This window comes from Typopeltis vanoorti, chromosome 24, assembly GCF_054136105.1.
Source record: "Typopeltis vanoorti isolate ZY-2024b chromosome 24, IOZ_Tvanoo_1.0, whole genome shotgun sequence".
Lineage (NCBI taxonomy): Eukaryota > Metazoa > Arthropoda > Arachnida > Uropygi > Thelyphonidae > Typopeltis > Typopeltis vanoorti.
This window is the reverse complement of record NC_143572.1, coordinates 65,453,773-65,504,555: the sequence shown is the minus strand read 5'-3', so window position 1 is coordinate 65,504,555 and position 50,783 is coordinate 65,453,773. Positions and strand designations below refer to the sequence as shown.

At 36.4% G+C, this 50,783-nt stretch overlaps 1 protein-coding gene and 1 pseudogene across 1 annotated transcript; both read left to right on the top strand.

Annotated features, from left to right (window-relative positions):
- Window positions 1-17,310: 17,310 nt before the first annotated feature.
- On the top strand, window positions 17,311-17,862 carry LOC150093349 (large ribosomal subunit protein uL11 pseudogene; annotated as a pseudogene).
- Window positions 17,863-19,012: 1,150 nt separating this feature from the next.
- Window positions 19,013-41,042, top strand: LOC150093348 (acetylcholinesterase-like). The gene is made up of 4 exons (XM_090413950.1): window positions 19,013-19,081; window positions 25,013-26,606; window positions 32,876-33,051; window positions 40,931-41,042. Exons 2-4 carry the CDS (start codon window positions 25,063-25,065, stop codon window positions 41,032-41,034), a joined length of 1,824 nt encoding a protein of 607 aa, XP_090270076.1. The 5' UTR covers window positions 19,013-19,081; window positions 25,013-25,062; the 3' UTR covers window positions 41,035-41,042.
- Window positions 41,043-50,783: the final 9,741 nt, after the last annotated feature.

Genomic DNA, 50,783 nt, shown 5'->3' with positions numbered 1-50,783 from the left:
GCATACAGTGGCATCTGTACTGCATACAGTGGCATCTGTACGCAGATGACACATTACTCATATCAAAGCACAAAGACCCATCAGTAGGCTTGCAACATTTATAGATTTCATCATCATCACTGATTGGCTCACGCGTAATTCTATCAAATAAATAGCAATAAATCTCAAATTATAATATTTAGGAACCCTCGGATGACTACAAATTTCTCACACCTATTACTTCACGTGTCATACTTCACTTGCACAAAAAAAAAAAAAAAAAAAAAAAAAAAAAAAAAAAAAAAAAAAAAACTGTTCTTGCTCAACAATCCAGGAAGTTACAAACCTCAAATACTTAGACCTGCACTTTGACTACAATATTCGATGGAACACATATACAAAAAAAAAAAAAAACCGCGAATATTACTCTTAATTGTAATAAAACTATAATATTACTCTTTAAAACTTACAAGACATATTCCCTTTAAATATCAGGAGAATCATCTATAAATCGCTTGGGGGTACGGTATGGCTTTCTATGATTTTACACCGCAATGCTTAATGAAAAAAAACAAACGCATTATAACACAGGTTGATGGCAACAACAACAGCTCTTGAGTGCCAAAATAGTACCACTCTTTTTCATCCATCAACATATACGAACAATCGACTTCTGACTGTGACAAATCTTAGACATTACACTATCATGATAAGACACTACTTTTACAGAAAACATCGAACAACAGTAACAATTCCAAATCAACATATAACATACAAGTAATTATAATAATGTACATAGAAAAGCAATTCATCATTTCAAACATACCAAACCTGTTAAACAAGCTTCCGTACAGTATGAAGTATGAAGAATTAACAATGCTAATAATAAAATAGTCACACGCCAAAACAAAAAATATAGTTAGGTATTTATTCTTCTTCATATCTTCACATCGGCTTTGAAAGATCCGAACAAAATAAACAGTTTGTAATAAGTGTATCAAAAAGGTAATAATTACAATACGTTAATTGTACATACTCGTATATCAGAACTCTGTACACATTATAGCAATAATTAATAATAACATAGAACATATAAAAATGAAAGTGTATTTACTCTAAAACTATCACTTGTCTAAGACACCTAAAATATCTTCATAAAAGCGAAACATCGGCATCGAAAGATGTGAATAAATGCTAAATGCGCCACTATGATTATGGCATCTACTACACATAGATATGTTAATTTTATAATTTTGTTTTATTAATTATAATTAATAAAATAATTTAATTTTATGCTAATTAAATTAACTAATTGATTAATGTCAGTTAATTTTATGCAGTCATGATTTAATACTGCATCTTTAAGTTTGTTTACATTTCTCTCGACTGCGAATGGCCAAGGACGATCTAAGTGATCGTGTGTGTAAGTTTTAATAAATTTTAACTTTTTTTTTATAATAGATTTAACTTTTTTTTTATAATAGATAAACAGTCTCCAAAATACTTAGGCCTAACCCTCGATATTTACAACTCATATTACAAATATATCCAATAAAGTTCTTAGAAAGCGTAATATTATCAAAAGGCTTTGTGGAACAAAGTAGGGTGCACAACCGAAGACACTCAAAACTACATATACGGCACTCATACGACCCACTATGGAATATACCTCATCCATCTGGGCTCCAGCTTCTACTTGCTCAAAAGAAACACTTGACAGAGTAAAATCAAGAGCAGCAAAAATTATCATAGGTGCAGTCTCATCCACAAATATTTTAAAAGCTCAACAAGAGTGTGGGCTTCACATACCAGAAGACAAAATAAAACTCTCCACAATTAAATTCACTAACAGAATCAGGAGCCACTAACAGGATCATATCCCACTCAGGATGCCTGGACAAGAAAATCTAGACTAAAGAGTTAATCTACGTTACAATATAATCAGGAAATTCGAAAACAGATTGACTTAGAGCCCCTGTCCATTGAAATAAGCAAAGAGCCATTCTTTTCCACTATTCTATCAAACACACAATGACAAACTTAAATCTCCTCGAACCTTGATCAAAAAAGGATTCACAGGAAGAAAATAAAAGAAAAGGGCTTGACACTATACATCACTTAAACAATCCAAACCATGTCATTCCCTACACTGATAGATCATCTGATGAGACTCTCAACCAAGAAGGTTCAGAGATTTTTCTAACGCTACCTGGAGGCGAGGAAATGCAAACCAAAACAACAGCTAGCAAAATAGCTTCAAACTTCACTTGTGAATTAACAGCCATACAAATAGCTCTCAAATTCTATCTCTCAAATCCAGTAATAAACATTACAGAAGGAAGAACCATCTACAGCGACTACAAATCTTCACTAGAGGCATTGAAAATGGAAATACAAAACTAACACAGGAAATTCATGAGCTACTAAACTGCAACTGTAAATTACACTTACAGTTATATATTGGTTTTTTACCGGCCTGTGAACACATGCATCTACGGACATAGGACACACCGGGAGGAATAGGGCTAACGACCTTATCCTCGATACAGTATCGGTAAAATATAGAAAAATCCTCGACACCGCAAGGTAAAAGAGGAGGGGAGGAATAAGAAGAAACAAAATATTAGTTTTTCATTATATAAAAATCCTGTGTAATATTAGTTGTTAATATTAACAAAATATCTTGGTAAATACCTAATATATGAGTAAAAAATTTTGAAAAGCTTTTATTTAAATCTAATGTACAAAATGAACCATATATCCAGCACTAAGTGCTGAACTTTGTAAAATAATATGTTGGAATGTCATTCAAAATGATTATAGTATATATATATGTAAATATCGTAGCGATCAATAAATGTATCATTATTATTATTATTAAAAATATTTGATTAGCAGACTTCACAGTCAAAGAACAGCAAGAAACATGAAACAGCATAGTGAAATCTTGAACTTGCAAATGGGCCTTATCCGTAGGCCTAGGAATCGACTAGATATCGTCGTACAATTTCAAGTCCCTAAACCTTCCGTTTCCTGGAGTTAAGATAGTGTTATATCAGGGGAGCGCTCAATTTTTCCAGAGGTTTCATGTCTTGGTATTGCTTCAAGCACTGCTATGACAAATAGAACTGTCGTTGCTTTCTTATTCTCAAAAAAGTCAATCTCCAGACTTGATCAGTTTTTCATACACTTTTTTCTTCTACTTTTTCCACTACAATTCTCAGATATTGCCACATCGGTAAACCACACAGGTTGTTCGACTACATTGATGCCTGGCATATTATGTTCAAGATGTCTATCTGTTTGAATTTTAAAGTTTAAAATGAAAATGTTTTCATTTTCATTTTCAATATTTTTTCGACTCTGTATTCCCAAGGGATTTTGCAAGTTGGGAAACCATATATGCTGCACAAACTCCAATGTACGGCTTTTGTTACCATCATGCCTTTGTTTATAGTCTGTACGGCAATCTTGCTTCTAGAACTAATTGGATGGTCCACTGTCTATTGTTTGTCTCTGCGCATTCGACATTTGCTATCGTTACAGATCTTTTCAATTTTCGCCTTTATTGCTTTCGTTTGTAGTGCTTGTTCTGGAGCAACAAGTATTAGACCTTCTTGCCTTGTTGAAGCCGTTGCCAAGTTAAGCGACTGTCAACTTTCCCATCAACTTCCTTTAAATATTCACTATGGAGTGTTTTAATTTTCCAGAACTTTTTGATATTTCTTTCTCCTACCAACGTATGAAGATACTACATTCAAGTTTTTGAATCTAGTATCTTCATACGTTTTCTTTGTAAGCCTCAATGAACATCTTTCCTCTGCTTTCCTTGATGTAACCATTCAATGACTTTTTTTATTTCTGCTCGCTTTTTTTTGTTTCTACTGTTTGATTCACTTGTAAAAGACTTCAAATCAAGCAGGCAAAATATCGTATCTTTTGTATATGGACGATCTTAAGCTATAAGAAAAATTATCCAGAGAAGACATCAAAGACTTTTAAAGATGGTAAAGACCACGTCTTCCACTTTTCCTGGCTATGAAAAACAGATCCACATGATTACATGGATGCAAGCCATGCTTCGCTGTGATTAATTTTCGTATTTTACGAAAATTTCGTATTTTACGATCAAATGCATCCAATAATTGTCCAGTAACTATGGAGAATGTCATTTTTCAAGTCCAAGATTTGTTCACATTTAGTATTGCAATTATGTGCTTAGTACCATGTGAGCAGTCATGTGGTTAAGCGGTAGTGATATTCAAAGAGATTTAAATGAAATCACCGCTAAGTAGCAAACTTGCTTACCATATATTGTTATCCTCAGGAAATAACATAGCGATGTTGAATGTACATTATCTGTGTGTGTTTGTGTTACAGTAGTGTTTGCATGTCACTATAGCTGTATACATATAGCACTAGCCTTTGTATATGAAAATAATTTGTACTATATGTGTCAAAGAGCAAGATCGAATCTGCGGTATAAAGTACCTGTATTGGAAATGCATTTGGAACTGTTCAATTTATGTATTCTTGTTGTTTGGGCGATTATTATTCATGCCTACTTGAGAAGGTTTGAAGGATAGATGCATTAAGAAAACTGGAAGACATATTTATGTATATTGTTCACGTAAGATTTACGTATTCTATTTAAGAAATCTAAGAGATAGACTCAGTGAGTGAGTAAAAAATTAAATAAAAGAGGATATTTTGAACAGTGATAAAACAGATGCTATACAAGAAATTTCTGTAGGGCCAAGTGAGACTACAGAACTTTAGATGAATGCTATTTTTCAGTTTGTTTTGTAAAATATTTGCGTGTTATCTCTCAGTATTAAATTAACTGTAAAAGTCAGAGTCTGAGAGAATATTATTGTGATGGTCGTGTGTTCCTCTCGGGTTTCTGCAAAATCTCTTTTGTTCAATGGGAACGAGTTGGTGTCGTGATATTCCTGATTAATCAAAGTGGCAAAAAGTCCAGTGAGTAACTTAAATGTTGTTGGCAGGCAAATTATGGCAGTAATACTTGGAAGACCTTCTTTTTCTTTGTTTTCCAAATCAGAGCTGTCCTTTCTGTTGTCATCCATTCTTCAGTTGAGCCAGTTGGTTGTTAAATTGTTGAGCCATGCGCACTGGACAAATATTTGAGACCAAATCCATGCACTTCATCTTTGCCTGGTGCATTACAGTTCTTCGCTTTGGATCATTTCTCTGGTAATGACAAGCTTTCTGAGTGTTCAATTGGTTTTCAATATCTTTTATCCAGTTAGCATTTTAATTATGTTCTTTGGGTTTATCCCAGAAATGTTTCTAGAACTTGAGTGTTTTATCTACGTTCAGGTTTTCAACATTGTGTGGGCATTTTGCCTCAATATTTTGGTGAAAGTTATTTAGTCTCGAACTGAAGGTTTGCCTGCATTGACTTATTTTGCTTTCATAGCAATGTTTTTTCCTGTGGGTAAAAATATTTGTTTAATTCTTTTGTTAGTTCAGCGATCAATTATGTTTCAAAGTTGTATCGATTTACTAGACTGCTCTTGATCTTTTTCTGTTTAAATTTTCCTTGTTTTAAATTTGTTTCAATTTCCATTTCGGATTGGCTCTTTTTGGTTTGTTCAACGGTTTTATTGTACAGCTAATTTCTTTTTTAATTAAAACTGCAGCAATGTACATCAGATGATTTGTTTCTCCAAATGTTTTTGTAGGAAATGTTTCTATTACCAAGTTAGTAATCCTCAATATTGCAGCTAAATGATGTCCTCGACTTTGTTTCAGTGTCGGTAGCCGCTGTCTTTCTCTGGTGCTCTGCATTTGTTCTGTAAGCATACGTCTCACTGCTTGATGTCTAGAATTGAAGTGATTCCCGTTCTTATCATTTGGATTATCCGTAATTTATTTGTAGTGTTTCTTCCATGAGCTTTGCAGCAGTCTTAAGTTCTTGCTGGGATTTCGTAACAATGCCTCTGCAATTCTTGAAGTTTTATATCACTGAGAATGTTGTTTCTCACAGTAAACCTTCCTAGGTTAATCAATCGTTGCTCCCTGACTATAGAATCTGGGATTTTCTGTTTCCAAATTCCTATACATTCGATTTTTGATATCCTTTTAATGCTGGATTTGATTCATAATAAGCTGACACAATCGCCTTGTTTTTAACAAAGCCCATTTCCTTTTTGATTATTCCTCTTTCAGTCGAATTTCAATTCTTTACCCTAGTTGCCCAGTAAAAGAGTCTAAGCTCTATAGTCCATTTATCGCCTGATGCTTAGGAGCTATAGAACCAAGTGCGGTCTTTGTTGATTCTGGAAACAACCGATCTAGTATGTATGGCTTCTTTTTTCTATTCACCATCTAAAATGTAAGGGAGGAGATTCACACAGTCTGATTCCTCTGCTAAGGCCCTGAGTGGTCCTGCTGGTATCCTACGCTACTGCCAGAATAGTCCTTATCATCCTCAGAGCGCGGAAGTCTTTCCACTACGACAAGCTGGTGTCCTATGGAGTGGGATTATTATTATTACTTCTCCAGGGACTCAAGGACTCCTCAAATGAGGACATACATCGCGCACCAGCAGAGTCATGCCTTCATATTCACAACTCATTCACACTGGATGCACTCACTAATTCAACAGAAAAACGTTCCACTCACGCACGGTTCAATCAGTGAAAAATATGGTTTTCGTCCCTTTCGAAATCACAAAGAAATTTAACTTCCATTGATATCCCTTTGATCTCTCCCCCTCTTCTTCCATGTAACTAAACATTTCATCAGTCGATATTTATAACACCCTTCCAGAAGTTTGTAGACTTCTAACATATCACCCCTCCCCTCTTTCTCCTGTTTACAAGTGTCTGCAGTTCACATACTCTCTGTCTGTCCTCGTAATCTACATTCCATAATACCAATATCACTTTGTAACTCTTCTTTGTAGCTTACTTACCCCACTCGGAACACAGAAGGCCAAATCTGTGCAGTAAACTAGGTGGGATTGTATCAAGGTCTAAACTGGCAAATGACTTCCATTTGGTGTCAATGTTCGTTACAACATCACAATTATCCTCTCAACTCTATTTGCAATTTCTGGTGTGACGTTGTAACTTCAAATTTATATCCAAAACAACTGCAAGATCTTTAGTCTCATCAGTTACCCCAATCATAATCCCACCAATATAATAGAATATCAAGGTCTAAACTGGCAAATGACTTCCACTTGGTGTCAATGTTCGTTATAACATCACAATTATCCTCTCTGCTCTATTTGCAATTTCTAGAGTGACTTTTATTATTATTATTATTATTATTATTATTTCGGGCGACTCCAGGAGTCCTTAGACTCATCGAGGGAGGCCCTAAACATCATGTCCACACAACTATGCGATTATATTCTCACAGTATCTATCATACCTTGTCTTGAACTCATTCACCGTCATAGCACCCACAACAGACTCTGGCAGCTTATTCCAATCATTTACCACTCTAAAAGTAAAGAGCCCAGCTCTAACACCCCTGCTAACCACACTCTTGCCCAGCTTCCATAGGTGTCCTCTAGTTCTCCCACCACCAGTCCTGATCTCAAAAATATCCTCTGAATTAATCCTATAGAATCCCTTTAGTAATTTGAATGTCTCGATCATATCTCCCCTCCTCCGCCTATCAACTAGTTTCTGCAACCCACAAATCTTCAACCTGTTCTCATGTGGTTCATTCCATAGACCTGTTATCATCTTAGTCACTCGCCTCTGAATCCTCTCCACCTCCTCCCCATCAAGAAGGAACCGAGGTGACCAAATCTGGGCACAGTAGTCGAGATGAGGTCTTATCAAGGCTCGGTACAGAGGTAAAATAACTTGCTTGTCTCTGCTCGTCAAGGTATTTTTCAATAACCAAGTGAGTTGATGAGCTGATTTAGCTACTTTTGCAGTGTGCCCACTAAACTTCATCTCCCTATCCATCAACACTCCCAAGTCCCTGGACTCATCAATCTCTTGGAGTGCAGTTCCACCAATGTGGTATACTGCTGCTAATCTTTTCACCCCAAAATGCATAACCTTACATTTTGTCACATTAAATTGACATCCATTCTCCTTAGCACAGAACTCCAATCTATCTAAGTCATCCTGCAAGTCATCCTGCATTCACTATTGCCCTACCCAACTTTGCATCATCAGCGAACAAATGAATTGTTCCACTTAGATCCTTCCCTCTATCGTTAATGAACAGATTAAACAGCAGTGGTCCAAGAAAAGAACCCTGCGGCACACCACTACTCACAGGCCGTCTTTTGGACTCTACTCCTGAATAAACTACTCTTTGATATCTCTCCATCAACCAACCACATATCCACCTCACCAACCCTATATCCATTCCCATATGTTGTAGTTTACGGATTAGTATTCCATGTAGTATCCTGTCAAACGCCTTTGCCAAGTCCAGCAGTATCACTGTAAACCCATTTCCCTTATCCAGTTCAGCTGTCACCTTGTTATAAAACTTGAGCAAGTTACTGAAGCATGATCTACCCTTCACAAAGCCATGCTGTCCCCTGTACAGTATCTCGTTTTCATCAATCCATTCCTGTATTTTCCCCTTGACTACTTTCTCTAAGACCTTGACAACGACTCCTGATATGCTGATCGGTCGGTAATTTGCAACCGTAGTCTTGGATCCTCCTTTATGCAGTGAAACTATTTTCCCCACTTTCCACACCTTCGGGACTAAGCCAGACCTGAGACTCAGATTAAACAACATGGTCAATGGCACTGATAATTCTTTAGCCGCTTCACGCAAGACCCGTGCCGGTATACTATCCAATCCCACAGATGTGTTCACATTAAGGTTCTGTAATAGAGTAGTCACCTCCACTTCATTCATCACTATTCCCGTATAAACTAATGGTTCCTTCATTTTTTCAATGTCACCACCTGGATGATATGCTTTTGCAAAGTGCGCGCTCAGTAACTCCACTATATCGACTGATTCAGTGACCTCCTTACCATCGTCATTCCTTAAAATCATTTTACCGTGTACAATTTTTTTTTTGCTTGCAGCATATTGAAAGAACTGTTTTGGATTCTCTTTTGCTTGCAAAGCTAGTTTCCTTTCATAATCCGCTTTTGCTTTTTTTACCACACTCGTTACCTTTCTGGCCTGCACTTTATACTGTTCGTGTGCCTGCAGGTCACCCCTTTCTTTAAATTCCCACCACAGTTGTTTCTTTTTTTGCAGCTCAAGCTTAATGGTGTTATTCATGCATTTAACCCTACCTGTTTTACTATTCGGACCCTAGGTATACAATCAGCCATTACCTCCTGTAAATGCTCCTTGACCACTTCCCATGCTCTATCGACGTCCAGCCCTTGCAGTTGTACATGCCATGGCACTGCTCCAAGCAATCTCCTAAGCTTGTCATACTTGCCAGCACGGTAATTCCACATATACCCTGTCTTAATCGAAAATTCCACACCTTTAGCCACCTCCCAGGTCAAGACCTTATGATCACTCTCACCAATAGGTGGCAACATGGTTATATTCATTACAGTCAAATTCTCAGATGCTATTACCAGGTCAAGCACTCTCACACCCCTAGTATTTTCAATTACATGCTGTCTCAGATAGTTATCCCTTAATAATTGAATAAAATCCATTTTCTTCCTCACATGTGTCCTCTCCTCCTTCCAATCAATATTACCATAGTTGAAATCCCCCCATAATAATTACCCTCCTTCCACTCATTTTATCAATTTCCCTATGCATACTATCTCCACCATCTATTCCATCACCTGGTCTATAGCAGCACCCAACTGTATATTTTATTCTGCCAAATGAGCTCCCCCCCACTATCCTGCGATACAATTTCAATTCTCCTTGGCTGCAGTTCATCAGCTATCATCAATAATACCCCTCCCCCCATTTTATTCTCTCTGTCCCTCCTAAACACACTATAACCTACACATTCTATCCCACTAACTATATATTCTTCCGTCAGCCATGTTTCACTAATGCCAATAACCTGTGGCCAGGAAGAGCCAATCAAGGCCAAAAATTCTTCCTTCTTGTTCCTAATACTCCTGGCATTAGTATACATGAAATGCAGCGATCCCTTAGTCCCACCCCTATATTGATACGTTATTCTAAATGACCCATTCCCATTTTTTGTCCTTAGTGCTGGCTCAGGTACATTATATACATTCTTACACTCATCTGTCTCACTGATGTCTGCATATCCATTCCCCCCCCCCGCTCCTTCTAGTTTCCCTGGTTTTGCACATCCATTTTCACTTCATTCAGCAACACTCTTTCCAGTCTCCGCACACCAAGTCCATTCAAATGCAGGCCATCCATCTTGTATAAGTCCTTTCGCCCTTCAAACTCATTCCACACGTCCACGAATTCCACACCATACCGTCTGCATAACCTACGTATAATGTCATTTGCGATTATGGCCCTCCTCCTAAACTCCTCTCTGTCATACCGCGGAAACAGACTAACCATTCTAACTCTGTCACTCTTTTCTTTCGCTACCTTTAACAATACTTTCAAGTCCTCTCTCATAAAAAATTTATCACCTTTCAATTCATTCGTACCCGCCACAATTATTAATTCTTTCGCCCTCTGTTTTTGCACTCTAATACTCTCACTTACATCCTTAAATTTCGCACCCGGTAAGTACGATTTAGTTAAACTGCCATCTATCATTCTTCTTAATAACGAGTCACCATACAACATTCTTTCCTTCATTTCAGAAACTCTCTCATTCTTGCACTATTTTTTTACGTTATCCGAATCACTCTGGAAAGAGTTTTGCAGGTGCTCTAATTGCCGCTGCGCATTTTGTATCACTGCGCGCAACCTAGCGATCTCACTTCCTACAAATAATTCCTCATTATTTTTATCATTTAAACCATTTTCTCTCTCAGTATGGTTGCTTTCACTCTTTCTTAGATCACCGCTCTCATTGCCATCTTGTACATCGCAATTCTCTATCAAGCCACTATTTTCACTCACATTCTGGCAATTCTGGCTTTCTTCAACCATAACTATCTCACTACCTGACACATACTTCGACTCCTCACTTTGCTTACACTTTCTGCACATTCTCCCGCCACTATCATTTTGAATCCAAATTCCAGCCTCATTCGGGAATGCATACATTCCACACACATCACATTGGACAAACTCTCTCACATTATAGTTTATGTACAATGGCGTCGTATTTTTGAACGCCATTATCTTACGTCCCATTGGCGCCATATTCAAATCTATGAAACGTAACATTATATACTAAATTAATTAACGTAATTCACACCAAAATCCCACAGACACAACAAGCTACCAAACTTAGGCAACATTACGTTATGATTTTAACCTATATTCTTATTTTTACTCAAAATTGTACTTAGCTTTCGGGAGCTCTCTGAAAACACAACCATCCGTCTGGAACTTCAAATTTATATCCAAAACAACTGCAAGATCTTTAGTCTCATCAGTTACCCCAATCATAATCCCACCACTATAATATGCCGTAGGATATTCCATCACACCAAACTGCATAAATTTACACTTACTAACATTGAATTTGAAAGCCATTATCATTTGACCACACTGCCAGTCTATTGAAATCATCTGTAAATGTTGTATGTCAGTAGCAACTCTGGTTGCCCTGCCTATTTTTGCATCATCAGCATCTCCTGTCCGGTCCTCCTGAAGATCTCCTGTCAAATCCTTTCCAATATCATTGATATATAGACTAAACAAGAGCAGTTCAAGAGCTGACCCCTGGGAACATCAGTGGTCACCTTAAATCTTGACGAATAATAGCGACCGTGTACCAGTTTCTGAAAACTGTCTGTCAGCCACCCACTTAACCAATAGTTTATATTCTAATCCAATATTCTCTAGTTCGTGCAACAGTCTTAAATGTGGTATAATATCCGATTCCTCAGCTAAGATCAACATTCTATCTATAGACATCGGAGCATGCCACGTGAATATCTCACCAATCGCAATTGCTCCCACAAAAGTAACAGTGTCAAATGTTCCACCGGAAATAAGCCATCAAATGCTTCGCGGATTACTATCAAAATACGGCGCAGTGACAGGTAAAATCCGAACGCTACGCGCCTCTACAACTAGGCCTGAATTCGCTCACATCAAGAGCTTTAGAAGACAGGCTCTAATGCACTTTGGCGACAATACAATCGGCTCCATACCCAAAATAATCAACACAGAAATAGATGGAGTACCCTACACCTTTTATATTACTGTTGCTGCTCAGTGCTTTTACTGCCACGAAGAAGGCCATGTAAGGAAGTTATGCCCGTATATACCCAGAAATGAGAAACCGGTTAACAACACTACTAACCCTAGCGAATCAGAGAATCAGAAGCAGCAAGCAGCCAACCCCAAAAAACAGAGCATCCCTAACAAACAACAAAGATCTCAAGGAAACAGCTCTCAGCCCAGTACCGAGGAGACAAAATCAAGTGGTAGCACTAAAGAAACCCAACTTTCGAAAGAACCTCCACCAACATCGATTAAAAGCAATCCTAGAGAAAAGGAAACGGAACACAGACAACTAACTAACTCTGATAAAGATACAAATAACGAAGAGGAGCAAGAAACAAAAACGGAAAAAAAGCCAAAGACAAACCAGCGCAGCTGCAGCAGGGAACCTTTGCCTCCAAGCACTCTGGAACCCTCCCAGCAGCCTGTAGAGGGGGATGAAGAGATCGAGCTTCTTGAGTCCTCAGATGATGAAGAGGAAACTGGAAATGCAAGTCTTCCTCACACTGAAGGCCCACTCACAAGTGAGCAGCTTCAGAGCTTTCTTAAAAAAGTTCGAGGCTCTTCACAAAAACTGCTGACAGCCTATGACTACACTGCTGACATCAGTGGTCTTATCACCCAGCTGGAAGAGTTAAGAACTATTCTGGCAGGAAAAAGAGGGAGAAAAACCACCAATCTCAGGAAAAGGATATACTACCTGATAAACGGGCTTGAATCCCAGCGGCAGCGTAACTATCCATAAAGGAAGTGAGGATTACCGCACCAAATAAAACTAAACCATAAAAATAATGAGCACCTCAATAAACCTTCTCTCACTAAACGCTAGAGGATGTGCCACACCACTGCGAAACAGGCTGGTCCTGCAGCATATCCTTGCCCAACGGCCAGAAATAGTTATGCTGCAGGAAACAAACTTCCATTGCAATAGCAAAGCTTCATATCAACACTGGAAGAACTGGCCTTATACCATGCACCACTGTCCTGCCATACAACTTCATGGATCGGGAGTCAGCATTGGAATTCACCAAAACAGCGCTCTAAAAGTAGAAATAATCGATACCTTTCCTGGGTGTGCAATATATGCACTCATTACAACTCAGACAGGAAAGAAAATATATATCATTAACATATACATCCCACAAAATGACCAGCTTGCAGTGCAGGTACTGGAGTTTGTGCGAAACCACCTCAGCAAGGTCAATGACCACATCATACTGGCAGGGGATTTCAACTGCACTCTGGATCCTGCAATGGACAGACAGCAATGCCAAGAACATCGACACTCACTAGTTCAGCTTCTCCAGGATGTAATAAATGACTTCGAGCTGACTGACACCTTCAGACACTTGCACCCACATGAGAAAATGTTCTCCTGGAGAGCCAAAGGTGGTCCTACCAGTGTCTTATACCAGGCACGGCTCGACAGATACTACACATCGATGCACACAATACCCTACATCAGGAGAGTCACATACCATCCATCTCATGCATCAGACCATGATTCCATCCTTCTTAACATTTGCTTTCCTGGACACACCAGATACAAAGGAGGAGCATACTGGATATTTAACAACAGCCTACTAAAGGATACAGAATATCTCAGAACCTCTAAAATCTATATCGAAACTCTCATCAGAGATATACCTACTTCACAATCAATTTCCGAGTGGTGGTCACTTTTTAAATCCAAAGTTAAGGTATTCACCCAAAAATATAGTCACCGAAGAAATTTGAACAAGCATTCAGCCCTTAAAAATTTGCAACAACAACAGCAATTGCATCATCCAGAATCTGAGGAATACCAGTCCCTAGAAGCCACCATACGCTCACACCTAGAGCACTCTGCAAGAGGAGCACTAATAAGAGAACGACGCAAACATATTAACTTCGCAGATGCCCCTACAAAGTATTTCTTTTCACTAGAAAAACGCCAACAAGAGTGCACCACTATATCTGCTATTAAAACAGATAATGGAAACATCATAGAAAATAATGACGAAATCCTCTTATATACCTTGCAGTACTACAAAAATTTGTACCAAGCCAACCCAACATCTATGGAGGCCACGAATAAAATTCTCTCCGATGTGAAAAGACTCTCACCAACAACAAGGAGTAACACAGAACTCCCTATCACGTTACACGATCTGAAAACTGCCTGCACCTCCTTACCTAAAGATAAATCTCCTGGCATAGACGGGCTCACCACTGAATTTTATCAGTCCTTCTGGGAACAGCTTGGACCTATCCTCTACAGAGTATTTGTCGAAGCGAATACCAATGGCTTTCCACTCAATATGACAACATCAGTTATCAAACTCATTCCAAAGAAAGGAGACGCGACGAAACTAGGAAACTGGAGACCCATCTCTATCACAAACACCGACTGCAAAATTATATCCAAAGCCATTGCCAACAAACTCAAACCCGCTCTGAGCGAAATAATAAATAGGCATCAGAGCTATTCCATCCCTGGAAGATCTATCCACGAAAACTTACATCTCATAAGGGATCTCATAAGCATAGCGAACAACAACAGTGAAACAATGGGTCTTGTAACACTAGACCAAGAAAAAGCTTTCGACCGCGTTGAACACCTTTACCTCTTCAACTGCTTGAAAGCATTTGGCTTTGGCTCAGGCATCATTCACTCTATTAAAATGTTGTATGCCAAGGCACAGTTTTGCATGAAAATAAACAACAGGCTTACCATAACTGCACCATACAGCAGAGGTATTAAACAAGGCTGTCCACTCTCCGGTCCTCTTTACACAATTGCCATTGAACCCTTTCTGTGTAGACTCAGCATGCTGCTCAAAGCATGCCGCCCTAAACTTCCCTACCAAACCATAACCCTGACAGCATATGCTGATGATGTTACAATCATAGCCCGCAAAGAAGAGGACTTTCATAACATACAAGTGGCATACCAACAATATCAGGCAGCCTCAGGAGCCAAACTAAACACACATAAAACCATAGGACTGTGGTGTGGCAAATGGAAAAACCGAACCGATTCCCCAATGTCTGGTACCTGGTCCACAGAGGGAAACAAATACCTGGGGATTTACCTAGGAAACACACCCTCTTATGTGGATAAGAACTGGGAAACACTAAACAAGCGTTTCAAGCAAGTTCTAGGAAAGTGGGCAGCAATACGAGCCTCTGCCTCCACAAGAGGGAGAACAATAATCGTTAACCAAATAGCCACCAGTGTCCTTTGGCATACACTAAAGATCCTTACGCCACCAGTTCAATTCATCAAACAAATAAAGTCAACCATATATCGATTCATATGGAATAAAACAAACTGGCTTTCCTACTCCCAGCTATGTACTTCTCTCAAAGATGGAGGACAAAAGTTGGTCTCCATTGACAACAGGATAACAACGTTCCGCGCTCGATTTCTCATAAATGCCCTACAACAGGAAATATCACACAAGTGCACCACTGAGTATATTTTCACTTCTGCCACTAGAGGTCTCTCTCTCTCCACCACCTTAAGAATGACAACAGCTCAAGTGCCTGTAAGTTTAACAAACTTCTACAAAGACGCCCTTCGACGATGGAAGAAGCTAAACCTCCAGCACACAGTGAAGACAGCATCCCTACCTGAAATCCTCATGGAACCCATCTTTCACAACACGATGGTAAGAAGCCCGATCACTCAGAAAGAATTTTTCTTTCCTCCATGGAGCTGGCGAAACGTGAGGATCTTGGGTGACATTCTTTCTCCAAGCCTCACCTGGCGCTTTCCAAATTCGCTCGAAAACCTGGAATATGGGAATGAGTCTGAGCAGATAGACACCGTAAAGGCCGCTTTTCAAGCCGCTATGCCTGATAGCATAACAGAAGTGGGGCTTACTCCTCCAAACTCAGAAGTTTTGGCGCCTATCTTTCTGATAAAAACCAATAACTCATGGGAGAAACTTACACCCAGCAACACCAACAAGATCTACAGCACCCTAACACAACAGTCAAACCAAAGCACTTTGATGGAAAATCCTGCATCATCTGATCAAACACTATTTCAATGGGATCTACCATATCGCACAAGAGCCATCAAACCTGACGCAGATATTCAGTGGAGAATGTGGCATAATATATTACCTACTCCTACTATATTACGAAAATTTAACTCAAACGTCTCAGATAACTGCCTCTTCTGCTACCAATTAGGAACGGTCCGGCATGTCTACTTGGAATGCCCAGTCAACACTAAATTAATCAGTTTGACTCGGGAAATGGCAGCTCTTACCTGTGGTAATCTTCATACAGAAGAGGAATATTTCAATCTCGTCCATGTGGAGCCAAATAACCATTCATTCTGCAATTACCTTTTCATCACCGCAAAAGCGGTAATATACAACTTCTACCTCAGACATACAAGACCAGACAGCACAGCAACTTCACAGAGAGAGGCAACTGACCAACTCACTGCAGCCTTCCAACAAAAGGTGAGATGTCGGATCCTACACGAACATCACTACCATAGGCAAAACAACACCTTAGATCTTTTCCACCAAGAATGGAATCCACGGAATCAACTCCTGGCTGAGCAGGGCGACTGCATTATAATCCAATTTCCAGCATAGAAGTGACACCTTTACCCCCCCCCCCCAAAAAAAAAAAGAAAGGGGGAAGAAAGAAGGATTGTTGTGCTTAACAGTGCGAAAGTTAATCAGCTGGCACTCTCATGTTAATAGATAATATTGTGCAATAGTAACTTCTATGTTCTTCCACATTTATGTTCTTATGTTAAAACAAGATCATGTTATCATGTTAAAATAACTCTTAATGGATTTAATTTATTTAAAAAAAAAAATGTAATTAGCCTTATAAGTGACTTCGATGTAACATACCTCAACAAGAGTATGTAACCTCTCTGTCTGACTGCAGAGAACCAAAAACCGGTTAATCCTGTATATAAGATTGTTATGTTTACAATAAAAAAAAAAAAAAAAAAAAAAAAATATCTATCTATCTATCTATCTATCTATCTATCTATCTATCTATCTATCTATCTATCTATCTATCTCTCCATTTCTTAAATAAAGCAACATGCCTCCTAAATTCGATCCTACTGAAATTAAAGTTGTTTATCTGAGGGTTGTAGGTGGTGAAGTTGGTACCACTTCCTCTCTTGCACCAAAGGTTGGACCTCTTGGCTTGTCTCCAAAGAAGGTTGGTGATGACATTGCTAAAGCAACAGCTGACTGGAAGGGTCTAAAGATTACTGTTAAGCTAATTATACAGAACAGACAAGCACAAATTGAAGTTGTGCCAAGTGCTGCTTCACTTATTATTCGAGCATTGAAGGAGCCTCCTAGGGATAGGAAAAAAGTAAAGCATGTAAAACACAGTGGCAATTTGTCATTTGATGATATCATCACCATTGCTCGAACTATGAGAGCTCGTTCCATGGCTCGTAGGTTAGAAGGGACAGTGAAAGAAATTCTTGGAACTTGCCAATCTGTTGGCTGTACCATAGATGGATGCCATCCACATGATGTAATAGATAAAATTAATGACGGAGAACTAGAAGTTCCAGATGAATGAAGATACTGAAATAAAATTCAGTGATTTAATAAAAAAAAAAAAAAAAAAAAAAAAAAATATCTATCTATCTCTCCCTTCCATCTGATTCAGTCACGTGATGAGTCACGGAGAAATAATGCAGCCGGCATGCCACTTCTCTGCTGCGTCCCTATTGAAGGTACTCCGTGTGTGTTCACGGGGCCGGTTTGCCTGCTAGCGGGATGAAAAACCCCCACCTAAACTGGGGGAAAAAACCTTCTATTGGCCTGTTTATATAGGACTCTCCTTCCCCTGGCATATGGTTGCGAAGCGCACAGCCACTAGGCTAACCGCGCGGATAAGTTCAACATTATCATAGTGTATCCATTCCATTTTTCACATTCAGCCATAAAATTATTATAAAATATTTTATATCAAGGTTATCTTATCAAGGTTATGCAACAGCTGTTGAACCTCATTAATAATAATAATAATAATAATAATAATAATAATAATAATAATAATAATAATAATAATAATAATAATAATAAACTATGCATATTTATAATTCTGAATAAATTATGTCTAAATTTTGTTCGTCAAATTTCATGTTATTATATATATTTTATATATTTCCTGTAAAAAATAATAAAATAAATCAACCCTTTATGACAGCGCAGATGAAGAACTAGTCTTAAAGTGCAGATCAAATGGTAACAAAAAGAGCCCCGAAAAAACAGATTATTTAATAACATTTAATAAAGATTGAGATGCAGCGCTTCTATTTGTGTATCACAAATTACTGCTTCTGTTATTAAAAACAAAAAACGTATAAAATGTAATAAATAAAATATAAAATACCACAACAATGAAATTCGCTGATATCTATTACATGTTTCAATATCATCAAATTCACAAAAAAAAACTTTTTTTTAAAATTTATCTTTCATGCAGCTGATTAATCGCTTTCATGTACGCATGCGTGTGAGCTTGCGTCTAAAACGTAACTAGATAAATAAATACCATTTTGTAAAATGCATGGGAATTGCCTAACAGCGCACACGTATGTTTATACAGAACACAGCTGACAGATACTTAGCATAAAGGAAGAATTAAGACAGAAAAACATGAATAGGAGAATACTACGAGGAAAACTGTTAAGGAAAAAATTTAATAATAATCGGGATACGTTGAAGGCCATCCTGTTCTCAAAACCGCAATTGTTTCGACGTATTGGTGACAGCAGAAGTACTGTTTATAATTCGAGACGGGGCACCTGTTAAATAAGAAAACATTAAAGGTAAGCCGTTTAATCTCTTTAAAGTACATTTGTATTATTAAGTGAAATTTGTTAGAAATTTATATCGTATAAATCAATCAGAACTTAAGTATGATTGTTTTAGTAAACAATACTAAAAGATGGGAGGTCGATATTATTCACAAATATACAAGCGTAGCGTTTGCCTAAAAGTGTCCAAAGCCTCGTAAACAAGTCCATGAGAAACTACCAAGGCTACAGATATATATTTCCTTTTAAATTATTACTTATCTGTAAACAAATAAAACAGCAATCTATTCATCTCTTCTCTAAAAGTTAAATGAACTTATTTAAATGCAATCAAAAAAGTATTACAACTGGGTGGTAAGAAATAAGCTAAATGAATATTTTTCCTCCTTCGCCAAACCCCACATCATTATACACGAGTGCCAACAACATATTTTAGGTGAGGCCCTCTGGAAGGACGTTTTGCCTTTGGCCATGTAGCACGTTCAGAGTTTGCGATGTCGCAAAAATTTTTTCTTTGTTTGAAAGCACTCTTAGATGAAAGTGAGTTAGATAGTCTATATATATATATGGTTAAATCTAGGTAATATACTTAACTCGTGCATGTGTTATAAACTCTTTAACCGCACGAATGAAAGTGTCTAAGTAGTATTGCCTAAAGGAATTAAACATCTAACTTAGAGTTTTCACTTGAAGTTTTAAGGTCAAAGGAGAACTTACCTCGCTAAACACGGAGTTCGGTTAACAACCTTGGACTCAATTCTTGCCGGTGTGAACCACGTGATTCAATATACCACGTGGCATCTCATTAAGTTTGAAAACGAAAGCGATATTTTTGTGTTCAAATTTCTAAAACTGCACGATTATTCCTTGAAACAGTGATATTAAAAGGTCATCACTAGAAAGAGTATTTACTGATATGAGCATAAACGAAAGTGAAATGTAGTTAAACGTTATAATGTTACAGCTCTTTCCTTGTTGACACAGATATTATGTATTCTGAGAATTGGTTAGTGTCATCAAGGCATTAGGTAAGTAGTACATCCTTTGTTTCTTTTAGTGTGTGCATAAGATGAATGAAAGGCTTAAGGGGAAAAGCTGTGATAATGTGACACATTTTGCTGCCCTGTTTCGGTGGTACCTAAGCAACATTTTCAAGGAAAAGTGGCGCATGACACAAATAAAGTTGGGCGCAACCAATAGCATTAAATGTATGATGAAACTAAACTCTTAGAATTAAATAAGCTCATAATGGTAGCTAGAAGCAATTCCCAGTGTGTGTGTGTGTGTGTGTGTGTGTGTGTGTGTGTGTGTGTGTGTGTGTGTGTGTGTGTGTGTGTGTGTGTGTGTGTGTGTGTGTGTGTGTGTGTGTGTGTGTGTGTGTGTGTGTGTGTGTGTGTGTGTGTGTGTGTTTTGCATTTTCCTCCTAATAGTAATCCTACCAGGAGGTAATTTATTACTACATGCTCCATTGCATGCAATGCATATATTACATGTAGCTTCCAAGTACTGATTAACATTTACATTTCCAATTTTGTATCCGTATTCATATTTACATTTATATTTTTACATCTATATGTACATATTCTTCTACTTTTACATCCATATTTATATTTTTATATATACACTATATAATTCATACAGAATCAGTAATTTATGTTACTTTACAACGACTGGTAGTTAATCTTTTTGGCAAATTTAATTAGTTCTGAGTAATACTTTTTCGATAGGTCTCTGTTTTGACACTGGCCACTTGTCTCCAGAAGTAATGGCGTGTTGCATTAGGGGCATCCGTATGGAGTCCAGTAGCTGACAGTTTTAAAGTATGTGGTCAAGAGTCTGTTGAAGTTGTGAACTACAAATACATGATGATGATGATTCCAGGATATGGAATCTGTGTAAGTAGTGTCTTAGTTTTCCATGTCCCGTTAGTAGCGTGGTTTAAACCTAAAGAAATGGCGTGTTTTTTCAGCCGGAGGCTGCTTCTGATGCTAGGAAATAATTATTTTGTTGATGATCCGTTTTTTGATGTTTTCCATTCTTCTTCTTCTTCCCACAAGTCTAGGCTTTTTTCTTCTGCAAGTGTTTTTATAGCAGATTTCAAGTACTTTGGGTAACTTGTTTCTAGCCGTTTGTTTCTTGCCGCTTCTTTAGCTAACTGATCCACTTTCTCGTTTCTTGCAACCCCAGTATGTGCGTTCACCCAGCAGAACTTGATTACCCATCCCGATAGAGTGAGATTCCAAACCAGCTTTCTTGTCTGTTATATTAACGCTATATGGTTGTTCTGGTTTTTATGCCGTCTATAGTGATTCTGCTGTCACTGTAAATTGTTGCTGTCTTTTGATCAGAGGTGTGACTTCTAATTCCTGGAGATATATAAGTTAATGAAGTATAGCAAGTTGTTCTGTTTGGTTGTTGGAACAGAGAGGATGTAGTCTTTTGAGCAGCGTTCTTGTATAATGGACTGCCTGTTATATGCAACGAAAGAACAGCCGACATTCCCTCCAGTTTTGCTTCCGTCAGTGTATATATATATGGAATTCGTCACTTTCAGAGTTTTCCTTCTCCTTAATATTTGTTTTCTTTGCTGGGTGAAGCCACTTACTGTAGTGAAGCGGACGTTCGTAGCAATTTGGATCAATGTTAGAATTTTCGTTATATCTTCCAGAAGTGACTTCGTATATTAGAGATAATTCTTGTATTTTAAGGCAGATCGGTGTTAGAGCTGCGATAACACAAGCTGCCTCTAAAGATATTGTCGTGTATCCTTTAATTATACGTATAGTTATAAGGCGTTGAACTCTGTTTATCTTTTGTCGATTTTTTTTTTTTTTTTTTTTGATTTTAGTGAATCTTTCCAGGCAGGTGCAGCATAAGATATCAGTGGTAGTATAGCTCCTGTATATATCGTTTTCAGCGCTTGTTGGCCTAATCCCCACTTAATCCTTGCCGATAGGTGTGTGTGTGTGTGTGTGTGTGTGTGTGTGTGTGTGTGTGTGTGTGTGTGTGTGTGTGTGTGTGTGTGTGTGTGTGTGTGTGTGTGTGTGTGTGTGTGTGTGTGTGTGTGTGTCGCCACTTTAAATCGAAATTTTAAAACTTTTATTTATCTTTCTTTCTTTTTTCCTTTTTTTTTGGAGGGGGGGGAACAGTTTACAATCCAACAAAAAACGCATCCACCCAAAGGAAAACAAAAGCGAAACATAACCGTTAACGTGTAGCTTACGTAAGTCCCACTTTTTATGATGATTTTGACACATTTACAGTAAACCATAGAAATAACTTAACAATGGAGGTTACTTTTAAGAAATACCGGAAAATTAATTAATTTTTAGAAGTAACTAAGGAAGGTTAATGGAGTGCGCAGGATGAACAAACGCAAAGAATAACAATAAATGACTAGTGTAAAATAAGCATCATACTCTAATTGAATGAACATCGCGACGTAACAACAATCTCTCTCTCTCTCTCTCTCGATATCAGGATTTATTAGGCAAAACGCATCCTTTTTGTTTTTTTAAGTGCCCGAATGAGGCCTTTCCTTAATGTCGGATATACAAGTGAGTTTTTGCAATGGTAATTCGTGATCATTTCAAATGTAACCTCTTAAATTTAACGATTTTCGTTAAAACATTGTAATGTCCATTACAGCCATTATCTAACTGACTAGCTACGTAATGCTCCAATAACTTCCCATTAATAATAATATAGCCTTATGTCGAAAACGCAAACAACATCGTTCTGCTGAGAAAGCTCTAACGTACGCATGCGCAGATCACCTAAATCGTTAGCTACGCATTAAAAAATACCATATACTAATGTCTCAAATCGAATAATTTTCTGAACTCATCACTTTGCTGTGAAGAACATCCAAAAATCTCGTTCTCAGAAATGAAATAAATGCTCACCTAATCGAGAATAAATTCATTCGTATTTTAATTCTCTCAGAGGAATTTAAGAAACAGGTTTCATATGAAAATCACATGATCTTCACAACTAGAATTAAATCATTCTCTTACGACACATATTGAGGAAATAATGTTTAAAAGATTTCATTATTTTGGTTTAATAAGTCTATAAATAATTTATTTTCCTAGGAATGCTGACACACGCAAGTTATTCTGGAGAAAGATTTTGCTTTTCGATCTTCTGTTTTATATTCTACTTTCTAATTGAAAATCCACGTGTAAGAATAACTGCTTCTTTTTTTAACAATGTTGCTTTATTACCAGTTGTAAAACCAGGATCGTCTGATAATATTTAGCCCAAGATATAAAAAATGAAAATCGGCAAGATTTTGGTTTCATGTATTTTCGTATACACAAGCAAATCGCTAGGGATTATTTGTTTCGTATTTTTATCAATTTTATACATTTTTTGTAATTTTTTTACATAGTTTTTTTTACATTAGATTTGATGCTGTGAATCATTGATAGAAACATTTCATTCTGCGTCCCAAAGATGCTCACATAGAACTAACATCCGATGATTGAAAAATGGATTATCCTGAATGGATCAGGATAATCCATTCAGGAAATTCACGCTCATGTTGCTAACGTTTTCGAGATGCTTTGAGTCACGTGATATAACACCTTATCATTTGTTTTAACGTGTTCGTCACATTCAAGGCTAAAGGGCAAACCGTGATTACCCTGTTGGTATTAAGGGTCACAAGAAAAGCCACGAATGTGTTCAGATCTACACTCCACCTTCTCAGCTTTGAACTGTAGTGAATAAGCGTGATGGATATATTTCTTTGTGTTGCTGACACTCTTGTCGTTCGTTCTGTTTGCATGAATAACAGAACCGGAAATGGATTGCTCCAAGCAATCCTTCTCAAACTCGGGTGATAGTCTTTCACCCATCTTTGCTGTGCTTGCTGTTTTTGTTAAAAAGACATGATGCCTTCAATAGTCGTATACCAATGTAACCCATTTAAGACAGTATGCAATGTAGGAGTCTATCAGATGCTTTCCTTGGCAACCCTTGGATACCAAGCCGTTATTGTGAGGATTTGGGCAATTTTACAGCTATTGAAGTTTACGATGCATCTTGTATGGATCAAATATTTCAACCACATGCCAACGTTCTTGAGTGTTTCTATTTGTTGTCAGACTATTCTCAGCATACTCGAGCCAAATGCTTAAGCTTCCTAATAGGGAAAAGTTTGGCTTCTACTAACATCTTCCGTTCTAAATGGCGTTACTTGCACATGTTACTTATAGATTCGATTTAGCAAGGGAACATTTTTCATATTTTGGCCACTCAATGCATGCCGTGAAGCTTAATAATCTTTCGATAGTGCGTGTCACTCCAGATCAGAACTCAAAACATAACGTTCAGAAACAAGCACTTCGAATATTCTTGGCACCTGAACAAGTATTTTGTTGGTGAAGACTACACTACGTTTCTCTTCAAGACAATTTTTTTTTCCTTCTTCAAGAAAGGTTAAGTTACCAATTCTAAACCAGAAAATAATCCACATGATCGTCCTTAGTTTGATTTTCTTAACCATCTCCTTTCTTTAAAACCGAAATGGAATCAACTTTGTACAATATAGAAGATGGCCGGCCTGACTGGCGGAGTGGTTAGTGTATCCGCTCTCCAGCCCAAATCTGCGGGTTCGAACCCGCCATGGGCATGGATGTTGGTGATTGTGGAAATACTTGTGGTCTGCGGTAGATGCCGTTGGTGGAGATGATGAAGGTAGTTGTGGTTGGTGGAGTGGTGGAGACGGAAACTTGTAGAGTAGATGCCCTCCCTCGATGAGTCTTTGGACTCCCTGGAGGTGTTACGTAATAATAATAATAATAATAATAATAATAATAATAATAATAATAATAATAATAATAATAATAATAATAATAATAATAATAATAATAATAATAATGTGCTAATTCTCAGTGTTTAGTTTATTTCAACTTCACAATTTTGTTTCTTCCACAGGATATTTCATCGCTTTTAGATAAACTGAAGACGTAATCAAACTGAAGAATATGAAGACATCACGAGGAATTAAACACTGCATTATGAAGAGACCATATTTGATTTTAAGTGCACTCACTGTGTTGTATTTCTCTCACCAGGTCATATCGGAAGCAATACAGTCCGATGGCCTCATTGTGCAGACCACTAAAGGACCAGTTAAAGGAAAATTCATAAACATTACAAAAAAGAAATCGGTAGAAGTTTATTTTGGAATTCCTTATGCCAAGCCTCCCTTGGAAAGGAATCGTTTCCGTACACCAGAAGAGGTTGAGGAATGGACGAATATATTAGATGCTACTAAAAAACCTAACAACTGCATGCAAAAAATATACTTGGGACAAAAGCTGCTGAACAGGCTTCAAAGAATTGCTTTACCGGGCAAAGACAGTGAAGACTGTTTAAAATTAAATGTGTGGAGACCCCATCCACCACCGCAAAATGCATCAGTGCTCGTATGGATACATGGAGGGGCCTTTACTATGACATCATCGGGAATGATTATTTTCGATGCCCAAGGATTAGTGTCTGAAGAAAACGTAATTGTGGTTTCTATGAACTTCCGACTTGGACCTTTTGGATTTCTGTATTTAGATCATCCAGATGCACCAGGAAATGTGGGACTACTAGACCAACTTATGGCTATTCGTTGGGTTAAAGAGAATATTGCACGATTTGGAGGAAATCCTGAAAGTATCACATTGTTTGGACAGAGCTCTGGATCTGCTTGCGTGAGTTTCCATATTTTATCTCCACTAAGTCGAAATCTTTTCAACAGAGGAATTATGCAAAGCGGTACAGCGGTAGCCCAATGGGCTACACACAACAGAACAACGAGTATACATCAAACACTTCGTTTAGCAAAAGCAGTGGGTTGTCCTCATGATCTGGAAGATGTTGATTCTATTTTAGACTGCCTCATTCAGACAGATGCAAAAAAAATTGCTGAAGAAGAACCTAAATTGCGTTTTATGACTGGATCTTCTTTTGTTCCTATGGTAGATGGACATTTTCTTGTAGAAGACCCAGAAGTGTCTCTACAGAAAAAACATTTTATGAACACAAGCATCCTTATAGGGAGTACTTTAAACGATGGGGGTTTAGCTGCTGTGATATATTTACCTGATATATTCACTTTGTCTCAAGACCTTTCCATAACTTATGACCAGTTTTCGTATGCGTTGAAAACATTCTCTCCTTACAAGGATGAGATGTCACAAAAGGCAGTCCTTCAAGAATATACTGACTGGGTAGATTCCGATTATCTTAGTGGAGTAGACCAACTTCTTGCAGACAGGAATATGATTTGTCCTACTCACCAGTTTTCTCAGCATTATGCCGATGCTGGAAACGATGTCTATCTGTACAGATTTGATGGCAAGCCACAAGACATATTTTCTTTCAAGTTTCCAGATTGGATGGGTGCATCTCATGGGGCTGATATCACGTACGTTTTCGGTTCGTTTCTTACCCCTTTGTTCAGCTATTCTACTCCTGATGAAATCCTGCTGTCACGTACAGTAATGAGATATTGGGCCAACTTCGCAAGAACAGGGTAAGTCTCTTTACAATTGCTATTTTTAAATTATATATATTACAATGTAATGGTAGAATCAAAATAAGTTAATTTCACTGTTTTGTTATAGCAAATAAACGATAAAAAACCGGACTTGAAATCATAAGTCATTATGCTGTATAAGTTATAATATATTTATAAAATGTATAAAAATAATTAAGAATAAATTAATAAAAATGAAAAATATACAAACTTTTGAACTCTGAACAAAAGTGGGGATACTCAATGGCCGTAGCTGGAATTATTCAGAATTGTTGAGTCTATAGGGGGAGAGCATAATCCTACAGCAACATCCCTGATGTGGTGGAAAAAGAGTCCTGAAAAAGTTATTTCGAATAAAGAATAATCACCACTAGACTTTCACCCTTATTCTGTGGAAAGCAACTCTACCCTCCTTGAATTACTTCAGCGGTGAATTCACCCTAATTGATTTCTGCATCGGCTTTCGGACAGATAAAACAGAGCCGAGTTCAGGACCTACCAAGAGACTCCTGTTCGAGAGTATTACGTTTACCAGTGCAAATCAATGTTGTTGTTGACATAGTGGATAGAAAATGTGGGATTTCAAAGGTAAGTTTTAATTTCTCGAGTATATCTACAGACTTTCAGACGGGCTTTCTTGAAAATTTGCAGAAGAAATGGAAAGATTCAGAATGGGAGCACCTTAAACTTCTTCGAGCCTTCTTGGAGTTACAGAGACTAGGTAGGATGAAGACGTTTCAGAAGGCAGGGTGGTGAATTAGTTGTTCATTCTGGAGGAAATTCAAAATATCAGAACAGGTGTTCCGGTATTTTGAATTTGAATGTTAGTAAAGAAGAAGCAACCAGAACGCTTCTCAAAGAAAAGTCCATAAACGAAAGGATATTTTTGATTTGCTTTCTTAACGATGGTCCCAAAAATCTGTCAATCACAGCTGGTTTATGGATCACACACAGAGAGATAGATTCGATGAACAAAATAAGGAGATCTATGAACATTTAGGCTACTTTACTGCCTACCAAGGAGCAGGCCCTCTTACTTTTAGAAGACTCCACACGCAGAATGATAGGGCAGGATCGTTAGACCTAAATGCGATGGGTTTGAAAGGGAATGAAACATTGTAGAGAAAAACTACTGGAATTTTTCCAGAATAATAGAGTAATTATTATTAATATATGCTTCTAAAAGTATTTATGATGGACATCTACTGAGGCATTTAAATCAACTGGTGAACTCGCTGGAATGATTGTGTCCTGGCACGATCATTCTAGTGACTATTCTGTAAGGAGTTTACATAGAGAAATCAGGATATATATCAGAAAAAGTAAAAACAGATATTATGTTAAGAAATATGAACATATAGAGTTCAAGATGAAGAGGCATAATTATGATAGAGTGTTTGGGATAGTTTATGATCTTCGAGTTTTGATTGGAAATTTGGCTGACCTAGCAGGCTAGAATAGTTAGTCTATTCGCTCTCCTACTAAAGGCTGTAGGTTCGCCCGCTTGGACCGATTCGTCCTTTGGTAGGCGATGGATTTTGTTACTTATTGTGAGATCACCACCCCACTTTTCGGAGGCTTGAAGACGTTCCATGTATGGCTCCAGATCAGGCTTTCCAGTTGGAGTTAAAATAAATTAAGAACGACAAAAATTACAACAATTATTAAAAATGGAACATCCTTACTCCACTCACAGTATTAATGTACTATAGATGTACAACCTCTCATGGTTGGAAGTCACATGAAATATACGTTGACGTTAAGGAAAGGCTGTAACAATTCCTTCACTGGATTAATTTATTTCAGAGAGAGTAGATGACTTGAATCCAATCCTGGAATGACTAAGATTGCGGTTTTTGAAGGAGGTCCAGTCAGAGAAGGAAAGCAAATAATGGCAATCAAAATATTTGACTATTTAGAAATCATTATCCAGTTCTAGAACTGGTGTTAAGAAGGATTAATAAGTGCAATATTGAGAAACTTAAGTTACGGTGCTGAAAGATAGATCCATCATTTCAGGTAACAAAATGTGAGGTGGACAAATAGGTCCTAAAAAAGTACATTAGGATTTTGACGTTCCACACAGTGATCATCAGATAAATGTGTACATAATACGTACACGAGAAATAATATAAGCCGCAGGAACTTCTCGAAATAGAAGTAATGTAACCTTCGAACACAACGAAGAGGCATCCCCTCTGTGAGATGAATGGATAATGTGTCAGGTATGGGGATGTCTTAGTAAAATCGAAGATTCGGGGAAAGCTCAGTTAAATAAGCCACCGTGGGGAGAGAGAATTCCTGTTGTACATCACAGTGGATTGAAGTAACGTAAGGTCTAAATGCAATTAAGTATGGTAATTGGATCATCAGTGAGGCTAATTAGCAAACATTCAACTAATTTTTGTCATGTACAACTATATTTATGCTGTGTTTTTACTAGAGATTTGAAATTGAGTTTAGATCGGATAGTAGGATAAGCCAAGAGATGCACTTCTCTCTAATAACATCCTGTTAGTCTTTTTCGAATTATTTATCAAAACAGCATGAAATGACCTTGCCGGAAGCCTTTTCCAACCTTGCCTAGATCCGGTCGGTATGTTCACTTAATATTATTCTTTGAGAGCTTCACACGTTTTAAAAAACGATGTAACTTTCCAATGAATATGGTGTTGATCATGCATACGTCCCTGAGGCCATGAGGGCGGTACTTGTTCTCCCAGTTCCTTTGTCTGGTAACTGCTAAACACGTTCTCTGAGTTAACATGATGAAAATGTGCGTTACTTAACAAGGTATGTTGTGTTTATGAAGAAGTATAATTTGTAGGTAGCTTCATCAAGAAGGCAACGTGGTTGAAAAATGCCTTCATATCATTTGTACACGATAACATTTCTTTTCCATTTGAATTTTGTAAGCTCTAAATCTGCAGCGGTGTATTTATGGGCAACATCGTATATGATAAATCGCGAATGTTTCTCTGAATGAATTTATAGGACTTAGTGAAAAGCTTGCAAATCACAACAAAGCCCTGGATTCGAACCCCGTCCAGAAATTTTATTGAAGATAACTGGAGCTTTTCAAATGAAGATGAGTTAGCTGGTCTCAGACAGGGGTAAGAGAATTCCCCTCTTCTGGACAAGTTGATTACATATTTGTAATTAACACTAACTAATGCGCATGCCGAGACAATGAAAAACGCGAAGTGTCAGTTCCTGTGAGTTTCTTGTTAATCTTCCTTACAGCCTCAATCCCGCTCTTCTTAGACCAGTAACACATTATGATGATTCGCTATGACTGTGTAGGATTAGGTAGTCCTTACATTTTGTGCACAGAAGTCCGCAAAATAAAAGAGCCCACAATTTCTCATAATTTTGGAATTAAAAAACGAAATGAATTTAACTATGCTCTTGCTAATGATGTGTGTTTGTGGGACGGATGGAATTTGGGTGTGCCCTACTAGGAAAGAAAAAACAAGCTCCCATGAAGGTGTAGTATTTGCACCAAGAAGAATGCAAACATATATATCATTTATGCAAAGTAGAAGTAAATATACGCGGTTCGACTTAATAACAAATTTGGCCTGTTTACCACAGGAATAATCTGTATAATATACCACATTTCGCAATTGACAATAATGGACTTTTAATTAGCAACCATTCAGTCGTTAAATCGGAACTTCCTTTAGCAAATTATGTGTGGTTCCCAGTAATGCCGCAATTATCGGAGTGTCCTCAAGCAGTGCAAGTGAAAAAACGAAGTAACTCAGGTTCTTCATATGAACTGTATCCAACTTGGCACCCATACAAAACTCAGAAAAATAACAAATTCAAGATTCTAATGATTACTTCAATAGAATTTTGGCAAAATAACATCGCGTGTCACGATGGCTTTTGCCTTTTATATTTTTTTATATTATAAGGCCTTCAGAAATAAAACACATCGAAAATCTATTTAATACGAAGTTAAAAGAGTGTTTTTGCTGTAATGTTATTAAAACATGCCAATTTCGTACAAACTGGAGCATGCGCCGTATGCTGTCACGTTCAGAAGATCTGGTTTCCTCGAGGCTAAACGTCAGCTTGCCAGTTTAACTAGATCGCGCGCACACGTATTTGTTTGTGCTTAATAATGCAGAACAAATATTCATATATTGGACAAGAAAAGGGGAAAAAAACGCAGGTTTTCGTTAAGTACGCCAATCACCTTTACGTTTCACTTGGTATACATTTTTTTTTTTTATATGACTAGCTTTCACGCACACAATCAACATATCAGCACTTACGAGACTAGTGGCTGATGTCAAAACAGACTTATCCAAAACCATTACCCAAAATTAATTTATTTTGCCAATAGGATTAATTTGCAATTGTTGTAACGTAATATAAACAATAATTAACGTTAGGATATACGTGTAAATGAATGTACTTGCAAAACTATATGCAATAATAAATGTTAATGAAAATGTGTAAATAGAATAAAATAAAAATACCTCCTGGCAAAATTACTATCGAGAAAAACATACACAAGCACGCACACATAGACACGGACAGCTTAGATAATAGTTCTATTAGCAAATCGTGTTTCTTAATGTCCTTCAAAGTTTCCCTGTATTTGTAATTAAAATTTAGACGACGACAACATTTCATAGTAATGATTATTTATTGCTTCCAGAAGTGTTCTGTCTCTTGCATCAGTATCATCGAAGTAAGTTACTTGAAGAAATAAAATCTTGATATAATCCTTGATAAAGCATTTAATTGAAAGAAGGAAAATTGAAGAAGTCACAAAACACATAATCATTGTTGTGGGATACTTCAAGTATTTCTAAACACTTTTTTTACCCCCTTCCATCCTTACCAGTATCAGGAGAAATTTGAAGGGTCCCGTAAATTTATTTCTCCGGTTACAGTGAGCTCTCAATTCTCCTGCCATCTTCATTTTATTTTTCTAATGAGATTAGTTGTAAAAATTATTTCATCCTTCACTCCTTGTTCTGCCATGAAGGAAAAATAAATAAATAAATCTTCTAACGCCTTTTATTCTCAATAGGAGGAGATAGAGTTCTTTTAGCAAGAGCTAAGTTTATGAAGATTAGTGGGCTGCCAGTCTCTTCCCTGCAGCCATTATTGATAGTTGAACTCAACTATCAATAAGCAAAACTTTCAGAAGAAAGAATACCACAGACAAGTGTCGTCATCTTGTGGTCTTAACTCCAACAGGTATATATTATATCTGAAATTGTGTGGGTACTACGATCAAGATTTTTTGAGCTCTGAAAGGAAAAATTAACTTTCTTAGAACCGGATGAAGAAAGGCCTACAAAAAAGATCGTCAATTTGAGTAGAATCAAGTCTATATTCGTCTTTCTTCGACGAATCCAACGGTATAGAAGCAAACGCCGTTTTACAGGTACACACATGCCCATGTTTTCAGAGTAAAAGAATAAATTAAGGATACCCTTTGGTTATATTACACTACGCTATATTACACTGTTAATTCACATGAGTGGTGATTACGTCATACAGAAATGTGTTCTGGTTCAAAGCATTTCACTACATAGAGGTTAGGTCCTTGTGCTTTTAATGACAAAGTGGTATCAATACTCTATAAATATCGGGAGTATCATGAGTCCGTGTTGAAATGACTTCAATGCATGGTGGTGATGTCTAGATCGAGAAACTAGATGCAGATCTTCTGTTTATTACTTTTAAATGCTTTACTAATATTAGCATATTAAATATTTTATTTATTTTCTTGTGAAAATGGTTGAATCAGTTTACTCATGATATATAATAATTTTAAAATATTTAGATTTTTTAATTAAAAATATTATCGAACATAATTCAAGGTGCCCTTCTCCGAAAATTTCTCTCACAATTAAATGTTGTATTAAAACTAATCGATATTTAAATTGACTTTTATCGTTTACCTTCTTTCAGAATTTAATTTGCGATATTGTAGCTTTAACTCTTGTCTCGTTGGCTGTTATCCAAATTTAGCGCAAGAGTTCGATTCATTCTTCTTCACGCGATGCGCGTGCACTGTAATGTAAAATCTAGATTATCTTTATAACACTTTTATAACACGTCATGTATTAATCAAAATACAACACTAGATATGAAACACATTTTATTAATAATTTTGAGAATAATATTTATTGAACTTTTCGAAATGGAAGATTTCTTAAATTTTGAAACCGATTTGTTTTCCTTATCGACTAATATTCTGTTGTTGTTTTTTTCCCCTAAATTGCTTTTTTTCCTAGGAATCCAAACATGTCACCAAACGGATCAGAGGTACCCGAGAAATGGCCTGTATATACAAGCAAAAGGAAGGAATTTATAATACTCAACACTCCAGCTCCCTCTATCGGCCGTGGATATCGTGAGAAGAGATGTGCATTCTGGAGAGAATATCTCCCCTCTGTGTCAAAGTGGGCTGGTGAGTAATTTTATGTGCAAAACAATATTTACTGTTCATACTGATTTTACATTAACATCTACATACTATTAAAACATGAGAACATGATAATATAAAACTAGAACAATTAAACTTACACGTATACTAACTACTGAAATAGTAACGCGTAAAAGCTACCTTTTTCATTTATATTATTTATGAATACCTAATTTATGTTATGTATTCATAATATTTTTATATCTAAGTGTTTAATTATTTTTGTTCTAATTTAATTTATTTTACGAGTCATTCTAAATATAACTGAAACCATTTTCAATTCATTGGCCAAGAGTGATAAAGGCTCATTGACGAATGACAGACTTTCAACAGAACAAGCATCATTGCCATGCAATCTTAGCACATTTAGCTGATGCACTCACTGCCCACTCGGACAATAGATTTAGCCCTTTCACTACCTTGAACACTAGGTATCTGCTTCTGACTTCCTTTTTACACAAGACCCTACACAGAGTCCAATGATGACACTTCATTCATTCCCCAGCTTATTAGATTTGCAAGAATATTCGTATACGTCTATCCACTGGACTTCTCTCGTCAACTTGCGTGTCTCAATCATATCATGAACTATGTTAATAATCTATATAAAAAATAAATAACAGAAGACTGGGAACGATCCCGTTTGGTACACTGCTTGTTCAACCTTCATTCTTGAGACTCAATTTCCGATACACAACTAGCGTACTCTATCAACCAACCAACCATACCTGCATGTAGGCTACCAATTGACTATCCAACTCTATCATCAGATTCAACAAAATATTGTCTTTTGGTATTCTGACTAACGCCATCGGAAAATAAAGAAAAATTGATGTATAATCATCTCTCTGGCAAATTCCACCTTGTAATAAACCGTAAGTAGGTTATTGAAATAAAAGCAGAGTTACTGCTTATAATTTGCTACCACGGAAATGGATGATCTCTTGTGCAGTTGGCAGCATTTTTCCTTCGTTCAAAAGAAAAAGACTTTGCCTTTTGCGAGATTCCCGTTAAACAACCAAGTCAAGGATACTGCCAGCTCATTTATTCAGTTCCTAAACTACTTAAAAGTTCAAAAACACTTTATAATACTGAATTGTTAATTTATCTTCTTCCTTCTGTTATTCAACGTCTTTTTCCGACTACCAACATGAAATACGCTGTCAAAATTCTCGTTGAAGGTTTTCAACAATATCTTCTAAACTCCAACTGGGTGCCATTCTGGAAACTAAAGTCAGTCCTTCATAATCACCATTTCTTCTACGCCACAAAAACCACTGATAAATTCTTTAAATTTTCTATGATGCTTCAGGATTCCCAAGGGAGCAACATACTTAGGAAACAACCAGGAAGTTTGGTAAGTATTACATGAGAATAGACCGTACACCAAACAGTTTCTCAGAAAGTGTGGAATTTTTTTCCTAGAAAAAACAACTTACCATGTTTAGAAAATTTTAATTATTATTAACTAAAGTTATTTTAATTATTATTAATTAAAATTATTTTAATTATATATATATATATATATATTTTTTTTTTAATTATATATATATATATATATATATATATATATATGTTAAAGATACCAAGTAATTTTAAACCTGGTTTTACTCCATTTCCCAAGTAAGCAAACAGACTAAAAGTCAAGTTTGCGCCTGCAATTGATGCAAGTCTAACTGATCCCACAGGTAGTGCAGGACCAGGGCAACTCGTGGCAAAGGTGGAACAAGCTCCGATCACTAATCTTAATATTTACCCTTAATGCCAAAACACATCTCCAAGAAGGGGATGTATAATGTTTTGTATTAAAGGCAAGGGGGCCACTACCCAGACCGGTTTCGACCTTTATTGAGGTCTCGTCAGTGGGAGCTAGGCTAGAATTAGAAATACCAAGAATTAGTAGTACAGAGCTTGTAAGTATTTCGCCAAAACAAGTTACCATAAGGTGTTTTAACCTTATTAAATAAGAATCTCTGGAGGAGATATAAATGTAGAAAGTATTTTTACCTTGGTAACTTGTTTTGGCGAAATACTTACAAGCTCTGTACTACTAATTCTTGGTATTTCTAATTCTAGCCTAGCTCCCACTGACGAGACCTCAATAAAGGTCGAAACCGGTCTGGGTAGTGGCCCCCTTGCTTTTAATACAAAACATTATACATCCCCTTCTTGGAGATGTGTTTTGGCATTAAGGGTAAATATTAAGATTAGTGATCGGAGCTTGTTCCACCTTTGCCACGAGTTGCCCTGGTCCTGCACTACCTGTGGGATCAGTTAGACTTGCATCAATTGCAGGCGCAAACTTGACTTTTAGTCTGTTTGCTTACTTGGGAAATGGAGTAAAACCAGGTTTAAAATTACTTGGTATCTTTAACATATTTATACCCAAGGTAAAAATACTTTCTACATATATATATATATATATATATATATATATAATTAAAATTATATATATATAAAATTATATATATATATATATATATATATATATAATTATATAATTAAAATTATATATTCTCTTCTTCCAACAAAATTATATATCCTCTTCTTCCAACAAAGATTTCACTCCATAAAAAACTATGAGCGATCATGCGGAGGATCATTCCACTTATAAACTTTGAGGGGAGGTAGAGAACATCAAAATCAACCATATTCACATAGGAAAGTATGACCGGAAACGCCACTGGAAGGCGGAAGTTCAATAGTACCAAAAAGGGACACAAAGATACAAAATAACACAAGGCAGTAAGTAGTGTAAAAAACTTTATTAGGCCTTAACTGAACAGTTCAATAGTAGTTGGACACATAATATATTAAACGAGGTGCATGTCTTCCATCTCAGTGTTCGTAAAAAGACGCATGTTCTTCGTATGACGTCGAAAGCTTGAATGAGGAAGCCCCAAATGCTCACCTGGAGCGTTGGCGAACAGCGCCACTTTCGGGTAGAGTTTCCGGTCATGCTTTCCTATGTGAATATGGTTGATTTTGATGTTCTCTACCACCCCTCAAAGTTTGTACGTGGAATTTTGAACCACCCTGTATATATATGTATATATATATATCCTCCCCTAATAAGAAAAATAAACTGGCAAGAGAATTTCCTCAAACACCATATGAAAGCAAAGTTAAATTTATGAAAGCTAATTTTTTCCCTATCAGTTCAGCTTTTACATATTAATGGAAGACGGAAAAGATAGTCAAAATGATAAATGCACATAATTACAGTTATCTTTTTGGGTTTCTGCTTAGTGTCACATCATTTTTCCTGAAATTACTTAATTAATCATCTCAATTGGATAAATATCTTGTATTGCATGTATGCAAAATAAGACGCAGCTCTTTTATAAACGCATGCAAATATTTCCTATAATGGCTTCGAGGTAGGCCATGTAGTTGTATGCAATTGGTTCTGTCAAGACCACTTATGTAGACTATATTATCATATAGCGACAATATCCACTTTGTATGGGCGGCATAGATAACAGTGTCTTTTCTCTTCCTTGTATGTGTCCCTGCTCTATTGCTATTTGACTCTTGAAAACTATCAGGACAGCACACTCAAATAGAATGTCACGGCAGATCGCAAAAAGTAAAAAAAAAAATAAAATAAAAATAAATAAATAAACCAATCCCTCAAAATCTTACAAATGTATATCCCAAAACCACTTCGATAATGTTTCTGGTCATCATCTGTTAACTGGGTATCCACAGATGCCGTATGGTCACTCTGATGCTCGGTGATGTGCCACACCAAACCCTGCCATGTAGTCCTGTTGTATGCTTTTCTGGAGGCTTCAACTCTCTGAATATGTCACTCCACACACACACACATATATCATCCATCTATCTCAGTGATAGTCTGGGCCTTCCTCTATTCCCAGGAACTTTACCTTCTATTACTGTTCTGAGAAGCCTTCCTTCCATCCTTTCAATGTGTCCAAAATATTTTAACTTTCTTCTGTTAATATCCTTAAGGAGCCTTAATGTTCTACTACTCCTTTCTAGCATCCATCCATTGGTGATGGATGCTAGAAATGAAGTTAGATATGAGGATATCATATGCCTTTTAGTATATGATATCCTCAACAGCCTTCTGTAACATCACAGCTCAAAAGCAGCTGTCTTTTTCTTATTCGACTTCTTTAGGTCTCACATCCATGAATCGCTGTTGGAAAATCAACTGTTTCCAAAATCGTCATCTTTGTCCCCATAAAGAAAGGTCCATCCTTCCATATTTTAGACAAGTCTCTGACTGTTGTTTTAGCCATTCCTAATCTTCTTCTGGCGTCTTCTAAAACAGCAATTCTTATGGTGTAAACATCAAATTAAATTATGTGAACCATCACCTGAAGATAATCAATCCTGATCTCAAATTTTCCTGTCCTTCACCGAATCCCAGCTTACCGTAAAAACGACTCTCCATTTAACTGTCCAAATTACACTCTGTATGATTCCTGCAGTCAGAAGGGTAGTAATTCTGCTTTTGTGCGGTATGATATTCCTTGGGATTCCTAATTTAAATCTATGTTTGAAACCTTCTGTGTCTTAAGAGTTTCTTGCCTCATTATGTATCCTTTATCCAATGTCTTTATCTCTCCGCCACCCTGAAAATCATTTTGACATCTGTGTCATATTATTTTTTAACTTTAGTGTTTCCAGCAATCGAACAAATCCGATGTTGGATTGCTGGAAACCATCAGTAAATTCATTTTCATTGATGATTTCAATGAACTAACCAAGCTAGATGAGAAGCTGAGGTATTTGCTGTAAGTAATGATCTTAAGCAAATTGTTCAACTACAAACAGAATCCCACACAATCCTCTCCCATCACCCACCACATTTCATTTCAACAGTCTGCCTTTTCAGGCAGACTGTTGAAATGACCTCTCGTTTCATAGTTCAGATCATAATCTCACACAAATTTCATCTGTAGTGCAACGTCATCCACTTAGCCATTCACAAACTTGCATTCTTTGACATACAACATTAATCCGTTCCGTCGTCAGAATATTATTATTTTTCTCTAGATTCAGATATTTGTTGTAATCGTTCATGTGACCAAATTATCAACCTTCGAATCAGAGTCTTCATTCACCACTCTGTTTAAATTTCGGTCTTCAGCCTACTGTCCGAGCCACAGGTTTTCAAGAATTGAGCCAAGATATCCCTTTGACGCCCGTTGTCAAGTACTTTGTTGTATTTTGTTGATAAAGTGTTCTAGGCAACTATCTGCTAGTCAGTAATCATCAACAGTGTTAATCACAAAGGAAAACACAAAGGATCTTTCGGAGTTTAATGAAGTGCTTATGTGGATCCCTTCCGGCTGAAGCCATAATTTTGAAAATATCAGAGTTGACTGGTATCTCAAAAAATAAGAATCCCGGGTGCTTAATCAGTGGAAAAATAACTCGCATTACTTTTCTAAGAGGCGTAAATGTGGTCCTAAGACAGTCTGTCAGGAACGAGATCGCTGTCGTTTGTGAAGGCTTACAGAACGGACAAACAGAACTCCCTGTTTGTCTTGTAAACACAACTCAAGGTTCCTAAGGTGGTGTCATGATGTTAGGCAGGTTCTGTTGGTACAGAACGGGTCCTGTGCTATTGCTTGAAGGTTGGGACGGCATCCTCCAACTAATATTTGAACATTGATGCCAGTCGAGTGCATCCTGCGATGTTTACTTTTTATTCAACAATTGACGGCTGTTTCATTGACTTCAATGTTACTATCCATCGCGCAAGAATTGCTCAACAGTGGTACAGCGAGCATGACAGCGACTTCAACCATTTTCCCTGATCACCACAAAGCCCGGATCTGAACTATTATATATTATACTTCCCAGTATCGAAAGAAGCCTATGTACAATCAAAAAAGTGATACTTATCTAACATCAGTCTATTGGCCTATTGTACTCATCTCAATGCTATCTAAAGTAAAGGAAACGTCATCAACCGTGAACTGTTTCAACACCTAGAGAACTGTCAGTCAGTGATCCACTGCAAATCGCCTTGCCTACATCAGCAACCTCTGGACACGTGCGATGGGAGCAATTTGATAAACCTCAATGTCGCACTCTACATTTCCAAGACATTGGATAAGGTTTGGTATCGAGCTCATCAAATTATGAGAATAACCAGAGTTATTTCTTATACACAAACTTCTCTCAACGAAGACAGAGCATAGGAGGATAGGAGGAATAAGAATTCCTGCTATCCATGAGGACAATCCCTGCAGTGCTGAAAGATCTGAAACTTCAAGATCGTGTAAAATCAGAGCCGAAACTCTGATCATCATACCACCCATGGATGTGGTTTTTATATTATTTTATAATTATTCCACACACACGAGAGGTACAAGAACCTATAGCATATCAGTGGCATGTTTAAGGTGCTGATGAGAGTTGTGAAAGAAGAAATTTATTGACATTCTTCCTAAAGAGTTGTAGAATGAAATTGTTGGGAATCACATTATGCTAGAAGGCAGAGATTCCAGAAGACAGAGATAGATGGAATGAGTTAGCAAGTTATACTCTAAAGGGATGTTGAACTGCTGTTAGGTTTGCCAGTTCACTGGAGGTACTGTAGATGAAACACTGCGTCTGTGAGATAGAGGTTGAAGTGAGCACGTGACAGAAGGGTCATCTATGACCCGAAATGCTCTCCTTTGGACAGCATCAAGAATTTTAATGAAGTTTTAGGTACACCACCCCAAATATGTGAAACCAGTATTCTAAGGATGGGCCGATTTCGGCTTTGTATATGTTGGCAGCTGAGTGAGTGTAAAACAGCTTCTTGAGGAGAAAAAATGCTTAGTTTTTAGAAGCTAATGAAGCTATTAATATGATGTGTTTGTGCCACGAGAGGTTGGAAGTAAATATCGATCCAAGGAGAGATACTTCATACTGTCTTGTGATGTATGTATTAATGAGGATGAGAGAAGGCGAGATGAAATCACTTTTGAGAGAGAAACCACAGGACTGCGTTTTGGCGGCATAGAGGTCACTAGGTTATCCTTTCCTCACTGAAGGATGATCTTGTTTTGAGTAATTCTGATCTGATGTTATCTTAAAATCGTTGTTAAATGTGTGTAAATAAATTCAGCTTTTGGGAGTGACAGATGGATTACTGAACATAAAATATCCGAGGGAAGACGATCTCAAAATAAGACGATGATCAGGAAGAAAGATATATTGATGATATTTTTTTTCGCCATCTCGCCACAGGGTTCGAACAATTTATACACATTTTCGGAAATTAAGTTTTCATTTCCATAATAGTATCAAATTAGTCATTGAATTAGAAAATAAAAGATATTACATTTCCTAGCTAGCTGAGTTACTACAAATACGAAGTGCTACATACTTCATGCAGCTGATGGAACATCTACTCATGCGGTGAAATATTTTTATTAAATATCACGAATTATCATTATCCTGCACTAACTTAACAACGAAGACCAAAATCCCTCTTAATTGGAGACTAAAAGCAGAAAAAAACCTTACTTAATTCTATTCTGAACCCAGGAATCCTCATCATCAGTACTATACGTAAACCTAAGGAGAATATTTCTAAGCATGTGAAATGCAGAACAGCAGATTGAATCTGCTTCAGATATAAACATATCCAGTGTAAATATGATGTTCCTGTATTAGTGAAACTAGAAAACATTTTCGTCTGTCGAACCGAACACAAAGGTTACATAAAGAACTACCATTCATCATAATCTGGCTTTTGCGAACATACACTTCATTCAGAAAACTTCTTCAACTGACACAACATTAAACTATTGAATAATGTTTATAATGCATAAATATTTATTCATCCACTTCTCTTTTTTAATTAAAGTTTGTTTGTTTGTGTTTTCAGAAACATGCCAGAGGAAACAATCTTCAACAAGTGCTAGACAACCTTTGTTTGATTTATTTTTTTATTTGTTCGTGATTTGTATAAAATATTATTATTTCTATTGATTTAATGAGTATTTTAATGTATTTATTTCAACTGCTTTTGCTTCTCAGAGTAGAAGAGGAATGTTCGTCTTTGATGCCTGGAAATAAAAGCCTGTTATATTGTTTAAATTTTGAACACAGAAACATTTGTTTCATTTATAGAGGCCGTTGCTCTGTTATTATTAACTACATTATGCAAAATGCGTAACCTAATAATTCTTGCAAACTTCGCATCATCCACAAACAATTGGATATTTCACTAGTGCAATGAAAATATTTTGGAATAATAATATATCATGTAGACCATAAAAGAAAGAAATTAATAACATAATTCCCAAAAGTAGTTGCAGAAAACAATATATTGTTTATATTCTAAATTTTATTTTAATCAAAAATTAAGTAAATGTCATTACAGGTATTTAAAAATAATCAATGAAAGTAGATAAGCGTAACAGAATAAATAAAAATATGCTTGATGGACAGACAATCCACTGATACACAAAACAATACAATAAAACAAGAATTCAATTAATAAAATAAAATTAATAGAATAAAAAGAAGACAAGGCAGCATACTGATTGTAATTTCATCTTCATTTTTTCTACCAAGTAGAGCTCTAGTTCAGTATGGTTTAATCAAAGAGTTTCGATAGAGCAACTGGTAGGAGTAGTGGACATTGAACAATTCTAGTGGAAAATATTTGAAATTGATTCTTGTCATGACGAAAGGAATCTTTGTATGGTAATTTATAATTGAAGATTAATTCGTCGATCTCCTGTGGAGGTAGAAGGTTTTTTGTCCCGCAAAATCGGATTTTTCATTTGGATACAGTACAATTGTCCTGAGAACACACGCACGTTATAGACAAAGATACTATTGGTGAGCAGAAGATGGTGTAGCGTGTAGATGAATAGTGCTGTTATATGCAAATGAAGTACAGTATTAAGTATCTTGGACATCGTAATTTTGTATAGTGTCCCTTGACATGACGCCTTCTGATTCCTTAGAGATATAACACAACAAACAACAAAAACAATAATAATAATAATAATTATAGTAATAATAACTTTTTTATTGATCTCTCAAATATTTACATATATATAATTATCATCTTGAGTAACATTCAGTATATTATTTTACAAAGTTCAGCACTAAGTGCTACATGTATTTTTCACAATGATGAGGTTTCAATAATAATGATAATAACATAGTTTTTTTATTATTTTTTTTAAATAATAATCACAGTAATAATTTACAATTATATAGTTTAGTGGACATTAAATAATATTACATGTTAAATAATATTACATGTTGTAGTTTACTTTTTTTTTCCAAAGTTTGAGAAAGTGTGATTATACACCTGTATTTGCACATATGCAATTAAAATATTATATTTCCTAATACTCACAAACATACAATATAAACTCATTATTTATATAATTTTTTAATAATAATGTTTTATTACATTATTTTTTCCATCTTACATTGTAATATTATATTAGTGATTATTATGTCTTGCATACATATAACAATTACATTATAAAATTATAGAAATTACTAAATTGAAAAATTCTAAAAATTACATATATAATAATTACATATATAATGTTAAAATCCATCCGTAGCACAAGTGGAAGAACGACGGTACATTGCGCTCTTCGATTGGAATAGGCCTAAGTTCGATTCTCGTCGCGACGGGAGGAATCTTTATTTGGACGATTTCAATCGAAGGTGAGTTAGCCGATCTCATACGGGGTTGCAGGGTTTTTTCTCCCCGAAACACAGGTTTATCATCCCGCATACAGAAAAATCGGCCCTTCAGAACACACGGAATTTACAGACAAAAAATACTAGTTGTGGTGGAGGTGGGCGGTAGATGGCGTTGATGGAGATGATTCGTAGTAGAGGTTCGGTATAGTGGTTCACACAGTTGTAGGTGTCCTCCCGCGATGAGTCTTCGGACTACTTGGAGGTGTCACGAATAATAATAATAATTTATTATTATTATTATTTTAATTAATTGCTAAAATTATTTTATTGATTGCTAAAATATTTATACATTCAATAAACATCTCGTGTGACATTGCACCTTATAATTTTACAGTTTAGCACTAAGTGCTGCAATTCCTACATTGGATTTCAATTAAATTTTTAATAATACTTTTTTGCCTTTATATTATGTATTTACAAAGTATGTTCTTCTAATATTAACAATGAAGATTATACAGAATTTTTTATTTTATTTTATTTATTTTTATTATTTTTTTTTAAGTTCGAGAAAGAGTGATTATACATACAAATTTCTGCGTTTATTTATAAGGATTACTTGTAGATGAGTGAGGCAAGTTAATCCCACCTACTTCGAAGCTTGGCTTAGCTTTTATGAAGAGTGGGATTTAGCCTTCACTACTTGTGCTGTTGCTACTGTTTATGTATGGGATGTAGGCATTGGATGCTAGTGATTTGTGATGTGTATATTAGTGTTAATGGTTTCTTAACTTTGTTGGTATATTTTCCAGAGTTCGTTTTTTAATGTTCTGTAGTTATCTACGTGTTTTAACTTTCTTGGTAGGTTGTTGAGTTGCGTGGGTATCTGATGAGATCTCACAAAAGAACCGTATGAGTTGTTGAAGGGTGTGGGGATGTAAAGAATTGTTGTAGGTCGTGTTATACGATATGTGTCTCTGTTGTTTCGATGAGTGAATTCGTTGAGTGTAGCCCATATTGGCTTAATGTTGCCGTTATATTCCATTAATTTTTGGAAGTAGTAACGTATTTTTCCCTTACGAATTTTTGTTGTTAATTTATTTCTTGTGTTTTTGTATAAGGTTTGTAAATGTGTGTTGCTGGGTGACTTTTTAAGTTTTTTCCATAGATTTTCTTTTACAGTAATAGTATTTAGCATGTCGTCATTTATCCATGGATTGTTGTCTGTTTGTCGCCTCGTTTGTGTAGGTTTCGTTGCTTTTTTGTATATTTCTGTGAACTTTAGTTGAAAATTCTTGTATAATGTTACACGATCGTTTATTTCAAGTAGGGAATTCCAGTCTGTATTTTTTACTTGGTTATCGACAATGCTCTTTAGTATGATCGAGTTTTGTCGAATTTTGTGGTGGTGGGAGTGGGGTAGGAAACGTAATAAAACGAAGTTGAGACAAAGTAGTGATCGGCAATTTTTACGATACTTACTGACGATGTATATGTATGGCTAGGAGCTTGTATATTGATATGATTAATGCATGATTGTGTTAGTGAGTTATTGAGCATTTCTTCTCTTGTTGGGGAGTTAATGGTAGGGTTTATGTTGTACTGACTTAGTATATCAAGATATGTGTTAGTGGATGAAGAAGCGTGGTCAAGAGTATTTATGTCAATGTCTCTTATTAGAATGAGCCTGTGTGTTATACGCGGTTCGATGCCGCTTAGCCATGTTTCTAACTCGTGAAAAAAACTGAGTGGATTATTATCTGGGGGTCTGCATATGGTGTTTATTGTGTATTTGATACTATTGTGGCTATTTGTGATTTCCAAAATTAGTGGTTCCGCATGTTCGAAGTGAGTTTGTTTTTCTGTCACATTGTATTTTTCTTTGATAAATACCACAATCCCACCTTCTCTTTTGTTTGGTCTACATAAGTTGTAGGTTTGATAATTATTTATGTTGTATGCGTAAATTTCTGTGTCGTTTATTGCAACTTCGGTCAGTATTAGCGCATCTATGTTTATCATGGTATAATTGAGTTGGATTATCAATGTAAGCCAGTATTTTTTTATACTTCTTATGTTTGTGTGAATGATTGTGAAGTTGGTGTTGGTGGAAATGTTGTCTGACCATTTCTTCAAAGAGTCAAAGACCTTGAAGTTTATGTTGTCTGACTGGATATGTTCGCCTATGTTTGAGATCTCCATTATATAGTTTTTAAATGAGTTCTAATCTTATTCTTAAGGATGTGAAAAGTTAGTGTTTTATATTGGTAGGCTGTGTAAGTCGGATTCACATGTAATTATGTATACTAGAGTGTTTTCATTCTTTTTCAAAAATATCTGGCAATTCTTTGTCCAAAGAAACTTGTAGTTTTTCTCTGTTTTTGTCTTCCTTGCTTGGTACAGAAGATTTTTGAAGTATGGAGTCCAGTGTTCCGTTATATAGATTGGTGTTGGGAGTTTCTTATCAGTTAGGATCGTTGTCGTCGGCCTTGTTTTCTTGCTTGCTGTAAGAATGGAGCCTCCCAGATTTCTATTGGTAAAACGAGCGATGATTGGTGGCGGGCTCCCTTTATTTTTTTTGTGGGCCTCGGTTGATATAGGTGATATCTGTGGTTGCGATTTGAATTCCAATTTTGCTGCCGATCAGTTGCATTATGTTGCTTAAGTCTTCTGTATTTTCTTTCGTTATTCCCTCAATTTGAAGTTATTTTTTTCTTTCTTTTTGTAGCATGTGTTCCATTTGACACTTGAGTGTGTTTACTTTCTTCCGCAATCTTGATTTTTGCGTTGGAGTGTTTCTTGCGTTTCTATCGCTACCGTTAATTTCGTCTTTATTTCTCGCACGGTTCCTAACATTTCTTCAGAGGTCTCGTTATTGAACTGTATGTAATGTTCATACTCCTCGAATTGTTTGTTAATTTGTTCCATGTGTGCATTTAATAAGTCTTTCACCATGAGTTTAAATGAATCAAAGTTATCTGTAATTTTAGGATCCGGAAGCGACTTACCTTGATGTGCGTCGTTACTTTTCTTTGGTGTCTGGTTTTGTTCTTCGTTTTCTCATGGCACTGTTGACATCGCCATTCGGTCCGTTTCACGGCTCCGTTTGCTTTCTACGTGCTTTCTGAGATCCTTGAACAGTGGAAATGTTGTTTTTTGTTACATCCGGCACAATGCGGCCCGTCCCCTTCATCGCTTAATGGCTTATTGCATTTGTTACAGCTCCTTTTGCTTGAACTTCGCTGTCTCGGTGTCCTTTAGCCTCTCTTCCCGTTAGCGACTATAGTGCGGCATTTAAAATGGCGACGTGTCCTTTGTTATTCGTTGGCTGGTGACTGCAGTACACTCTATGAATTTCCAACACTGAAAATTGTAATCTTACTTATCCGATTTTGGCAATTTGAACGTCCCTGTCTTCAGTGTGGCTAGTAGAATTAAATAGTAGCACTTCCAAGTTAGAAACATGAGTTAATTAACACTTTAAACGTATAATACCGGGAACAGCGATACAGCATACGTGCATCCGTCTGCCTACACAGCGCCCTCTTAATAATAATAATAATTTTTTAAGCATTTTATTATTTCTCATATTACCCACATACATACAATAATATTTTTTCCATTAAAATTATGATTACATTTTGTGATTACATATCTAAAACAGGTTTCTTATATTTATTATTATTTTTAATGAAGTTTATTAACAGTTTATTCACATCACGTATACAAGATATACATCTTATGGTATTCAACTTGTATAATTCAATGTACAATATTTCAACGGTTATAATGATGTACATGTTAAAATATTAAAACCTAATTGAATGAACTAATTAGTATATCATTACATTCCAAGTTACTGTGTGTGTGTGTGTGTGTGTGTGTGTGTGTGTGTGTGTGTGTGTGTGTGTGTGTGTGTGTGTGTGTGCGTGTGTGCGTGCGTGCGTGCGTGCGTGCGTGCGTGCACGCATGCACGAATTTCTCAATCATAGATGTCATAGCTTCCCAACACATCAAAAAAAAAAAAAAAACAAAATAACCAACTGGTGTCATCCTCAGATAAGCTTACATATAAGCTCTGAGGATGAAAGCAAAGAAATTAGTTCTCATCCAAGATGTATCATATGTAACCAAGTGCATGTAATGTACGTATAACATGTAAACCAAAGTATTTAATGTATGTATTATATCTAAACAAATGTATGTAATGTAAGTATCATATTAAACAAATGTGAGTAATGTATCATATGTAAACAAATGTAAGTAATGTATCATATGTAATCAAATGTGTGTAATGTATGTAATTACTGTAACAAAAGTATGCAATATAGAGTGATTATATCCATTCATATTGTATATATAGAGTAAAATTGCAAAGAAACATCTGTAATAATCATCATTATGAATATTATAATAATATATGTTGCAAAAAGTTATTGTTATTATTATTATTTTAAAAAAAAACTTTATGTACGAGAAAGTATTTGTTATGCATAATTGTCTTCATAAAATGCGTGTAATTTATCTGAGAAATAATTTTAAAAAATATTAATTTTTTAAAAATTATTATTATTATTATTATTATTATTCCAAGGTTCCAAGGTATCGTATTGTTTCAACCTGAGTGACTGTAGTGGTTTTGCTGTTCTCTGTGTTGTTTATGTTGGAAAGTGGATGTTGGATGGTTATATATTTGTTATCAACGTCGAGTCAGTGGATTTCTGAATATCATTAATTTTGTCTTTTCTGAGTTTAGGTGTATGGAGTTTTTCGTGAGCCAGTCTATGATCAGATTTATCTCATGTTGCATATTTGTTTGGGCTATGCTTGCGTTATTATGGCTGGATATTATTGCTGTATCGTCTGCGTATTGGAATATCTTACCTTTATGTGGTAACTGATTAATATCGTGCGCGTAAATGTTGAATAGAGTTGGGCATAGTACAGCTCCCTGTGGCACTCCACAGGTTACTGGTATCTCTCTGCCTCGGTGTGATCCGATGCGTGTGATATGCTTTCTATGTTGGAGGTAGTTTGTAAACCACCTGTGAAGAGGCCCGTCTATTCCAACATGCCTCAGCTTTTTTTAACAAGGTTTGATGTGCGAGTGTATCGAATGCTTTAGTTAGATCAATAAAGACTACCATGGCAATTTTGTTTTTGTCTAAGGCGGTATTAATTACGTCTGTGAAGTCTTCCAAGAGAGATGTTGTTCCCTTATTTTTCTGAAAACCATATCGTGTTTTGGGGATAATATGAAAGATCTCAGTGTATGCTGTGAGCTTCTTCAGTATGATCCGCTCCATAATTTGATTGATAATTGGTAATGTTGCTATGGGTCTGTAATTGCTGATTAAATTTCTTTTTCCTTGTTTGTATATGGGTGTGATTATGGCGGTCTATAGCATACTTGATATCTGTCCTGTTTTAAATATTTTAATTATTAGTTTTAGTAGGATAGGACTTAAACGAGTTGCATGTTGCTTTATATCTTTAGGTCTGATACCATCTATTCCTGGGCCTTTATTTGGTTTAATTTGATGTATTGCTGAGAGAATTTCTTCTTCTTTTATGGTTGGGAACCATAATGTCTGTTTTGATTGCGGTCCAAGTGGAGGGGTCTCGTTTTGTGATTGGGGGAATATTTCTGTGCAGTTTTTGTATGGAGTCTGCAAAGTATTGGTTAAAGTCATTTTCTAGTTGTTGGATAGGTTTTGCGTCTTTCACGAAGCTGTGTTTTATGGTTTCGCAGGCGGTGGTGTTGGGGACAGAATCTAGCATCTCATTAATCAGATGCCAGGTTTGTTTCATATTGTTTTGTGCGGGAGGTTAGTTTTTCTCTGTAGTAGCTTCTTTTTGCATTTCTGATTTGTGTTGTAAGGCGATTCCTTGTTATCTTATATTCAGTTTTTAAAGCTGTGTTATTTGGATAACGCTTTAATTCTTTCCAAAAAGCGTCCTTTCTGTGTATTTCTAGGATTACGTTTTGTGTTATCCAGGGATTTTGTGTTGTTTTTGGTCGTATTCGGACTTTCTTTGTAGCTTTCTTATATATTTCCCCCAGTGTGAGTTTAATGTTGTTGTATAAGATATCTGCTGAATCTTATGCCAGGTGTTCCCAGTCTGTTTTTCTTATTTCGTGGTTGGCTATTTCTTCGTCTATTATTGTTTTCTGTCGTTTTTCTTCTGTGGGACATTGCATGGGTATTGTCTTGGTGTGCAGGTTTGGAGCGGTGAAGTATTGGTCTGCTACTTTGTACTTTATGACTGATGCAGTGTAATTATTTGGTGGTGCACGGACGTTTATATGGTCTAGACAGGAGGCAGTGATAGTATTTCAGAATATTTCTTCTCTAGTACATGATGTTATTGTTGGTATAAGATTGTACATGGATAGTGTGTCTAGGTATTGTACAGTGTTGTTCTGGTTTTCATTTGCAATATTTATGTTTTTGTCGCCAATTATCATTAGCTGTTCGGTTGAGCATATTTCTTGGCTTGAAAGTCAGCAATTGAGTTCGTGTAAGAATTTTATCATGTTTAGGTTTGGTGGTCTGTAAATAGCATTTAGTATTATGGGATGCTTTGTATTCGTGGTATTACTGATTTCAAGGCAGAGGGTTTCAGCATGCTCAAACTGATAGGCTGTTTCTTTTGCTATTAATTTTTGTTTGATAAATATTAATATTCCACCCCCTCTTTTTGTTTGGCGGCATGATCTAAATTGTTGGAAGTCTGGAATTTGGAAAGCAGTCGCTTCGTCATTAGTTATGAATACTTCTGTAAGAATCAATATATCAATAATATCAGTGTAATTCCTCAGATTAGACTGTAACAATAACCAATGTTTTCGGATGCTTCTGATGTATGCAAGATTGAGTGTCCTCTCGCTTGTACTGTGTGTTGTTTCCATGCATTAAGCGAGTCCGAAGTACATTTGCTGTTGTATTGTGATTACATCGATCTTATGGTTCCCATTCATTATTGTTGTGTCGAGGTCTTCTTTTTGAACTAAATTGGAGTCTTTTATTTCACTGTGGCAGCCTGTCTATATCTTCCGAGCTTTTTATTTGTATAGGCTTTGAAGTCTGTGACTTTCTCAAGAATATTTTGCCGTCTTTGATCCATAAAAATTGATACTTTTTTCTGTTTTTTCTTGTCTTGCTTGGTACAAAAGATTCTGATTGAAAGGTGTTAAATACTCAGATAGAAAGATTGGCGTATTTTCTTACGATGCATTTAAATCCTTGACTATTGGTTTTTTCAGTCTGCTGGCTTTAATGAGATTGTCTCTTGTAGCCTTGCTTGTCAGACGAACTATGACTGGTGCCGGTCGTGGCGAGCCTTGTTTTCTGTTCTTCCTGGGAAACCGATTTATGGTCTGAATATCATTATGCTGTAAGGGGATGTCAATTGCATGGCCTAACTTTAAAACTACGTCTCTGAGATTTTCTGTGGATTCGGTTTCTGGAAGACCGTTTATGACAAGGTCTTCTTTATGTTGTTGTTGGTTTAAAACTTCGTATTGTTGTTTCAGGGAATTAAATTCTTGACAGAGTTCCGATGTGTCTTTTATCAATTTGTGCTACCTCTCAGTTAATGCGTTAATGCTGGTTTTAATGTCTTTTACCGTTTGTAAGACTTCTTCAACTTTTGAATGATTAAATTTAACAAACACTTCATATTCGCTAATTTTTTTTGTTATTTCTTTATTCTGTTTATCAAATAGTTCTAGGACAAGATCTACCAAGCTGGCTTTTATACTTTCTAAACCTCTTTCTAGTAATAAATTACGGAACTCAAATTATAAGACTCACCAGTGTTCAGTTGTCTGTTCAGTTCATCGTCCGCTTCTGCCTCCGGCGTAATCAGTTGCGTCGTGGGTGGTGGCGTTTCTTTGTTCTCACTACAGTTTAGGTACTTCCATTCTCGTTTGGCATTGGATTTGCGTTGCCAAGTTGTTTCCGAAAGTTCGGAGCATGTAAAGTGAAGATTCCTATGGCATTTCCTGCAGGTTATGTAACATCCATCGGACGGCAATTCCTTCTGTCACTTGTTGCACT

What these genes read in the sequence shown, in the direction of transcription:
- LOC150093348 (XM_090413950.1), top strand. Translation starts at nt 25,063, where the DNA reads ATGAAGACATCACGAGGAATTAAACACTGCATTATGAAGAGACCATAT. An exon ending in GCCAACTTCGCAAGAACAGG is followed by an intron (nt 26,607 to 32,875) that starts GTAAGTCTCTTT and finishes TTTTTTTCCTAG; the next exon opens with GAATCCAAACATGTCACCAA. An exon ending in CTCTGTGTCAAAGTGGGCTG is followed by an intron (nt 33,052 to 40,930) that starts GTGAGTAATTTT and finishes TTGTGTTTTCAG; the next exon opens with AAACATGCCAGAGGAAACAA.